Consider the following 67,347-nt stretch of genomic DNA (forward strand, 5'->3'; position numbering starts at 1 on the left):
TGGGCTTCTCCATCTTTCTCTGTTCCCAGCCGAGAGGAAGGACCACCGGAAGCCAGGAAGGGCTAGGGAGAAAGGCCAGGGCCCGGACTCCCCACTTCTTCGGAAGCTCTCCCTTTAGACGCAGCTCTTCGTTTTCCCGAGCTTGTAATGAGAGCTCCGAGGCAGAAAGCTTGCACCAGAGAGGGGACGCCACCAATCCTTGTGCTGCCGGAGAAGCCAGACCATGAAGGTTAGATCACAGGCGTGTGTGGGGAGGACACAGCTGTGGGCTCCTGCGGTACGGAGGAGCTCAGGGACGGACGACGGGGTGCCACCGGGGACCTTGGCCCCTTCCCTGTCCGTGTGTTCCCTTGGACATGAGCCTTTCACACTGGACGTGACCAAACAGAACACTCGCCCTAACCCTCTCCTGGGGGACGGGGTCTCCATGCCTGTGTCCAGGGGACCAACAACTCTGTGTGGTCCCCACATTGGAGGTTTTCCCCCCATTTCCCCCCTCCTCCTCCACTTTGTGTATTTGGGACCAGACGATGTGCTTCTGGAACTACAGGCTGCAGGACACACCTGCGTCCCCCCTTTGGGAGCTGCCCTCCTGTCACTTAGAGCCTGGAGTCTGAGATGGACCAAACTTGGGGCTGGCTCCCTAGGGGCGCCCCTGCCCTCCTCCCATGGCCCATCTCTGAACGGCGGCCGCAAACCCCCACCACGTACCTGTCGCGGTCCCCAGGGGCCTCCCTCGTACTGAAGAGCCCTATACCCTAACCTGGCCTGCGCTCTGGCACCGCCTCCACCTCCCCCCCACCCCGGGGCGCCCAATTCCACTACAAATTCAAGTGGGATCCAGCAGCCCCCGGGGTTTGCAGGAGCATCACCCGCACGGCTCCTATTTCCTTGGTTGGGATCCCTCTTCCGTTTTGTTTCTGCATCATCCCTGAGCTCCTGAGCTGCGTCTTCTCTGTGCTAACGGAACCCCAGCATGGCCTCCGCACACTTCACTCTCCACGTGCTCGTGGAAGGCATCTCCAGGAGACTGAGAAAAAGCCCCCCCCCCCCCTTTTTTTTTTTTAAAGCTCCAAAGGCCGGTCCTGTTCTGATCCTCCCAACATTCCTTGCAAACAGGGTTCTCAGCAAGGGCACCGTGGCCTGTGTGATGCCTTAGGTCATAACACTCCCGGTGATGTAGATTCACCTTTTTAATCTGCGTCTATCCAACTGCTGCGCGTGAAAACACCACTGCTTTTTTTCTTTTTTTCTTTTTTAAAGTAAGCTCTACGGCCCACATAGGGCTCGACCTCCAGACCCTGAGGTCGAGCCACAGGCTCCACGGACGGAGCCGGCCCGGCGCCCCCTAGTGATCTCTTAAGGAACAGACGCTTTGAATCGTCAAAGCCACCGGGGAGGGGCCTGGGCTGCCCTCGTCTCCCGCAGGCGGAGGCAGGGAGCCCAGGACGTCGGGACACGGGGGTGGGAGGCTGGCCTCGGGCCACGTCGCCCGCGGGCCCTGCTGCAGGCCGGCTCCGGGAGGCTGCGGTGCCCACCGGGGGGAGCCGGGGCTGAGGGCAGCGGAGGCCCAGGGGCTGGGGGGCGCGCACAAGTAGGGGCCCTCCGCGGCACCCGATCGACCCCCCGGAGGCCGGTGTCCGGTGCAGGGAGACGGCCAAGCGCAGAGCCGCCGCGGGGACGCCTCGCCGTACCCACCGCTGCCGGCCGGCTCCTCCGCGCTCCCGGCTCCTGCAGGCGGGGCCCCGAGGGGCGGCGGGCGGCGGGCCGGGGCCTCGGCCGTGTCAGCCCCGCACCCCTAGCGAGGGGCCGGCGCCCGCACGGCTGCTGCTCGGGCATCGTCCTAGATGCTCGTCCGGTCGGCCCCGTTCAAGCTGCCCGGTGCCCGGCGCCAGGAGGACGCCCAGCAATGGGACCGTCGACGCCGCAGCCGCCCCGCGGGGCCCGGGACGAACCGGCGGCCCCCCCGGCTGGATGCCAGGGGTCCGGGAACCGGCGACCCCCGCGCCCGGCCCCGCCGCAGCCCCGCCGCAGCCCGGACCCCCGCGCCAGCCGCCGGGCCGGCGCCCCCGGAAGGACCCGCCCCTTCCGGCGCCGCTCTAGGGCCCCGCCCCTTCCGGCGCCGCTCTAGGAGGGGCCCGCCCGGCCTCTCGGTGGTACGCCGCGGACGGCTCCGCCCCCCCAGCTCGCCGCCTCCTTTCCGTTTCTGCCAGGACCGCCCCGAGGCCACGCCCCTCCGCCCCGCCCCCTCCGCCCCGCCCCTCCGCCCTGAGGCCCGCCCCTCGCTCCCCCCACCCCCACCCCTCCCCACGCCCGCCTGCTCGCTCAGCTCCTCGGAGCCCAGCGACCACCCCACGTGTACTCGTTTCCTGGTTCCCTCCAACTGCGCCGCTCACAACGGTTGATCCCCCGTTCTTGGGGGCGGGCGTCCAGGCTCGGCTGCCCTCCCGGGGCCGGCCAGGGCTGCGGTCTCAGCGGGAGGCTCGAGTGTCGCCTCCCCTGGTGGTTGGCAGGACCCATCTCCGGGGGCCGCGCCCAGGGCCTGCTTCTCATTGGCTGTTGGCTGGAGGCTGAGGTGGGCCCTGGCACCCCCCCACGGGGCCCTGCCATGCGGCCCCCTCCGCGGGCACTTCCCAGCGGGCACTTCCCAGCATGGCTGTTCGCATCTGGGGCGGGGGAGTCTCCTGGAACATAGTGCGAGTGACTGCTCGTGACCTTCCTTATACAACAACATAACCACAGGAGTGACCTCAGGTCACCATCATACAACACGACCCAACTGCAGGAGTGACATCTTGTCTGTCCCACCCCCATACTCTGTGGCTCAGAAGCAAGTCGCAGGTGCCGCCCGCACTTGGGGAGGGCAGCAGGCTCTAGACACCACAGCCTCCCCAACCTCCACACTCCCCCACCCCGCCCTGCAATTTTTTCAGAGCACAATCCAGTGTGTGACATACCCTGTCCTCTCCTGGTTAGCGGGTTTCCCAGGCCCAGGCCCACCCAGAGCGTGGGGCAGGTGGCGCTGCAGACCTGTGCAGTGAGGGCAGCCACGCGAATGATTGGTCCCCGCGGGATCAGGGTCGTGTTCACACCGAACTCTAGTCTGTGAAGCCTGCGGCTGCAAAAACACGATGTCCACGCCCTGTCCCAGAAGGCGCCCTCTGGTTGACACCGGCCACGGGTCACCTGAGCTATCAGGGAGCCCGCCCTCCTGCTGCTGGAGGCTCTGCACAAGCTGGGTGGGGGGCAAGTTCTTGAAATACGGCGGAATGAGGTTCCCACGTCCACGGCCGCTTCCTTTTACGAACGCTGTCTCTGTGGCAAGTGATGCTGTTTGGCAGCATCTCACTCTGGACCGCGGTAAAACGGTCACTTAGAATCATCTTAGAGTCCTTTAAAAAACCGTTTTTGCAGGTGCCCTGTAAGAGCGGGTGAAGCCTGCCCCGGGGCCGTGGAGGCCCCCAGTGGCCACCGCAGTCGGGAGGCACGCCCCGTGGAGCAGGTGCGCTGGTCAGGCCGTCTCTGAAACCCCCGCAGAGCTCCAGCTGCTACCGATGCCACCTCCAGAGGTCCCAAGTGGCACTGGTATAACTTGAGAGCGCCCCAGATGGTTCTACTGAGCAGCCAGCGTCCAGAACCGCCGTCCCGACACAGGCCAGGATGCAAGCAGGGGCTCGGTGACGCGTCGGCCACCGAGCAGGGGGAGACCCAGGAGTGGCGTCCTCGGGTTTCATATTCTTCCAAGAAACATTGGTCCCTCACCTGGGGGCATGTTCCTCCACTATGGGTCACACCCATTTACCCAGAAAAGCTAACCCGTTTACCCCTCGAGCCTACACTTTGGGACAAGCCGAGTGGGAAAGACGCTCCTTCTCCAATTACGCGATCCTCCCCGTGTTCATCTGCTGACAGGCTTAACATTCATTCATTCACTCACTCATTTATTCATTCATTCATCACTAGGATCCACACCCAGCACGGAGTCCAACCCGGGACCTGAACTCACCACCCTGAGATCAGGACCGGAGATGAGATCAGGAGCCCGATGCTCACCCGTCTGCGCCACGCGGGCGCCCCACTGACAGGCTCACAGGGAGGGGCGTTATGAGGGTGTTGGCAGGGTGGCAGCAGGCCAGGGGACGGCCCCAGGGGGCGTTGCCCACTTCCCTCCAGTGGGGACTCCCAGTTCCCGGTCAGGCCCGCCCTGGGCCCGGAGGCCTGGTGGCGCCTGTGCGGCTTCCCTTTCTCCGTGACTGTGGGGCTGTGTGACCGTGTGGCCGGCAGCCGTCTGGCACGGAAGGCTTTCCTGCAGCTGTCGTCTCCACGGCTGGCTCGTCAGAGAATGCTCCCAGGTCAGGGTTTCTGGGACTGGGCCCCCCAGGGGCGTCCCCTGTGGCGGGGAGGAGAGCTGAGTCCTGGCACAGGCCGGCCGCGTTCACTGCTCATCTTGGGCTCTTTCTGGGAGGATGTGGGGTGACGGGAGCCATGCAGAGACTTCCCCCCAACCCTCGCCCCGTGTTCTCTGAGACCCTGCAGCCACCCACCAGCACCCTACCAGCCCCCCACAGAGCCCTGTGCAACCTCCCTGGTGTGCCCTCAGGCAGGACACACGTCTGAGCTGGGAGCCTCCCCGGAGGCCCAAAGGCCTGAGTGTCAGGCGACACCGAGCCACACGGGAGGTGGGAGGCTCCAGGTGGGCCCGGGGTCCATCAGCTCCTGCAAACCTGGTGGTCACCAGAGGGCCACCGTTCAGTAAGCTCCATCCTCAGGGGGATCCCTGGGTGGCGCAGCAGTTTGGCACCTGCCTTTGGCCCAGGGCGCGATCCTGGAGACCCGGGATCGAATCCCACGTCGGGCTCCCGGTGCATGGAGCCTGCTTCTCCCTCTGCCTGTGTCTCTGCCTCTCTCTCTCACTGTGTTCCTATCATAAATAAATAAAAATTAAAAAAAAAAAAAAAAAGCTCCATCCTCAGGGACGTCCTGCTTTGGGATCAACACCTCATCCTTGGTTCTCATAGGGGGAACAAGGACAGGAAATGCACCGCGGCCACCTGCTTCCTGTTTTGGGAGAAAGGAAGTCCTGAGACCACCCCAGGTGGCAGTGAGGGGGGTGCATGGACAATGGCAGCTGACCCAAGGGAGCCAGGGGTGGGCTGGAGAGAGGAGGAGTCCCAGCGACCCCTGGGGAGGATGGAGGCTGCAGGGGCTGAGTGCCCAGGGAGTGTCTGCGCCCCTTGTTCCAGCTGACAGGTCCTGGGCTTGCTCCGGGGGACAGGACTGGATGGGGGCACACAGGGCCCTGAGGTGGCCCCAGGGGTGGTGAGACAGCTTGGGTAGGGGCCCCTCAGCCCAGTGTGCTTGTTTGTCCCCTCCAGGTCAGGGGCCATTGTAGGGGAGCAGAAGGGAGGGGGGTGACCAGATGGACTCAATGCTGGGAGGGGCAAGAGTGTGAGAGCCTGGACCCCCTGCCCCCTCCCAGGAACAGCTCCAGGGGTCAGAGCAGGGACCACCGCATCACCCCTGGCACTAGAGCACCAGAGCACCAGAGCCTGGCTGCCGGTACCTCTGGCAGCCTCCACGGGGATCCTAGAAGATGGGTCCTGCTTTCCTCCGGTTTTGTGGGAAAGGGCACTGAGCCCAGAGAGGCTGCGTGGCTTGCCGAGATCACCCAGCTGGGAAGCGGCCCGTTCCGACTTGAGGCCTGGCCAGCATGTGAGCCCCGGGGCTGCACGGGCTCCTTATTGTCTTAGCAGCTCCCAGGAAGATTCTCGACAGCATCCAAGCCGCAGGGCAGAGCCTTGACCCATGCCATCTGCTCCAGAAGTTTCCAGCATTAGGCCCTTAAGGAGCACCCTCGGGGGTTCAAGGACCTGCACGTGTTCTGGGGTGAGGGGCAGGCTCTGGAAGCTCACCAGGTGGGCCAAGGGCCTGCGGCCTCTCCCTGTCCTGTGCTACCAGCCTGTGGTACACAGGTGTCCTTCCTCATCCACGGGCAGGGGGGCTCTTAGAAGGGGTGCCTTGTGCCCCCAGCTCTCAGTCTAGACAAGAGGACCTGATGCAGGTGCCTACGGTCACCCACTGCAGCACCAGCACCGGACACACTTTGCCCAGGAGGCCTGTCCAGACCAGGGGCTCTGGCATCTGGAGGACAGACTTCTTTGGGCATAGCCGCGGGGTCAGGGGTGAGCCGACGGAGGCTGAACATCGTTGCTGCTTTGAGGAGGGAAAGTGCGGGGCTCCAGCACCCACGGCTGCCACGACCTTCCTAGGGGGGTGGGGCACGGCAGGGGTGCTGTGATGCTGATTCCAGGGCAGAGGCGGGGCCTCCATATGATGATTCCTGCTTAAAAGTAAAATTTCCAGGGACACCTGGGTGGCTCAACGGTTGAGCCCTTCCCTTGGGCTCAGGGCGTGATCCTGGGGTCCCCGGATTGAATCCCACATCGGGCTCCCTGCATGGAGTCTGCTTCTCCCTCTGCCTATGTCTCTGCCTCTCTCTCTATGTCTCATGAATAAATAAAATCTTTAAAATAAAAATAAATAAAAAATAAAATACATTTTCCAGTTATTTTACCAGTAAAAATGTGTGTGTTTTTTTCTTTTTTCTTTTTTTTTTCCAGGAATGGCAGAGAACTGCAAGCCAAAGCCAGCAAAACCACAGGCAGGTGTGCCCCGCAAAGATTGAAGGGGAGCGCCGAGGGGCTGCTGTCAACTGAAAGCCCATTGGACTAAACTGGGAGCTGGATGTGTGACGGCTTCTCATTGGCCGGGCTGTTGCCAGGGGAGGAGGAAACCTTCCTTCCTCCCGCCCGCGGTGAGGGAGCAGTAGCGTGGGGAGGGCCGCTCCGTTCCCATCGGATTTGTGGTTGGGATTTGTGGTTGGTGAGGGTGGGAGGGCATGAGAGCTCCTCCTGCCCAAACTCCCGACTTCCCGTTTAGTGAGGTTTTCCTTTTATGAATTTTCTCAGTAGGCCTGGGGTGCGGTGGGAAAGACCCCGGTGGGAAAGACCCCGGTAGGAAAGTCCTTCTGGCCGGGAGGGGCCCCGTGGGGCGAGCACTGGTCTGCAAGCACACGGCAGCACAGCCCCTGCGGCTGGAGCCACCCAGTCACCGTAGAGACCACCGACTGCAGGGGGCACACCCTGGGGGATCCCGGTGGTGGGGGTGGGGTTGCTGGGGGTCTGAAGTGGGGGCTATAGGTAGGACCAGCGGCCGTGACAGGTCACTGGGCACCCTGATAGACAGGTGTACAGTACTGAGGAGGCCAGCAGGAGTCCTCGGGCAGGGCCTGGTGCTTGTGAGCTGAATTCCTGTGCCCCGGGCCCCCCATCTGTGTGCAGGTCCCCACCTGGGCCAGGCCGTCACCACTGGGCCCCATCTCCCCCATCCTGGCAATCACCACCCTAAGCTCAGCTCGGGCCTGACGCCACTCTGTGCACCCTCATGGAGCTCTGTCTCAGGCCCTCCTTAGGGGCTGGATTGTGTCCCCCAAATCCATCCGCTGAGTCCTGGTCTCAGGACTTCAGAGGGTAACTGTGCTGCAGGAGGTGATCAAGGTAGAGGAAGTTACTGAGAGCCCTGACCCACGCCCACTGGTGTCCTTACAAGAAGAGACCAGGACGCAGACAAGCACCGTGGGATGACCCTGTGAGGCCACGGGGACAAGACGGCGTCTACACACTGAGGAGAGAGCCCTCAGGAGGGACCGGTACCGCTGGCACCTTGATCCTAGCCTTCTTCCTCCAGGACTGTGGGATGGGACGTTTCTGTCATTTCAGCCCCCAGGGTCTGGTGCTCCCGGCAGCCAGAGCTGACTAGTGTACCCCTCAACCCTGGAGTTTCCTTCTTCGGCCTCCGGCAGGGCAGGGTGCCCCCTGACACTCCGGTGACACTAGGCCCCAGGTGCAGCAGTGCCGTCTGCATACCGGGGAGAGGCGTGGTCTGAATCAGTGCCCCTCGGGGGGTCGTGGTCCCTGGGGCTGCCCCCCCGCCAGTGCCAGCCTGAGCCTGAGGTCTGGTTGATGGAGGGCAGCTGCAGCCCAGGGTAAGGTCTCGGGCCAGGAGCGGGGTCCCTGGAGGAGCCGACTCCGTGGATTCTGAGGGAGGATCCGGGCCCCGGGGTGAATCCCTGGACCTGGAAGCCGGGCCCCGGAATACCCAGGGCCTGAGGCAAAGAGCTCCGCGGCCCGGGCTCCCAGGGTCCAGGCTGGGCTGGAGTTTGCCTCCACGGCGGCCACAAAGACCACGCGCTTGCTGAGGAGATGGAGTCCACCCAGAGCGTTCCCCTGCCGAGTCCTGGGGGTACCCCAGTGCTTGGGCTGCTGGGCTCCATTCTCCCAGGACAGGGGTCCTTCCGGGTGCAATTAGACGGGTCTCCAGCTCCAAAGAGCTGATGGCCCTGGGGACTGTCCCAGCCCGCAGACTAGGGGAGCCAAGGCATCCTCTTGGGGGAACACAGAGCCTGAGGTCCAGGAGGCCCTTGCTGGGGCCCAGACCTCAGGGGCGGGCACGGGCGGGGCGGGGGGGGGGGGAGGGTGGCACGGGCGGGGCGGGACCGTGGGGAGTGTGGGCACAGGTGGGGTGGTGCCACCTGTGTTTCTCCTCTTCCTTCATCTTGCTTCTCCACGGGAATGTGGAGATGGGCCCGGGCTCCTGGGGCTACAACCTAGGACCCCTTGCCTTCATGTCCCCTGAGCCAGTCCCTGTGGCCACTGACCACCTGCATGTGCCCTGCGCGCCCCACAGGCCCGCCTCTCTGGGGAGGCCTATGCACGCTGAGGTCAGTGAGTTAGAGACAACCCGCAGGTGTGGACCAGCCCCATTCCCCAGACTCGCGCTCCAAGGGAGCTGGGGTAACCTTGGCAGCCCCAGTGCCCCAGGAGGAGTGCCTTCCGGGGGGGGGCCTGTCACCCTCTGGCTCTGCCGCTGTCTCCCCTGCACCCATGGGACCTGCCTGCGCCAGGCACCCTCCCCACCCCCACCCCTACCCTGGGGCCCTGCATCCTCAGTGGTATCTTCCTTGGGGGTGTTAGATACCCACGGGTCCCCAGCTGGTCAGAGCTCCGGGAGGGAGGTGTGGTTAGGGTTGGTCCCACGAGTTGGCCTCAGGCACCGCACCCAGCTCAGCGACAGCCAGCGGTGGGGTGTGGGCGCTGGTGCACCAGGTGGAGGGAAGGGTGCGTGCGAATTGGGGGACTGCCTCTTGGAGACACCCGAGCCCCAGCAACTTTGCCACCACAGGCTGAGGGTGACACAGGGGGGCCATGCCCCGGGGGCAGGGTGGGGGAGCCTGTCCCTCCCCTGGACGGTTTGTCTCTCCTCCCCCACCGGCCCATCGTATATTCAACCTGGAAAATCCCGGTTCCCTAGAAGCTGAATCTAGCAACGGGCAAGGCAAGGGTAGCTGAGGCGCAAGGCAAGGGTAGCTGAGGCGCGTCCGGACGGCAGGAGATCTGCTAGGGGCCACCGCGGCTGAGAGCTACTCCTGACTTCGGGCTGTGGCCCCTGTGACCTGGTGAGCCCTTCTGCTGGGCCCTGGGCCTGGGCTTTACCTGCCGTGGGCCCGAGGCCCAGCACACAGCCGGCGTGGCAGGTGTCCGGCGGGGCGTCTGCTGTTGGGGGACGCGGGGTCCGTAATGACTGGCTGACACCCGCGTCCTAGTCCCCGCAGACTGGGATGTGTGGGCTCTTGGGTGTTGGGAGCCGCGTGCCAGGAAGGGGTTAATGGATTGAGCAAGGGCTCTCTGTGACTCTTCCAACAGCAGCCACCGTCTCACCCTTGTTGTTAAACGCTTGTGGCTCAAGATGCCTTGGCCGTCTGTTCTAGGGCGCACACTATCGCTATATATTGTGAAAGGACATGTCTGGAGAACTAACCCTAAGACATCCTGCTTGATATACAACCTGCTCTGTAAAAGAGTGAGTAACACAGATAAAGTTGGCATCGTGGCTGAATCCGGCCATATGTCCCTCCTGCTCCCACTCTGTTTCTGTCTCTTTTCTTTTCCTCATTTCCCTTACCCTTATCCCTGGACGATTGTCGCCCCCAGCGCGCGTGACACTTGGGCAACGAGACTCTGCAGCTGTGATGCAGATGTGGTCTCTTGGGAAGAGAGACTGTCCTGGATTAGGTCACCACAGAGGCCTTCAGGATGGGGGTGGAGGGAGATTTGAGGGAGAAGGGGTGAGAGGTGGGATGGTGGAGGAAGTGCTGGGAGCTGCGGGTCAGGTGGCCAGCAGGGAAGGCCGGAGGCCCTGCTCCCCTAGAGCGAGGTGCGCAGCTCCCCAGAGAGGCGAGCCTGTGGGGCACGCAGGGCATGTGCGGGTGGTCGGTGGCCGCAGGACTGGCTTGGGGGCGTGGAGGCGAGGGGTCCCAGGCTGTAGCCCCAGGAGCGTGGGTACTGGCCCCGCTGGAGCCTGGAGGCCGCAAAAGCGGGAGCCGCGGGGTCTGGGGCAGCAGAGGACGATGTCCAGCTCCAGCAGGTGGAGAAGCAGGTGGCAGGGCGGTGGGGCCCCAGCAAGCCCCTGGGGAGGGAAGCCCCGAGGGGCTCCCTGGGTGGAGGGAGGCCCGCGACTCGGCGTGTCTGGGACGGAGCCAGTCACAGACACTGGCTCCAGGCTGCGTCGGGCTTGCTGGGGCGCCACCGCCCTGCCACCTAGCAGACAAGGAGACCCAGCTGGGGCAGTGGGGGCATAGGGAGGTGAAGGGGTTCGTCTGGGTCACGGCGCAGGCAGGCACGGCTCACCCAGGTGGGGGGGCGTGGGGCGTGGCCTTAACGAACATTTAAACCAGACAGCGTGACCCTCGAGCTGTGCTTTATCTGCTGTGCTTTAGTGGGCACTGTGTGGGTGAGCGTGTGTCGGTGACTGTGCGCCCTGGCGGAGGGAACACGAGAGTGTAGGTACCTGCAGGAGTGCGTGTGTGACTGTGTGCAAGGAGGCAATGGCAGAGACGTGACTGGCTCCATCCCAGACACGCCGAGTCGCGGGCCTCCCTCCACCCAGGGAGCCCCTCGGGGCTTCCCTCCCCAGGGGCTGCTGAGCTGGTGGGGATCGAGGGGTCCTGTAAGCCTTGTTCAATACTGCTCTGATGGGGAAACTGAGGCCCAGACCCAGGCCTCCTCCCTCCTATCCCAGGGTCCTGTTGGGCACCGGTCAAGGAAGGCCACAAGCCCAGCAGCCAGTGGTGGCCGCCTGGCTAGAGAGGGCGCTGGGCACCCCCACCCCCCGCCCAGTCCTCATCTCAGGAACCCTGGCAAAGTCATGTGGGTGGAGGTGTTTCAGGGGTGGGAGGAGAATGTGGCCGCCTTCCCCGGCATAGGATGCGTATTTTCTGCACCTGGGCTATATGGACCTGCCCTGGGAGCCCCCGAGGCCTGGCCCTGGCTCCCCGCCCTGCCCCCGGCAGTGGTTGGGGGGAGGAGGAGGAGGAGTGGCCGGGAGGCCAGAGGGGCAGGAAATAGGAAACGCCAGAGGCTGAGCAGAACCAGGGCTGGCGGGACCGTGCACGATGCTCCGAGTTTATTCACCACAGCTGGGGTGGGGGCCGGGTGGGTGAGGCACTGGACAGGGTGCTGGCCGTCCAGGGTGTGAGCCAGGCCGCGGTGGGGGTATGGGTGGGGGTGGGGGTGGGTCCCCCTTCAGTACCCCACGGCCTGGAGGCCGGGGAGAAGGCTGAGCAGCAGAGCAGTGGCCACTGTTGGGGCGTCGCCCTGGGGGCTACCCGCCCCGCGGCCCAGGGGGTCCTGCCAGGGTGGGAGGTTGCAGAGGGCTGACTGGCAGCAGGTCAGGATCATCAGGGTCCCGTCCAGCGTCTTGTTGATGGGCTTACAGGCGTCTGTACACCACGCCGAGTAAGTGGTCAGAGGGCCGGACTCTGGGAGGGATGGAGTGGGGCGACGAAGGCGGTGCCGTCAGGCTGGACGGCTGGGGCTGGGCGGGGAGCAGGTCCTCCGGGGTGCGTGGCCTTCCGGGTGGGGGTGGGGGTGGGGGTGGGGGACGGGCTCCTCCGCTGCTCACCCGTGTTCCCGTGGTAGAAGACGGTTTTGCAGAAGCTGTGGCTGCGGACGCAGTTCTGAATTCGCCCGCAGCTCTCCCCGCTGTGCAGGGACTGGCACGAGTAGCACCGCAGCAGCGCTGGGGGCACGGGGGGGGGGGGGGGGGGGGGGTCAGGCCCAGGCCCTCCTGCTCCCCTCCTCAGGACTGGCCTGTACCCCCTCCCCTCCCCTCCCGGCCCCTCCCCTCCCCACCCTGCCCGCCAGCCCGGAGCCTCGAGGCTGGGGGGGTCTCCCGTGCTGGGCCTCCCTGCGCCCCTCTCTGCCCCGGGAACTCCTGCTCAGCCTCCCTGCCCAGAAGCTGCCCCTGCTCTGGGCTCCGGGCTCTGGGTGGCAGCCAAGAGTCACAGCTGGTGCGAGCCGTTAGGGCTCTTCTCTCCTCTCCTCTGCCCCCCGCCCCCCCAAGCCAAGGTCACAGGCGGAGGCTCGGTCAGTGTTGCCAAAGAGGGGTGGGCGCCTGAGCCCTGGGGGGGCGGGCACCTTGGCCCCTGCCGCCGGTGTTCACACTGGCCGCCTCCTCCTCTTCCTCGTCGTCGTCGTCGTCGTCGTAGCCGTCCAGCCCAAAGTCTGTGTCGTCGTCCTCCTCCTCCTTGTCCTGCGCCCGCCCTGTGCGATGCCACACAGGGACGCCCATAAACCCACACGGCTGGCCGGGGGCCCAGTGCTGCGTCCCCACCCGCCCTGCCCGACGCCCCCTCTGCCGCCTCCTCCCCACTCTGTCCTCTCCGTGGGCTCCCAGCTGGTGGCCCTGCCAATTCTGCCGGTCACTGGCTGTGGGGGCCTGTCCCTTCCAGCACCTGTTCCCCCCCCCGTAAACCCTGCTTGTTTGACAGAAGAGGACACTGAGGGGGGACAGGCAGGGAACCCTGAAGCCTGCCTTTCAAAGAGGTGGGGTCTGGGAACCTATGTCCACCTCCCTCTGGCCTCAGACTCCAGCCTCGCCCCCTTCTCCCCATGCCGCATCCTGCCCCCAGGCCGGGTGCCCCGAGGTCCCCGCACCGCACCGCACTGTCCCCTCTCGCCACAGGGGTGGCCCCGCCTGGTACCTGGCCGCCCGCACAGCAGCAGGGCCAGCAGGACAGTCGGGAGCGCCGTCATCCCGCCGGGCGCTGCAGGGTCTGCGCGCTCCGGCTCTCGATCAGGCTCTGGATCTGTGGGAAGTGGGACAGAGGCCATCTCAGGGGCTTCCCGGAGGCCCCCCCCAGCTCCAGCCTCAAACAATGGGCCTGACACTGACCCCAGTGCCAGGCAGCAGGCCAGGGACGGCCATTTCCCCCCTGACTTCAGGCCCCTGGGGGACAGGAAGCCATCGCGGGGGGCGTCCTGCCCCCCTGCACTCTCGGCCCGCCCGGCCTCTGCTGGGGGGGCGCGGCCGGCAAACCTGGCCCGGGGCTGGGCAGCACCGACCAGCCCCCCGACCCCGGACCCATGGGAACCAGGCCCTGGCTACGTGGTCACCGACCTTGCCCTCCTGGACCCGCTGGTTGCACATCACTCACCCATCCCCTGAGATTCAGTCAGCCTCACCCACTGTCCAGGGCTGCATGAAATGAAATGAAAACACAGGGGGGTGTCCTACCTGTGCCTCTGCTGTCCCCTGTCCCCTGTCCCCTCATGAGCCCCTAACCCCTGCCTGGAGGGCTAGATCCCCATGGCTCATCCCCTCACCTGCTTACACGTCACCTCCCAGACTCTTTCCAGCCACCACCCATCCCTTGCCCTGTCCCCCCCACCTTGGGGTGCCCCTGCCCTGGGGAGCTCTCTCCATGCTGCTTGCTGGCTGGAGCAGGCGGTGAAGGGGTGAAGCTGCCTGCGAGCGAGTGCGCCCCGGGCCTGCCTTCCCGGCACCTTGGCCCCCCCAGCTCTCTCTCTGCGGGCACAGGCCTGAAGGGGTCCTGAGAGCCGCTTCCCCACACTGGGGACAATGGGAAAGTAGGGGCTGGGTTATCGGGGAGCCACCTGGGGCTTGGTGCCTCAGCGCCTGGCCCTCCCCTGGCTCCCCTGGGGCCACTGTCCCTGTCAGCAGGCGGGTGGACACTCTGTGCGGCCACCTGTAGCAGGGCTGAGGCCAGCTGGGCCCGGGACCTGGCTCCTTCCCCCTGAGCCTGGGACTGCCCCCTGGTCCCCTGGGCCTCAGGGTCGGCAGAGGATGTCTCGGCCCAGGGAGCGATGCCCGTGGGCCTGTAGCACAGCGCCTGCCTCCGTCCCTCAGGACACTTCTCTGAAGTCTTGGCCTCCCCGAGGTGTTGTCCCTCCTCGAGTCCTCGGGAGCCAAGCCCTCTCGCTGTCCCCAGAGCCACCTCAGTTTCTGGAGGAAGCTGCCCCCAGCCCATCCTCACACCGGGGCCGAGGTCACTCCCCAGCCAGGGTCCCATCTGTTGGGCTCTGTACCCCCCGTCTTCATTCCTCAAGGGGAGGCTGTGCCCCCTGCCCCTGGGCTGTTCCCAGGAAGGCTCGGGGGGGTTCCCCTGCCCCCGATGTCCCTGGTGCCCCCAGTGCCCCTGCCCCCCAACAGGCCAGCACTTGTGAGGAGCCTGCAGGGATCATAACAATCCCGCCTACTTCACTGATTAAAATGAACTGCTGTTGCTGCTCAGCAGCCCGAGGGGGCTGAAGGGGCTGTAGGGTTCAGGCCCAGCTACCCCCCCGCCCCCCATTCAGCCCCACCCCCCTGCAGGTACTCCCCCTGCCCCGTCCAGGGTACGAGCGGGTCCAGTCCTGCCCATGCAGATGCAGCAGGTGGCCAGGGCTGGTGGCCCATGTGTGTGCACGAGGTCTGTCGAGGCCGGGGGAGCTTGGCCCCCTACCCGACACCCTGATGGCAGACACCTGCATCCCTGGGACCCCAGGTCGGGGTGTGTGTGCACCCACCCCTCTCCCCACCCAGGCTTCTTCAGACATTCTGGTCCAAAAACATGCCTGGTAGGGGCCCCTCCCTGATCCCAGGCTTCTGGGGCAGTGGTGCCTCCTACAGACCCTCAACGCAGGGACTCGGCTCCCGGGACACTCCCAGGGTCAGGGCTCTGGGCTGGTGGCCCCACGGGCAGCTGAGGCCCGTGTTAGAGCCCACATGTTGACTGGCCTGGGCCCTGGGCTCAAGGCCAAGCCCACATCCAGAGGCAGCCCTGGGGCCCCAGACCCCTGCCTGCAGAGCCCTGCACAGTGTGGACCTGGCCCTGCCCCTTCCGCCCAGCTTGGCCGGCCTGGCTCTAGGGGCCGGCCTTGTGGATGTTGCTAGTCTGGGGCTCCCCCGCCCCCCAGGCCTGCTGCCCTCCAGCTGAGAGAAGCCCACGGGTCACCGTGCTCTCCCTGGCAGCAGCAGCCTTGGCTCAGACCTCAGTGTCACCGTGGGCAGGGCATGCCGGCCGGCCGTACAGGGTATGCTCTTGGCCTGGCAGAGGAGATGGGGGGCGTGGGCCCTGCTTTCCTCGGGGGGACGGTGCTGCTCTGTCTCGAGCTCTGAGTCCCTATTCTGTACCTCCTCAGCCTCCCCATGTTGAATCAGACCCAGACCTGGAGAAGGGTGAACAATGTTTCTGACGGAAGAGCGAAGGTCTAGCAGCTGTGTGGACAGGAGGGGCACCTGGCTGGCTGCTGTGCACAGGCATGGGGGAATGGGGCTTTGGGGGGCCGTGTGGGCTGCAGCTGCCCAGGGAGGAGCTCCCCACCCTCTCTGCAGCTAATGCTCTCAGTCCCCGGGAGCAGAGGAGTAGGCTTCCTTCTTGGAGCAGAGGCCAGAGCCTGTCACCCCGGCCGGCAGGGGGCCGTGAGGGGTCTCTCCCGGGGGGTCTCTCTCTCTCGTCCAGGCAGGCCGCTCCTGGCGTTTGTAAAGGGGCACAAGCCCCCTTCTTCCCAGGAACCCAGGCCTGAGAAACAAGCAGCTGTGGGGCCGGCCCGGGGACAGGCCACACCAGGAGCCTGTGAGCCGACTCTCCGGGTCTCAGAAGCTCAGCCATCGGTTCCCTCGGGCTTGCAGTCGTTCATTCGGTCAGCCTGTGCCTCCGACCCCCCTGGCACACATCTGCACCCCAGTTGTCTCTAGTCCTTGGCCCCCCGGACCCCCCATATCAACCCCAGGACTCCCAGCTCCCCATTCCCTGCGAGCCCCACGTGGAGGGCCCCAGGGGTCCCTGGTGTCTGGCACCAGCTCTGCAGGGCTGCCCACGGCCCCCGGCGGCTCCTGTCAGCGCTCCCGTTGCCCCGCCTTCCCCACCATCCACCTCCGGAACTTTCTATCGTTCCAGACCAACGCTCTGCCCAGGAAACACTAGCTCCCTTCGCAGCTCCAGGCAGCACTGTCTCCCTGCGGTCTCTGAACCTGGTGACTCGCAGCCTCGTGGAAGTGAAACTGGGAATGTGTGTCCTCTTGTCACTGGCATATCTCGCTCGGCGTCATGCCTTCAGGTGCGCCCGGGTCGGAGCGTGGGGCAGATTTCCCCTCCTCTTTAACACTGATAATACTCCATTTGATGGATCCACTGCATTTTGTAGTGGAAGTGCTGGGACCCTGGCTCGCTCTGGCTGTGGTGACTCGCTGTGCGGACCTGACCCGGGACCCCGTCAGGCCCCTGGCTTCGCTTCCTGGGGGGGCAGTCGGGGTGCGGCTGCTGGGGCAGACGGCGAGCTGTGGCTAACTGGTTCTTCTCCTCCCACGTGTAAGCACGCCCGGGGGTCTCCTGAAACCGCACTGAGCACAGGCCTCCGTCAGAGCATCCCGCCCACTGGCCACCCTGCTGCTCCTGGGGTGCTGGAGGGACCCCGGGCACTGCCTCCCCGAGACCTGCTCCCCACCCCCCACCCCTGCGGAGGGGCTCCTTGTTGGCCCCCAGACGCCTGGGGTGCCAGTGCATTACATTGGGGCTCCCTTGGGAAAATCCACGGTCGGGGGCACATGGAGCATGTTGTTTACGTTGTCTCGGTAGAAATCAATCTCCCTCACGCTGACATGTTAGAAAAACTGAAAAGAGGGATCCCTGGGTGGCTCAGCGGTTTGGCACCTGCCTTTGGCCCAGGGTGTGATCCTGGAGTCATAGGATCGGGTCCCGCGTTGGGCTCCCTGCATGGAGCCTGCTTCTCCCTCTGCCTGTGTCTCTGCCTCTCTCTCTGTGTCTCTCATGAATAAATGAATAAAATGTTAAAAAAGAAAGAAAGAAAGAAAGAAAGAAAGAAAGAAAGAAAGAAAGAAAGAAAGAAAGAAAGAAAAACTGAAAAGAATGTGGCAGGGCTTCTCTGCAGCCACATGAAGGCACGAAGAAGCTCTTTGTGTCCTGAGTCAGGAAAGTATCACCTGCATACAGCAGGCGCTGCGGACCACGCGCACGTGCTACTGTTTGGATGAAGGGGGAGGAACAGGAGGCCGTGCAGGACTCCCAGCACCCTGCACCCAGGTCTCCCAGCTGCCGTCTTCCATTCGAGTTACCCCCCTGGGCCTGTGCACCGCCTGCAAAGGAAGGAGTGTGTGTGTGCGTGTGCAAGCCCTGGGGGCCTGGAAGACAGACACTGATGGCGGAGCTTCAGGTAGGGGTCTGCACGTGGCGGGGGTCACGGAGCCAGGGAAGCCCCAGGCTGAGCACAAGCCCCCTCCCTGGGCTCCAGGCTGGGGCCGGGCCGCAGGTCTCGCGGGTTGCCCAGCTCCTCCCAGCAGCAGAGCAGCTGCACTGCCCCCAGGGGGGTGACCGGGCCCGGAGAGGTCCCACGTGGATTCGTGGCAGCCGCGGTGACAGGTCTTCACCTGCACGGTGTGCAAATTAATAAAAGGAGCCCCCCCGAGAGTGGAGCCTGGAGGCCAGCAGGGGTGCCTCAGCCCTACTTCTCTCCTCAACTGCAGGCCCAGCACCAAGAGGTGCACCCCACGGGCAGTGAGTGCTGAACCACCCCACACAGGGAGGGGTCCTCCTCCCAAACCCCACGAGAGACTGTCACGGCTCAGCTGATGAGGGGCCACTACGCTTCCCGCCAGCCCGCCCCTCTCCCTATGGAAGAGCCTCCCCTGCTTTGTTCTGTGGAGGTGCCTCCTGCTGACCCCTAATAACTGGTGGTTTTATTTTTAAGTGTTAAATACAATTCGATAGAGTCAATGTGAAGATCTCGCTGGCTTGATTAAGTGATGCATGATTCAGGCACCATCCCATCGTCTAGCAAGTAGAGGGAAGCGGGGAGAAGTTGTGCACGACGGAGGGTTCTTGCAGGAAGGAGGGTGAGGTGGGAAAGTTGTAAGCTATTAGCCTTAAAAAACAAGGTTTTATCTGAAACCTGTTTGTATAATTAGAGGCCGACCACAGGTGCCCTTTCCTGTTTGGACTTTACCGCAGTCTGGCTTGGGAGGTCCATCCACATTGTGGAGCTTAGACGTCCTTCTTTTTTTTTTTTTTTTAAGATTTTATTTATTTATTCATGAGAGACACAGAGAGAGAGAGGCAGAGACACAGGCAGAGGGAGAAGCAGGCTCCCTGTGGGCAGCCCGATGTGGGACTCGATCCTGGGACCCCAGGATCATGCCCTGGGCCGAAGACAGACACTCAACCACTGAGCCACCCAGGAGTCCCGATGTCCTTCGTTTCATTTCAGTGCGGGACACTGCTGTGTCCTGGGAACACATCATGGTTTTTATATCCACCCTACAGCTGCTGAGCTGCGGGCAGCTTTTGGTTTTTGTCTGTGAACATTCTTGCACATGTCTTTTTGTCACATGAAAAAGATTGTGATAAAATGTTCATACAGCTAAGTGTGCAAACATTAAGTGTACATGTTGATGAAAACACATGTATATACAGTAACAACCACTCATACCAAAACACAGAGCATTCTAGAACCCAGAAGGCTCCCTCGGTCAGTGTCCAGCCCTGAAGGTAACCACTGCTCTGACCCCGAATACTATACGTTAGTTCTGTTTCCAAACTTCGTGTAAATGGCCTCGTACAGTATCAGCTGCTTCGTGTCTGACCACTTCCACCCACCCTGGGGCCACGTGTGTCCGAGGTTTGTCCACACGCATTTTTGTTGCCAGGGGGTGTTACGTGGTGTGGGAACTCCAGGCTGGTGTTTGATCTAATGCGGGTGCACTGGGCTTGTTTCCAGTCTGGGGTTTTTATGAAGCAGGCTGTTCTGCGCACACGGCACACGTGCTTTGGTGTAGACAAGCCCTCATGTCCACTGAGTGAACACGGGGCTGAGACTTGCAGGTGCCAGCTGTGGTATGGGACTGCCATTCACCCCCACCACTGCCGCAGGATTCTCACCCACTGTCTCCACTGCTGCTTAGTTCTCACCTATTGTCTCCACTGGTGTCATAGGAGTTCTTAGCCACTGTCTCCACCACTGCTGTAGGATTCTCACCCACTGTCTCCACTGGGTTGTAGGAGTTCTTAGCCACTGTCTCCACCACTGCTGTAGGATTCTCACCCACTGTCTCCACTGGGTTGTAGGAGTTCTTACCCACTGTCTCCGCCACTGATGTAGGAGTTCTTACCCACTGTCTCCGCTCAGTTGTAGGAGTTCTTAGCCACTGTCTCCACCACTGCTGTAGGAGTTCTTACCCACTGTCTCCACCCATGTTGTAGGAGTTCTTATTCATTGTTGCCACTGGTGTTGTAGGGACTATCTTACCCACTGTGTCCACTGGTGCTGTAGGAGAGCTCCAGTTGCTCCACAACTTTACCAACACTCGTATTGTCAATTTTTAAACTTGTAGCCATTCCAGGGGGTGTAGTAGTGCTTCACCGTGCTTTTAACATCTTGTGTGTGGAAACTGATAAGCAGATTCCAAAATTTATATGAGACCAACCATACATTGGAGTCCTCCCAACTCTCCAACTTTGCCTGCTTGTTTCTTTGTCACCCAGGGTGGCCTCGGCTTTGACTGAGGTTTGACCTTGACCAAGGTCAAATCCTCAGGGTCTCAGCAATCACAAGGCATCATGCACTCGGGAGACTGGCTCTTTAGAGGGTTGGTCTGCAGATCTGCTGTGTCTGAATTTTCATTCCTCTTGTCTTTATTATTTCCCTAGTTCTCTAGAGTTTAAACAAGATGGTTTCTGTGATTTATCTGGCTCTTCTGGAGTCAGTGGGAGCATTAGCCACTGCAATGAGTTTACCTTGAGAAGGAAGTCAGCCATCAGGGAAGCAAGGGGGTGGTGTGGTGCTCATTGCCAATGTCCAGTCAGAATGATGCTGGTGCGTATGACCTCTAGGGCAAGGTTGGGGGTGCAGTTCCATGCCAGGAGCTGGGGTATAGAGAGGAATCATGTAAGTGTTTATGAAGCTAGGCATTCTACCAAGATTTCTACCTGCACCTGCTCACTTAGTGCAGGTACTGACCCTGTGCATGTTTCCCATCTTCACATGGGAAAGCCAAGGGGAGCAGGCTCAAGGTCACACAGCTGGTAAGCAGCACCACTGGGACCTGAACACTGGTCCTTCTACATCAGTTTTATAAAATGTAAAGGTTCTTTTGATGGTGGGACACAGGAGGGTGACACTGGGAAAGATGGAAGTTAGATCTCTGTGACTTATAGGGGCACCAGCAGGGGCTGTGCCAGCCAGGAGGCTGCAGGAGTGGCTACTGAATGGCCATCAGGGCTGCATAGCTGGGTTTTACACGATCCCTGCAGACTGGCTTGTTTAATAATTTTGGCATCTCTAGGCACAGGGGCTGATCCTGGTTGTCTGGTACCCAGCCCTGGGACCAGAGTCTGAAGTGTGGAAGCCTGATGAGAGATGTGGTTGGGATGTGCCCATGAGAGGGAACTGACAGCCGGGACTCAACACTGGGTCAAAACTGCATAATAAACACTATTACAGCCGAGCGGGGCCCTGGGATCAAGCTCTTCTGTGCCCCATGTTCCTGTTTTCCCATGGCTGGTCCCAGAATCCCCTTTCTGGTGTCTGGGACTCTGTGTGCTAACTTTAAAGAAAACAGATTCAGTTAGTGACAGAAGTTTAGGTAACTTGTTTTTTTACTTTCCTCATGCAGTCGAGGAGATACACGGGGACAGGGTCCAGCCCTGCTCCACATGTAAATGTTTCGTTATGAAAATCTCCAAGAGTCACAGTAGTAGAGCATTGTGGTATTGTGATTTGTAATAAGAAATACCGACAGGCACACCTTGTTTTATTGGGCTTTGTAGATACTGTGTTTTTGTTTTGTTTTGTTTTGTTTGTTTTGTTTTGTTTTGTTTTGTTTTTTACAAATGAGTTTGTGGCAACCTTGCCAGCAAGTCTATCCACACTTTCTCCGACAGCATTTGCTCACTTTGTGATTCTGTGTCATATTTTGGTATTGCAAGTAGGCCAGTTAATAATCCTATGATAACCCCTCGTGCTCCAGGGAAAGGAGAAGTCACGTATCTCATTTAGGTCAAAAGCTAGAAATGACCAAGCTTAGTGAGAAGACATGTGGAAAGCCCAGACGGGTGGAGAGCCAGCCCTCTTACACCACACGGCCACACTGTGAGCACACAGGAGACGTTCTTGAAGGGAATCACAAGTGCTTCTCTAGTGAACACACGAATGATAAGAAAACCAGCCTTATTGCCGATAGGAAGAAAGTCTTCCTGGTCTGGATAGAAGATCACACCAGGCACAGCATTTGTGTGCCTGAGCACACATTGCCAGAGCAGGGCCCTCACTCTCTTCAATTCCAGGAGGGCTGGGAGAGATGAGGAGCCTGCAGGGGAAAGCTGTAAGCTAGCAGAGGTTCTCGAGGTTGAAGGAGAGACGTGAGAAGTCGTCTCCAAACAGGCAGGTACAAGACAAACCAGCAGTGCTGACATCGGAGCTGCAGCCAGTTCTCCAGAAGATCAGGCTCAGATAATTACTGAAGGTGCTGCACTAAGCAACAGATTATGTACTGGAAGGAGGTGCCGTCTAGGACCGGCGGGGCTGGAGAGGAGAAGTCACTGCCTGGCTTTAAAGCTGCCGCTACAAGCCGACTCCCTTGTTAGGGGCTAATGAAGCTGGTGACCCTCAGGGAAGCCAGTGCTCACTGACCATTCTGAAAGTCCTAGAGCGCTCGGGAGTCCTGCTCAATCTACTCTGCCTAAGCTCTGTCAATGGAACAAGAAAGCCGCGATGGGTGTCATCTGTTTACACCGTGGATTACTGAAATTTTTATTTTTATTTTATTTTTATTTTTTATTTATTTTATTTATTTTTTTATTTTGGATTACTGAAATTTTTAAAAGATTTTACTTATTTATTCATGAGACACACACATACACGCAGAGGCAGAGACACAGGCAGAGGGAGAAGCAGGCTCCATGCAGGGAGCCAGACACGGGACTCGATCCCAGGACCCTGGGGTCATGACCTGAACCAAAGGCAGATGCTCAACCCCAGAGCCCCCCAGGCGTCCCTCTATTTTTGTTTTTGTTAGGACGTCAGTTCTGGTCAGGGTGTCGTTTGGGCTGAGTTCTCATCTGTTCAGGGTGCTTGTGCTTGACAGGTTGGCACATTATTTTACTCGTGGTTCCTCCCAGGATTCAATGTGTTTTTCTGAGTCTGATGCCTGGTCATGTTAGCCACTGGACACGGGCCTGGGGTCCCCCGGGCTGGCCGTGGACAGTGCCTCCTGAATGCGTATGTCAGAGCCAACTGCCCAACAGGGAGGAGGGTGCACCGCAGTGTTCCTGTGGGGCGGCCCCATGTGACTTAGGGTGTCTGCCCACAGCGATGAGCTAAGGGGCTCACCCTCTCTGGCACAAGGTATATCCCAGGGTGAGACTGGGGTGGGGACACCAGAGGGGGCGGGCTAGGCCCCAATCCCAGAGTTGATGCAACTGTCCACACACTCCTGTTCTGGGGCCTGGGGCCTGAGTGCGAGAGGAGGCTGGCAGGTCCAAGGGGCCGAAAAAAGGACTGTGATTGGAGCTGAGGCGATGGGTTCAGCCCTGCAGCCCTGTGGGCCCCGCAGGGGACTTTGGACTTTATCTTGACAACAGTCGGGAGCCCCCAAAATGTTTAAACAGGGATATTTGCCGAAGCCGCTCTGGCCTCCCCTAGAGAATGGGTCAGCGTGGGTGGGAGTGGGTACAAGGAGCCCAGGTGAGGCCCGGGTAGGGGTCCAGGTGAGGGATGCCTGGGTCCCCACCAGGTGAGGACTGGGGAGGATGACAGATGGATGGAGAGCTCCTAGAATACCGCTGGGCCAGCAGGCAGATGGAGCTGGCTCGGTCTCCCCTCTAGTCTTTGGGGGCAAGCAGCCTGACTCCGTGCATGTGTTTGCATGTGTGTGTGTTTGCACATATGCGTGCAGGGTTCTTCGGAGGGTCTCCTACGGTCTCCTGCCCTCCCCACACCCCTCTTGGACCACCTCGTTCAGGGAGCAAGAATCTTCAACATCAATTGTCCCTCCACTGAACCCCCCGGGAGCTTCAGGGGGGCCTGAGGCCCTGCAGCCGGGCCCATGTGCTGGCTTCCTGCACGGTGGGCAGGGGAGTGGAGAGCAGGGGACACGCTCCTCTGCCTGGGGTCCCTGCTGGGGTCCCTACATGGACCCCGGGGGAGCTCAGTGCCAGCTCCTCCCAGTGGGCAGGGCAGGGAAAGGTCAGGCCTGGTGGGGGGACGCCGTGGGAAAGCCAGGGGGCAGGGCTGCAGCGGAGGTGGGGGCAGAGGAGCCGGAGGGCTCTGAGAGTGGCCCGCCCTCTCCCCATGCCAAGTGGGTGTCGCTCTGGTAGGGGACTGGAGGCCGTGTTAGGCGGGCAGAGCTGGCTGGCTGGGGTCGTGCCCTGGGGGCAGCCCTGCGGGTCCCTGGGGGCCTGGGAGGAGCCCCCCCACCCCGAGCTGGAGCCCCGCTTCTCTCCCACGCGGAGGCTCTGCTGCCTGCCCTCCTTCCGACGCCCCTCACCCCAGCCGGGGCCTGGCCGGGACCTCACTCTGCTGTCTGTCCGGCCTGGAGGCGTCCCTGGGTCCTCCGGGCCTGAGCACGACACGGAGGCCCTCCCCGCACCCCTGCCACGGGCCCCGGCCAGGGCTGGGAAGCGCCTCACCTCACGTGGCGCCTCGGACCCTGAGTCTGTTTCCCGCCGCAAATCACAGCCGTGGGGCCTGAAAACCGCAAAGACGCACCAAGTCTTTCCTGCTCCTTTGGGCACCTGGTGGCTCCAGGCGGTGGGTGGCCCGTGGCCACAGCCCTCCCGCGTACGTGTCACCCTTCCCGTGTGTTTGTGCCTCAAATCTCTCCTTTCTTGGCCAAGGGCACCAGGTGCTGGGGGCAGGGCCCACCCTAAATCCGGGGGGACCTCATCTCCAGGTCCTTAAGTTACTCTCCTCCACAAAAGACCTTCTTCCCACAGAAGGTCACATTCTCGGGGGCAGGTTTTGACATCTTTTTGGGGCCACAATTCAGCCCAGCACACAGCATGTCCCCACTCTTCTGGGCGGCCCCTGGGGTCAGCAGCCTTTTCCCTCCCTGAGGCTGGATGGCCTCGGGAAAGGCTTGACGTGTGGCACACGTGTCCCTGCCGCCCCTTGGCGGAGAGGCTGGCCCTCCCCATGAGGCAGGGCAGTCTTTGGGGGACTGCAGCCACGTCGCCCACCGTGGCAGGCTGGGAGGGCTCTGACAGGGTTGGCCAAAACACAAGGCGGCTCTGGGAGCCTGTCTCAGGCAGGACCCCAGCCTCGGCCCCTCCTGCGGGGCCTGGCCCAGTCGCCTGTCCTGCTGCCTCTGCGGCCTTAGGGGCTCCGGTGCCTCCTGACGCTGTCCCTGGTCCTGAGCCCCTGGGAGCCGCCTCTGCTGTGGGACGGGCCACCGGCATCACCCTGGCCCTGAGGGTAAGCTGGGGATTGGGCTGCCCCGCAGGGGGAGCGCCTCGGCTCCTCCCCAGGATCCAGGGGCTAGAGGGGGCGCGGCTGGGAGGACAGAGATCAGAGCCGGGTCCCCAGCTCCAGAGGGCAGGGCCAGTGGCACAGGGACTCCTGGCGCTTACTCGAGGCTTCTTCCAAGAAAGCCCTCTCTAATCAGCTGCTAATCAGGACCCATTATTATTCTTTGTTTGCAAAGATCCTGATAGGGTGAAGCTGACCCACATGCACTGGGAGGAAGCTGAGCAGCTTGGAAACCGGGTTAGGAACCAGCATCTCCCTGGCAACCAAGCCCACCCAGCTCGGGAGGGCGAGGGCGCCGGCTGTGCTCTCTGGGGAGCGGCCCAGAGCCGCACCCCAGGCCTTGGCGCCAGCCTCCCGAGCACCAGTCCTCAGACGCCCACATCCGCTCCCTCACATCATGCCCACGTCAGGCCCTACCCGCCCGTGCTATCCTGTGCTACATTTCAACTTACCCCAAAATTAAGGGGCTTAAGACAATATGGTTCGTGCTCCCGGGTGGGTGTCTGAGGGCCAGGAATCCAGGCCCGGCCTCGCTGGGCCCTCAGGCTGCTGCTGTCTGCTGTCGTCAGGGCTGTGGTCTCATCCGAGGGGGCTCTGGGGGGGCGGTCAGCATCCAGCCCCCTTGGGGGGTCGTGGGGGGCCTCACTCCCTCCGCAGGGCAGCTGGCTTCCCCAGGGTGAGCGGTCCAGGAGTGGGAGGGAGCCTGCGTCAGTCTTGTTATAATCCTGTCTCACAGTGACGTCCGTCCCTCTGTCCCTCTGTCCCCTCTTCACTAGAGCAAATGGCTGAGTACAGCCCATGCCCCAGGGCAGTGCCCCAGGACAGGGCAGTGGGGTCCTCTTCCCTCCCCCTCCTCCCTTCCTGCCCCTCCCTTCTCCTCCCTCCCCTTAAATCACTTGGCTCCTCTCCGGAACACTCCTGCTCTCCCATCTCTGGGAGCTCCTGGCAGCCCCATCCCCCAGGCCCTGGCTCAGTGTCTCCTTCCAAGGCCTTGTCCCCACCCCCGATGGCTCCCAGAACTGCTCCCAGGGCTCCACAGCCACCTTTCTGTCTGCCCAGTCATCCCCGCCTCCACGGGGCAGGGGCCCCACTGCCTCTGGCGCAGCAGGAACCGATGACCGTGTTGGGTGCTGACCTCCCAGGGCCTGGGCCAGACGCCCAGTGAGCACTCCCCGGCGGCATCGTGTGCGATCCCTGCCACACTTCCAGACGGTGACCAGCACTGCCCCACCCGCAGACCAGGGACCGAGGCTCAGGAGAGCACACGGCCTGCCCAGAGCCCAGAGCCACACACGCTGGCCGTGGTCGCCTGCCATCTGTGCCCTGGGCCTGGCACTCCCTGCTGCTCTGCTTTGCCTCCTAGAAAGGTCCCCGGCCAGGCCAGCTACAGTGACACGGTGACACGGTGACACATGAGCCGCCCATGAGAGTACAGAGCTCTGTGTGGTGTCGGGAGCCAGAGGGCTCACCCCCCGGGACCGAAGTCTCAGCGTGTGAGTGAGCGTGTGTGTGCCAGTGCAGGAGAGGCAGTGGAAAGGCATCGGTGTGCACACGAGTGTCGTGCGTTGCGTGTGTGCATGTGTGCACGAGTGCAGGCAGCGGGGGAGCTGTGAGGAGCCCTGAGTGCCCCTGCCTTCCCTGCCACAGCCTGGGCCCCCCGGGAGCCGTTTCCCATCCTGGACCCTGGGGCCCCGAGGGCTTCTTGCGGCTGTTTCCTCGGTGCAGCTGCACCTAGGAGCTTCCCAGGTGTGGGAAGGGGTTCTTTGGAGCAGACCTGAGCATCCAGAAAGTCCAGGTGTCTTTGAGGAGACTCTACATGCTGAGATTTGGCCTTGGGCACGACAACCACGGAGCCCTGGCACGGGGGACAGGGTCACCCAGCTGCTCCGTGCCGGGGTGGGGGCGAGGGCAGGCTCCCAGAGACGCAGTGTCTTTGGAGGAGGGGATGGGAGGACCTATGATTGGTCCAGGGCCACCGGAGGGTCAGTCTCGGGAAGGTGCCCAGAACTGTTTACGGCAAAAAGAAAGGGCGGGGTGGGAGGGCCTCGGTGTCCCCAGTGTGAGATGTCGGGATGGGTGTTCCAGGTGAGGAGCGAGCAAGGGCTGAGAGGAAGGAAAGTGCAGGAGCAGGGCCTTCTGAGGCTTTGCTGGTGCACCTGCCCCTGCAGGAATGTTCCTCTGATCGCCTGGACCCTTGGCACGGGGAGGGTGCAGAGGAGGGTGGCAGGTGGTGCCATGCAGGTGCTGGATGCTGGTGGCAGAGACGCCCCTAGGACGCCAGCCTGGAAGGGGCCGATTGTGCCATGGTGAGGGGGGATGACCACCCCTGTGTGAGACGCAGACGCAGATCTGGGCAGGGGTGGGGGCGCGTGGGGTGCATTTCAGCTGCGAGGAGGGCTGAGGAGGAACGGGAGGGGGAGGGTGGCGTGGGGCCGAGGAGTCTCCCAAAGCTGGGAGGACACTGGGGCTTTGCTGGGAGTCCCGCGGGTACAGCGGGGGCACAGTGGGGACTTGGAGGTGTGGGGCATAGCCGGGGGGGGAGGCTGGTTTCGCAGAACAGTGGCACCAGAGTGGGGAAGGGCCCTTGCTGGGACTTGAGCCAAATGGTACCGGTTGCCTCGAGAGGAGGACAGATGGACACACAGCTCCTGGACTCAGGGCTGCTGGGAGTCGGGCAACAGGCCGTGCGGTGAGGCGCTCATCCACCCGAGGAACGCCAGGCGCTGTGCGGGGACTTGGCGTGACCTCAGGGGCTTGGGGCGGCCCTGCCCTCCCCCCACCTTCTCACCTGGTGATCCCACCTGCTCCCTTGGGACCAGCTGGACCACGTTCACATCCCCACCCCAGACCTTCCTCTGAGCCCCGCGGGAACCTGAAGAGCATCCTGCCCTGGGCCCACCTGCTTCCCCAGCCAGAGCCGAGGGGAGCATCCTGGCCCCACCAGGTCTTGGGAACCCCTACCCCTGCTCCGTGTCTGTGCCGCCCCTCTGTCTGAGCCACCATCCTCACTGGCCCCTTCGTTCTGATCTAGAATCTTCCAGGCCACGCTCAACTCAGCAGCCAGAGGGATCGGATAGTCCAAAGTGTCAGCTGATGTGTGTGCCCGGCCTCAGCCCTTCCCGGCCCTGCTCCGCCACAGCACTGACCACTGCACTCGAAGCCGTCCCAGCTCCCTTTCAGGAGGGCTGGGGCGTCGGGGGAAAGGGACAGAGCCCCCGGGGAGCTTGGGCCCAGCAGCCCTTACTTCCCAGGCGTAAGTCGCGCTCTGTAACGGCCAGGGTTCTCCAGGGAAGCAGGACCAGTGGGATGTGTATATTTACACAGACAGATTTATTTTGAGGAGTTGGCTCATGTGCGTCAACTTGGAGTCTGGCAAGTCTCAAATCTGCAGGACAGGCCAACAGGCAGGAGAGTCAGGAAGAGCCAGTGTTTCAGTTCAAGTTCAGAGGCCATCCACGGGCGGAATTCCCTCTTGCTCGGAGGAAGTCAGTTTTTTTGTTCTATTCGGGCCTTCAACTGATTGGACGAGGCCCACCCACACCACGGAGAGCAATTTGCGTCACTCGAAGTCTACTGATACAAATGTTCATCTCGTCTAAAGACAGCCTCACGGCAACACGCACAACGATGTTTGACGAGATATCTGGGCTCAATGAACCAGCCAAGCGGACACGCAGCTGACCATCCCACTCACGGATGGGTATCGTGCAACGTGTAGCTCGGAGACTTCCCAGCTAGTACACTGCGGTGCTTGGGACACGGTCCACGATCCGTAACAGGATTCCAAAGCCACGGAGGGTCCCTCCGGTCCCCCCGGGTCCCTGGTTGCCAGACACACTGACCTTCTTTCCGTGCCCAGCCTTTGCACAAGTAGGATTCCCACGGGAGACGCTGCACCCCAGCCCTTCTGCTGGTCCCGTGGAAACTTTCCCTGCATCCTCAACGTCTGAGCACGACCTAGAGCTCCCTGTGAGCTGTGCCGTGTCTCAGACAGCGCAAGGGGCTCAGGACCCTGAGACTCAGTCCTGCTGCCCACCCCACATGCTGTCGCTCCTGGTTCAGTCTTCCAACTTCACAGAGCTCCTGCTGTCCTAGACGACGAGGCTGACTCAGTCTCCCCCTTGTAAGCCAGTGTCTTGCACACGGTTCCTTCTTGTAGCTGGTCCTTCCTTCTGGGGTATTTTTTCCTCCTATAGTACATTCTTTAAAAGTTCCTGCTAGGGGGATTCCGGGGTGGCTCAGTGGTTTAGCACCTGCCATGGGCCCAGGGCGGGATCCTGGAGACACGGGATCGAGTCCTGCATGGAGCCTGCTTCCCCCCCAGCCCGTGTCTCTGCCCCCCTCTCTCTCTCCCTCTGTGTCTCTCATGAATAAATAAATAAAATCTTTAAAAAATAATAAAAAAATAAAAGTTCTTGCTAGCGGCAAACTCTCTCAACGTCTCCAAAATTTTATCTGAAAAAAATTTGTCTGAGCTGTTAACTATCTGAAAATTTTATTTTGCACTTTTTTTTTTGGAAAACAGTGTGAAAAGTTCTCAGTGGACCGTTACTGTCCTCTGGGCACCTTACAGGGACTCACCTCACTGTCTTAGCGTCCACTGCTGCTCGAGTCCTGCTGCCAGCCTAGCTGCTGTTTCTTTTTGTTTTTTTTAAGGATTGTATATATTTATTCCTGAGAGACACAGAGAGAGAGAGGCAGGGACACAGGCAGAGGGAGACGCAGGCTCCTCGCAGGGAGCCCGGTGCTCTTTCACCAGTTCTTTTCCTCTTTTTAAGAGAGAGAGAGAGAGAGAGAGAGAGAGAGAGAGAGATACGTGAGCCGGAGGGGCAGAGGGGGCGGGAGAGACACTCAAGCAGGCTCCCCCCTGAGTGCACAGCCCGACGGGGGCCCATCCGGAGCCGAAATCCAGAGTCAGATGCTTGACCCCTGAGCCACCAGGCCCCCCGTCACCGGCTCTGAGGCAGGGGGTCTTCAAACGCCGGCTCTCTCTCCTCTGCGCTGCCTGCCGTGTCCCCCGTCTCCTTCCGTGTCCCCCTCCGCGCCCCTCGCACCACGTTCTTGATCATTTCTGTGGACTCACATTCCAGTTCGCAAACTCCTTCCTCACTTGCTGCGCCTATGCCGCCTCCTGCATTTGCTGTTTGTTGTTTTTTACACGACAGCTTTACTGAAACGTAACTCGCCTGCTGTAAAATTCACCCTTTTAAGGTTTCTAATTCAGGGGGTTTTAGTACATCCACGTGTTGCATGACTTCCATCACTTGAAAAGCAACCCCTTGACCATTAGCTGGGAGCCCTGGTTCCTTCCTCCCGCCAGCGGAGGCAACCACATGTCTACTTTCTCTCTTTTTTGGATTTTTCCACTCTGGGCGTCTCATACAAATGAAACCACACCATGTACGTTTTTCAAAAGGATTTTATTTTCATTTAGCATTAATCAAAGTTTCTGATGACCTTTTAATTTCAGTGAAAAGTTTCCCATTTCCAGAGGCTCTCCATTTTTCAGCTAAGCACGGTCAGTTTTGATATTCCTTGTTCTTTCCCTTAATATATCCTAAGCCCACAAGGCAGGTTAATTTTATATTCTATATTTAACACTTTCAGATTAGAAAATTTGTGGAGACTTAAACCTGTTCCTCCTCATTGCTTCTGTGGTGTCCTTGGAGGCCTCTTTCTTTGGATGTTTGCTGATTTTGACTTTGAACTCACATTGGAATGGAACCCTCCGGAACCGCAGGCTCCCAGGTGGGGTTGCCCGTCTGTGTCCTTTGCCTCTTATCCCCCGGAGCCCCGGCGGGGCACGAGGCTCACAGGTTCTGAGGCCAAGCTGCTCCAGTTCCAACCCGGGCTGTGTCACCTGCTCAGTGTGTGACCTTGGGCAGGGAGCTCAAGCTCTGTGCTTTGGTCTCCTCCTTATAAGGTGGGGATGTCAATAATACTTCGCAGCAGGGGGGTGGTGAGGCCGTGAGGACACAGCACCTGCGTCTGGAACAGAAGACACACTAGGTGCTCCGCCGACAGTACGACGACACCTCACAAGGGCACATCTGTGATAATCGTTTGTGTAAAGCAAGACTGGGGAAGGGGGCAGAAGCCTCCCCACCGCGCCGGCCCAGGCCCAGGGCAGCGGCTGCTCACGGGGCTCCTCCACGAGTGCTTGCAGCCGGAGGAAGGCAGGGCAGAAAGGAACGACCCCAACCCTTGCACAGCAGCCGGGGCTTAGTGCTCAGCAGACATGGATTCCAGGCACGGGGACAGCAAGGACAAGGGCGCAGGGCTTGACAGCTTTGTGGGGCGGGAAGGCGAGAGACGAAGCTGAGCAACGCGCCGAGCCGGCGGAGGGCCCTGAACGCCGCGGCCAGCACTCGGGACTCGGCCCTGGAAGGCGGGCGCCGTTGGGGCCCGCAGGGGGTGGGAGGCCCGGACCACGGCGCTGGGGGGGCTCCAGGTACGCGCGCCGCGGCCGAGGCCCTGCGCCAACCACCTTGGCGCCTCCCCCCCTCCCCGCGTCCCCACACGTTCCGTCGCTTCCTTTCGCAGTAAACGTTCTTCCGAGCAATTCCGAGGGGACGTCGGCCGGGCGGAGGGGGAAGGGCGGCCGCGGGGCGGGCGGGGCGCGCGGGGAGGGCGGGGCGCGCGGGGCGGCGGCGGGCACCCGAGGGGCGGACGCGCGGCCCGGGCGCGGGCTGTCGAGGGGCGCGCACCGCCCGGGACCGCGACCCGCCCCGCCCCGCCCCGCCCCGCCCCGCCCCGCCGCGCCTCTGCCGCCGCCCCCGCCCCCGCGCGCCCCCGCCCCGGCTCCGCTCCGCCCCTCGCGCGGGGTCCGCGTCTGCGGCTGCGTTCCCCGAAAGACGAGGCTGCGCCCGGGTTCCGGTCCGCAGGGAGACCGAAGGGCCCGCTCCCCGCGCCTCCCGCAGCCCTGCGCCCCCGGGATGTGAGTGCGCCCCGGCCGAGGCCCGCGCCCCACGCCCCGACCCGCGGTGAGCGCCCGGGCGCGCGCAGGAGGCAGGGGGGGGGCGGCGCGGGGTTCCCGGGCCCCCAGCCCAGGGGTGGCGGGGGGGCCGCGGCGGCGCCCCTCCCCCACCGGCAGGTACCGCGCGCTCGCACCTGGCCGTGCCCCTTTCTCTCCGGACGCGCCTCCCGCTCCCCAGGGAGGAGGAGACGCGCCCCCCCGGCCCGCACCCACAAGTGCCAGGAGCGGCTTGGGGCCGTTCGAGCTGTCACCCCGCCCGAGGCGGCGGACCTCTCCCCGGAGGGAGGCGGTGATGTGGGCGCTGTGGGGAGGGGCTGGGGGAGGGGCCTCGCCATGGGGGGGGGCGCTCGGGGGCCGCGGGGGGGCTCCTGACCGCGGCTTCTCCTTGCCAGGCCCGCGCCCCAGGACCTGCGCCCGCAGCCCGCGCCCTCCGAGCCCGCCTGGAGCATGCTGCCCGCCGCCGTGAAGGGCCTCGGCCTGGTGCTGCTGGCCGCCCTGCTGTGCTCGGCGCCCGGTGAGTCTGGGGGCGGCCCGCGGGGCTGCGGGGCCACCGGCCTCCGACGGGGCCGGCACATGCACACCTGCGCCCGGACCCCGGCGACCCCGGCCGCCCCGCGCCCGTCGCCTTCACTCGCGACGCTCCAGCCCCCGCCCAGGCCACGCGGGGCCCTCCTGGCTCCAAAGGGCACCGAGCGAGCCAGCGATTTCCAGCGACTTCCCTCGGGGGCTCCCAGCGCGGCCGGTCCTGCCGGGCGCCCCTTCCCTCCCTGGCTTCTGGAGCCCCAGCTGGACTCCCATCAAGTCCTGCCTGGTCCTTTCTAGCTTGGAACCACCTGAACTCTGCAGGAGGGGTGGGGGGTGGGGGTGTGCCGGAGAGCACCTCCGCTGTGAGCTGCGTGGCTGGCATGTGTGTGCGTGTGTGCGCGTGCGTGGGGCCACAGAGGGTGCCGGGGCTCCCAGGGTTCCAGCGGTGGGCTCCTCCCCCCAAACCGCCTGGAAGGCACAGAGGTTCTCCCAAGGCCTGACCTCCAGGTGCCAGTCTGGCCTGGTCACTCCTGGCCAGGGGCCTGGTTGTCCTAGCAGTGCCTGCAGCAGGCGGGTGGAAGGGGGCAAGACGGACGGCTGGCCCCCAGTTCCTCTGGTCACGTGCATCCTTGTGCCCTGCCCAGCTCATGGCTTGTGGTGCCAGGACTGCACACTGACCACCAACTCAAGCCATTGCACCCCAAAGCAGTGCCAGCCGTCGGACACAGTGTGTGCCAGCGTCCGGATCACCGATCCCAGTAGCAGTGAGTCAGGACCTGGGCCTGGGTGGGGAGAGCTGGGGGGTGTGTCTGAGCCCTTCTGTCCTTGGCCAAGAGCACAGGTCTGTGTGCAGGACACTGCCCTGCTGTGTGAAGGTGAGCAGGCGCCTGTCCTGCCTCGGCCCCTGTGTGGCCCTTTCCATATAGTTGAGACAGCGTGGGTGGGTTGGAAAACACGGCTCTGCTGTTCAGGGGTCCTGAGCTGGGTCCTGGGCTGGGCCCTGAGGCCGAGAGGGCTCCGGTGTGGGTCCTGCCGGCTCAGCTCTGCTACCTCTTCCCCAGGCAGGAAGGACCATTCCGTGAACAAGATGTGTGCCTCGTCCTGTGACTTCGTTAAGCGGCACTTCTTCTCAGACTACCTGATGGGCTTCATTAACTCGGGGATCTTAAAAGTGGACGTGGACTGTTGCGGGGGAGACTTGTGCAACGGCGGCCCGGGAGCGGGGGGCAGCCCCTGGGCCCTGGCTGGGGGGCTCCTGCTCAGCCTGGGGCCTGCCCTCCTCGGGGCTGGGCCCTGAGGCCCTCCCCCCCACCCCCCACCCCAGCAGGGCTTCGAGCTCACTGGCCCTGGCCCCTCCCTGAGATGTGAGGCCTCCCTCTCTCCACCAGCTCTGAGTCCCGGCCAGTAGGACGCCTCCAGGGAACCCGGTGTCTGCAGGAGGCCCCAGGGGAGCAGGCTGGGGGCTGGGACCCCCAGGTCTCTGAGGGGAAGCCAGACAGAGCCAGGCCGAGCCCAACAGCTTGGCTGCGAGGGCATCTTCCGCGGAGAAATAAACTCACTTTTGGTCCAGACCCGGGTCTGAGCCTGGGTGTGGGGTGGGGCTCTGAGGAAGCCCAGGCTGCGGGCTGGAGGTGCGGGGTGCTGGGACTGGGGGTTTGTGGGTGTGCGGGGCTGCCTGGGGTGCCTCGGACCTGGCAGGTGGTGGGGAGGCAGAGGGGGTTAGAGTGGACGGAATCATGGGGCCGGGATAGGAGGTGAGGCCGTGCACACAGACAGCAGACGTGCAGACATGCACCCTTGCACGCGCACAGATCCACATGCGCGCTCCTGCAGACTCCGCCCGTGTGGACACTGAAACACGGACGTCACAGCAGCTCCTGAACTGGCGTGTCCCCGCACGAGCACGTTTGTGTGCACACTACTCTTGGCCCTCGGTGTCCTGCACTTTCAGGGGCACACATGCACCCACACCTTGCATGTCCTGCTCTCACCTGCTCTTTTGTACAGCCTTGGGGTGATCAGACTCGGGGGCCAGCTCCCAGAGTGTTGGGAGCGCTCTTGTGCTCAGACTCTGCCTCTTCACGGGATTCCCCTGCCTCCCCCGCACAAGGGTGCCTCCTTGGCGGGCCCTGGAAGTGGGCCCTATGGGGTAGCGCAGAGGGACTGGGTGCTTCGGGTGGGGGAGGCAGGGGAGGACACACAGGTAAATCTTAGGGTGCCCCTCTGGCCTCTCCTGCTCCAGCGGTGGGTCTCTGGAGTTGTCCCTACGGCCCTGGGTGCAGCCCAGTCGCCGCACTCCGCGGCCACGTGGGTTGTCTCTGGCCCAGGCTCGCAGTGAGGTCAGCAGCCCCTCCAGGCGTCTCTGGGGTCTGGTCTTTGGCCAGCTCTTCCTCGTCCTCCTGTGGCTGACCCAGACCTTGGTGGCTCCTGGGTCCTGGAGTCCTGGGCAAGGCCAGTGGCTTCGCTGAAAAGCCGGCCTTGGCGTACCCACTGGGGCTCCTCTGCTGGCACCCGGGGTGAACAGAGAGGAGAGGGGTCGCTGGAGACCGCGTCTTCTCCCCACAGGTGGAAACGGCCGGGGACTTGTCCCCCCTGACATTTCAAGTTTGCTCTGCGATGTACCCCGTTGCCGCCCCGCCCCGACCTCTGTAAAGTGCGCGGCCCACCGCTTGTGTCCACCGTTAGGGGAGCGTAGGGACCGGGCACTGTCACCTAGGGCAAGGGTGAAGAGCGGCTTGAGGTTTCAGAGGTGGGAAGCTGGTGCCAGTGAGGATGCGGCGCAGTGGAGGCCCCGGGGGGTCCCTGAGGACGAGGGGCCGCCCACGGGCACCAGCTTCAAACCAACTTCTAGGTCCCCCCGTGTGTGCTGAATTTATTATTTGAGAGAAACGTATTAAAAAAACCCGGGAGCAAAAAAAAAAAAGAAAAAAAAAAAAAACCCGGGAGCTCTCCCAGCCGTGGGATCGAGGTGAAGGGGACCCGGGGGGCCGCGAGGCCGGGAGAGCCTGCCCTGACCTCCGCGCTCTGCTCCCCAGCTGCCCCGTCTCCCCCGACGTGCGGTCATTGGCGGCGGCGCCCCACCGTGCGTGCGGCCTGCGGGGTCCGGCTGGCCACGGACGGTGCGAATAAACCGTGTGCCGCTGGGTTATTTCCCCGAAGTAGCCGCCAAGGGCATCCTTCCTGGTCCACACGGACCTTTTGTTTTTCAGCGTCTGCTTGTTATTCCCCTGAGCGAGCCAACCGCGCTCTTCCTAACCACCTCTCACCTGAGGGCACAGGGGTCCCCCTGCGTCTCTGGTCACACGCTGCCGTGACCACCCTCATCCTCATGTCCTTATGGGCTCAAGTGCTTCTCCGTCTCCAGCGGGCTCGGGGAGCGTGCGGCTGAGCCAGGAGAATGTCCCCTCGGCAGGAGCAGATGTCCCTGAAGGACGGCCGCGGCCGGTCCCTCCCCGGCTCCCCCCGGCTTCGCTGTGGGCGTCCCCTGCACGCGGGGGCTTCCGTCAACCTGGCACACAAGGGTGGAACCTTCTCCTGACCTCCACTGGAAAACGTAGCGCGAGATCGGACATTGCACGAGTGTGTCACGACTAGGAGTGTGTCTTCTGTAATTGCAGGTCCCACCCTTGGGTCGCGTTGCCGTCGTGGCTTTTGTCTTTTCTTGCAGATGCGAGCGAGGCTTCCCGGGGCCCGTGCTTGCCACGCAGCTTCCAGCTTCGTGCTTGGCGTTTCCCTGGTACGTACGTGCGCGTCCTCAAGTCCGCGGGCTTGAGTCCCAGTTTCTTTTATCATTTCTGGGTTTCAGATCTTAGGAGAACCTCCCCTGCCCTTATCTTAGGAAACAGTCTTGTATTCTAATCCGGTTACAGATGTGGCTACGACCTCAGGTGTCCGGTCCACCCGGAGCCCGTTTGCCACGTGGGCAGGTGGCAGAATCTCTTTGTGCCATTCATGACGTCACCCGCCCTTCCTGGTGACTCCAAGATCCGCCTTGGAAACAGAGCGCCCCGCGCGCGAGGCTGCGTGTGCCCCCGGGTGGTGCCTCCAGCAGCGTCCCTGCAGGTTCACCAGCCGGTGAGGCCGCCCCCCGCGCGTCTGTACAAGCTGACCGCCACTTCTTGAGGTTTATTCTGACAGATGGATGTTGGAATCCATTTGTCCAGTTGCAGAATAACACCGGGCGTGTTGACCGCCATTCCACGCATCTGGGGGTGGCACTGGGGACGGAGGCTGGCTCCGCTGTGCCAGGCTTCCCACGCGACAGCACCGTGCACCTCCCGGTCCGCCCGGGCCCTGATCGCGCCCCGTGCCATCTCGTCTCCCTCCTGCGGGGCCTGTACTTCCGTGGGCGTCTCAGTGCTGGGTCACGTGTGGTTTTGCTGGTTGTAATTGGGACTTTCTCCTTTTCTTTAAACGAAAGTGGGGTCATGAGGTGATGCTTTTTGTTTTCTTCGTGCCCTTCCCTCCAGGAGCACCCACCCCCACCTGGCCTTCGCCTAAGCAGGATGGGGTCGGGGGCAGACAAGCCGCGGGGCCTGTGGGTCACTGGCCTCCATGTCTGCAGGGCCCCACCCACGGTGCACCCGCCTCTCTGAGACGGGGGTGCGTCTGCAGAGAAGCCGGTGGACACTTCAGGACAGGGAGGGGGAGAGGGCCCGTCCTCAAACCAGGCAGACGTGCCCCTGGCTGAGAGGGCAGGGGGCTGGAAGTGGGGTGGGGTGGGCCTGGAGCGAGGCTCCCGGGGCAGGATGTCCGCGTGGTAGCGGCTGGCGGTGTGTGGAGAGGGGACTGCCCACGCCTGGCACCTCCATGCTGCACGCGGCCTGGGCACGAGGGGCCGGGCGAGGCCGCGGGTGAGACGGTCTCAGCACAGCCTGTGTGGGCCCCGGGGCGGTGCAGGGTCGGGGTGTCAGAGGTGAGGCGGTGGGTCCCTCAGGGCTCGCAGCCCTGGGGCTGTGCTCCCATGTGTCAGGGCGCCAACCCCGCGGCCCCAGAGCCCAAGGAGGGCTTTCAGGGGGGTCTCTGCTGCCAGGGCCATGGGGGGCCGCCCCGGGCGCCAGAGAGCAGCCTCTCGCCCCCCCTCGGCCCTTCTCGGTGGGGCCCCCGGCAGAAGCAGTCACCTAGGGACACCCAGGGGCTGGGAGGCTGCCGAGTGGCTCCTGAACTCCAGAAAAGGGGCTCACAGCCCCGTGGGTGCAGAGGGCGTTGGGGTGACGTGGGGCAGCCGTGGGAGCACAGGCGCGGAAGTGCTACCGTCCAGCCCTGCGCCCCGTGAATTCCCTTGTCGGCACCACCTCCTAGATTTTCAGGCTTTACAAGCGGGCAGTCTGCGAGTGGGGACAGCTCCAGCCTGCTTTCCCGGTACTTTAGGGCTTATTCTGGTTGTTTCTGTCGTGTTAGCTGGGCCCCGCCAGGTGCCGAGCGGTGACCCGGGCCCCGGGCGTGTCTGTGTTCGCGAGGGTGTTCCCTGCGGCACCTTGAATCGACGCCGGGTCTTGGAGTTGAAAATGGGTCTTTATTCACTTACCCCTTTCACTTATTCACATTTCCATTAGATTTTTTTCATGACGAACGGCTGATGAGTTTGAGAGAAATACCCTTTCACCACGTGCTGATCCTCGACGTAGCCCCTCGTTTAATTACTAGTTGCTGCGGCGGGTTCTCTTGTGCCGTCTCCTGGTGGTGACCAACCCGGTGGGTCGCGGCGTGTCCCGCAGCGCCACCAGACCCCGGGGCCGCTGTTGGGTCAGCACAGGCACGTCAGAGGACTCGGGATCCGCTTCACGGTGAGATGGGTCTCTGGTCCTTCGGTGTCCTCGCTGGAGGTGAGCTCGGGATTGTGGCGGCCTCACAGGGGGTTGGGCACCCCCTGGAGTAGTCTGGCCCTTGGGGGTCTGGAGGGCTCAGGAAGCTGCAGGATCAGTGGGTGGGGGCTCTGCACGCCCCCCACCTCCTTGCCCGGTGGGTGCTGGGCCCCTCCCGTGGGGCTGGGGCCTCTCCCTCCCGGAGCATCTGCCCATCTCCTCGTTTGCACCTGACCTCCGCCTAGTTAGTCTTATTGTGCCCACTTGACCCCTAAGAAGCAGACCTGGAAGAGAGAAGACCTTGACGCTCTGAGATCTTTACTGTGTTTGCAGGAAAAGACCCCGATGTCTCTTGCTGTTTGATCGTGACCCAGCTCTGCGTCCCCTGGATACATGCAGCTCAAGGGGGCACGGTGGGCAGGGGTAGCAGGCAGAGGAACCCGGTCCAGCCGCCCGACAATGACTTGGTGGAAGGAGGTGGGGAGGGGGTGGTTAGGGGGTGGGAGGGTGGACGCCTTTCCTTTCTCGGGGCTTGAGGCTTGCCCTCCACCCGTCCTCCCAGACTCTGGCACAGCATCTCCTGGGGCACCTTCCCTGGGGTCTTTCTCCCCCCTTCCCCGGGGCTTGTGCCCCCAGCCCTCCGGGATGCCCCTGTCTGATCCTGTCTGTGTCTGGCGTCTCTCCACACCTCTAGCCCTGCCCCCCACCCCCTCAGTCCCAGCTGTTTCCATCTCCTCCTTGTGGCGGGGGGGGGGGGGGGGGGGGGGGGGGGGCGGGGGGGGGCCCTGCACACGACGCAGGTCACAGTAACGGCAGGTAGGTGGAGCCGAGCTGGACAAAGGTCCTCCCGGCACCCGGCTTCCTCAGGTTCTATAGAAGGGACATGTACGTGGATGCCTCAGGGGTCTCCCACCTTCACCCAACATCCACACGCTAGAGACCCACAGGCCCTTTAGTTTTGCAGGAAAGTGGACGTTTCCCTGACGCAGGTGAGGGAGTCGCTGCTCCCTGCTAGCTCCCCGGTGGCCGGGAGGTCCCAGCAGATGAGGGCTTGAGTGCACAGGCCCAGGCCCTGCACCCGGATCCCGACTCAGAGGGTGCGGTCTGGGCTCCAGAATCTGCACCGCTCACAGCCCACGGCAAGCAGAGGGTGGCCACCAGGAGAGATGGGAAGAGCAAGCTCATGATTTTATGTGCTATGGATTCATTTTCCACTTTCTAGAAGCTAAGTGGTAGGCTCCAGGTCCTAGGGACGGAGCATTGGGAGGGCAGGTGAGGGTACCAGGAGAGGCCAGACCTTCTTCCCCCCCTGGAGGGGGCTGCTGGAGCAGGGGTGCGGGGACCCCAGCTCTGGGAAGTAGCTGAGGGACTTCTCCATTTTCTTTTAACTGTTCAAAGACTGGCGCCACATTCCCGTCGGTGAGGTGAGAAGAGCGCCTCCCGCCCCAGCCCCACCGCCACCCGGCCGGGGCCCCTGCGCTCAGGGTGTCTGCAGGAACCGGGAGATGCGGGGATCCTCCCAAGCTCCACGCCCTCTGAGCGCAGGAGGCCGTTTGCGGTGGGTGCGTCCGCGTGGAGAGTCCGTGCAGGTCTGTCCACGATGGTGCAGAGGGGCTTCCCATCCAATCACTGTCCAGCTTGGGTTCTCAGGCTCCGCTCCCTGCATGTTGGGGCTGCTTCACTGTCCTGTGCATCGCCCAGCAGGTGATCTGGGGAGCAAGTGCCCTGACTGGCCTTGCTGAGCCACGGGGTCTGGTGCATCCCGGTCCCCGCAGGGATGTGCGAGACATCCAGGCTCTCAGAAGGAGCAGTGGGTCACTAGGTGGAGGTGGGGGAGGGCCTGGAGGGTCGGGGCCTGGGGCCTGCGACAGGGTGGCTGGTGCCTGTCAAGGGCAGGAGGACTCAGGATGCTGGGAGAGCACGGCTGGGTGGTGGTGAGGGCTGGTGGCCTGGCGGAGGGTCACCCTAGTGAGGGCACAGGTGAGGAGCAGTTTGGGGTGGGTGGAACCGGTGACAAGCTCAGGGCTGTATGGGGTGAGCACAGGACACCAAGAGGGACACCCTGGAGGATGGAGAGACAGAGGATGGGTCCTTGTGTAGAGACGAGGCAGAGAAACTGTGGCCAAGGTGGTGTATCACCTGCCTTGCCTGCCCTTCCAGAATCCCCAGGCTGGAGGCACGTCTCCCCCCTTTACCTCCCCCCGAGTCCCCCTGGTCTCACACTCTCCAGGCGCTGGTCGGTTAGCTGGGAGCAGCCCGGGAGTGTCTGCTGGGCGAGGGCCGGGGGAGGGTTTGGAAAGACCTGCCGAGTGTCTGTCCGGCCAGGCGGCTCAGTGACCCCGTGGGAGGGTCTGGAGGCAGAAGCGAGGCTGAGGGCTGCTCTGCCCTGGGAGCTGCCTGGCTCGTGTGGGGGGCTGGGGTCGCGGTGGGCAGGGCGTCAGTGTCAGGCTCCACCCCGCCGCCCTCACCCCTTCCTCCCAGGTGGGGAGGTTGTTGGGAGGTTGCTCATCTGGAGCCGAGAACCCCGGGCGTTCCCTGGACGGAGACCCCCGGAACTCGCCTCTCAGGCCAGCTGCCAGGCAGGCATTTGGCAATTTTGCTGAATGAATGAGCAAGTGAAATAAAAGATGAATGAGTGAGGGGTGGAGAACAGCAGCTGGGTAAGTCTTGAGTCCTGGGTTACTGAGGAGGGGGCTGGGGGGGGGCTGCATGTCCACGCAGCTGTGAAGGCTGGAGCCCCCAGAGTTAGCACTGCCCTTGGCCCCGGCTCCCTTCAACTGACTGTCTCCCCAAGTCTCCTGTACTGAAGGGAAAACCTGGGGCCCCTGCTCCAAGCCCTGTAGAGCACTGGCCTTCGTCCCCTAACCTGGGACCAGGCAACACGTGGGCCCAGTCGGGCAAGGAGACACACAGAGGGTCAGAAAGACAAGGGTTCATCTTCCTGAGGCAACACAATGGGGGGTCCTGACCCGGGGAGGCCTTGGCGGGGAGAGCTGGTCTACCCGAGGAGCGGAGCTGGAAAGGCCTAGAGATTAGCTGATCAGAAATGAGATCGTTCCTTGGAGAGTGTCCCGAGCAGTGATCACCATGGTTACTGTGCCTTCAAATCCCCCGGGTTGCCTTGAGCCCTCCTGCTCAAGCCAAGACTCATGCCTACTCTGTGGAGGCTTAGTGGAGCCCAGGGGACCCCCTGGAACCTGCGGGGGAGTGCGCGGTGTGTCACGGAGCGTGCACGTGGCAGCGGAGTGTCCACCTTCGCTAGTCACCAGGGAAATGCCAGTCACCAGCAGAGTCAGTCGTACCCGTAGTTTAGTGAACGTTCACAGGTCCGATGAGGCCACGTCTTGGAGACCACGTGCAACGCCAGGGCCTCTCGCACCCTGCACCTCGGCCCCCTGTGGTACAGCCGCCTGGCGGAACAGGTGGGGTGTGGGGTGCTCTCTGATGGTCTGTTCCCCATGACCACGCGGTCTCTCCCTGGTGCACCATCCAGTGAACCGTGTCACATGCGTATACAGGAGACGTGTGTGAGGATGCGTACGGCTGCGCTGTCTGAAAGCAGCCAAAACGACCATCGTGGGTCGAGAGGCGTGCGGTCCCGGGCGGAGGGCTCCGCGGCAGCCGCAGTGAGTGAGCTGGTCACGAAACAGCACGGACGAAGGCTGGGAGCACGAGGCTGGGAAGGGGAGTCCCAACAAAGACGGAAGCACCTACCGTACACTGTTGTGTCTGATGGGACAATGAAGCTCCGTGTCATCTGTGTGTGTGTCACCTAACATCTGTCTGTCCATCCGCCTGTCTGTGTGTCCACCCATGTCTCCATCTGCCCACCCATCCGTCCATCCATCCATCTGTCCGTCCATCCAAAGACACTTAGCTTCTTTCCACGTCTTGGCTGTTGTGCGTACTCCCTCATGGGTGCAGCCACCTCTTCACGGTCCCTTCTCATTTCTGTGCATGTGTACCCAGACGGAACCGGCGGATCACACGGTAGTTCTGTATTTAATTTTGGGGGGCACCGTGCATACTGTTCTCCACAGCGGCTGCAGCAGTTTACATTCCCACCGACAGCGCACAGGCTCCCCCTTCTCCACGCACTCTCGCTCGTCAACACTTATTAGCTCTTGTCTTTCTGGTACTAGCCAACCTGACAGGTGTGAGGTGGTGTCCCACTGGGTTTTCTTTTTTAAATGTTTTTTATTTTTTTTATTTTTTTATTTATGATAGTCACACAGAGAGAGAGAGAGAGGCAGAGACACAGGCAGAGGGAGAAGCAGGCTCCATGCACCAGGAGCCCGACGTGGGACTCGATCCCGGGTCTCCAGGATCACGCCCTGGGCCAAAGGCAGGCGCCAAACCGCTGCGCCACCCAGGGATCCCCCCACTGGGTTTTCATTTGCATTTCATTTCTCTGATGACGGGGGTGTTGGGCACCTTTTCATGTAGTAGCTGTTAGCGATTTGCTTGGTTTTGGGAAAATGTCTGTAACTGGATGATTTGTTTTTTTGCTTTTGAGTTGTAGGAGTTCTCTATACTAGATGTGGGGTTTGCACAGACTTACGTGTTGGTTGATGAAAACACGCAGCCAGGGGCTTGCGGGGAGCCTAACTCTGCACTTCCCCTCAGTTGGCTAAGTCAGTGTTTGCTGTGACGCCGCCGTGGAACAAAACCATCTCGGATAACGAGAACTGACTCTATTTGCGGCCTAGGAGGGTCGTTGGAAACATCGCCTTAGGTGATCGGGGCTCAAGACTGGGATGGAGGGTTCGGGGTTCGCGCAGGCCCCCCATTGCCTGCCCCTTGGTTGGGGCCTCGAGCAGCTAGATGTTACTCTCTTCCGTGGCCAGGAGGGGACACTCCAGGAGATTCCTCTGTTTTGTAACAGTTGCCCAAAGATGATGAGAACTTCCAGTGAGAAATGGAATATTTCGTAAGGAAGAGTTCCTGCCACCATCACTGACGGTGCGAACGGTGTGAACGTGTGGGCATCGTTCTGTTCCAGCTCCGGTTCCGGTTCCGGGAGGCAGTTCGGGGAGTCCCTGAGAAGCCAGCGGGGAGCAGAGGGACTGGTTCCTTCCTGTGGGCACAGGGGAGGGAGCGGGGCTGGGGCTCAGGCCAGGCCTGCCCCTGGCTCCATCCTCCGCCTCAACCCCTCCCTGAACGTTTTCTCCTCCTGGCGTCATGGTTGGCATCTGCCTGTTTTTCTTTCTTCTTAATTTAATTCTATCAGTATATTTATAAGCCCTTTGTTATTCCACACGCCTGTGGCAGAGGGATGAAAATGATGTCTGCTGCGTGACACTTGAAAGTGCAGCATCATTTCCTGTTCCTTCGTGGCAGGAGTGACCTTCGCTCACCAGCTCCCAGGACGTGGGAGCTGCCGAGAGGTGGTCATTCAGCAGCACAGATGTTTGCAGGTTCAGGCTTCCAGCTGCCGTTACGCAACGGTGGACGGTGACACCTGCCCTTCGCGGGGAGGGGCCGTGCTCGGCCCAGCCGGCTGAGCGGTAGCAGAGTCCGGCTTCTGTTTAGGTTGTGGCCCACGCTGACCAGCAGCGTCCTCCCGTGACTCAGCCTCGCTGTAGTCTCCTACGAGACCTCCTGCCCCGACCCCTGCCCGGCCACTGACCGTTAGAGGCATCAGGGGTCCCAGAGGTTAGAGCGCCCTGCACGCCCTCCTGGCGGGGAAGGAGGCAAGCCCCCTCCTCAGGGTGCTGATGGGGTGACCATTTGCTGATGGCCCCTGGTGGCCTCCCCAGCTAATTTCCAGCCAAGGTCCTCTTGGTCATGAGGAGCTTCTCGAGTCATTTTCGCTGGACTCAGTAGCCCCAACACTGTATCCTAAAACCCCACAGAACTTCCGGCAGGACGCGGTCAGCACACGTGTTTCTGCCATCGAATACGGTGGAGTCGGCTCAGTTTGGGAAGCTGGCATACTTCCAAAGCTGTGTTGTCCGTGAGGGTAAACCGACTTGGGCGTGCTCTGCCCCTGGCCTCGACAGGCCCGGCCGTCCCTGCAGTGGGGGGGCCTGTCCGTGCCATCGGGCCACCGACCACACATCCTCGGAGTTCATCCACACCCGCAGCTGGCACACTCGGAGGACGTGATTCGCTCCCACACTGCAGGGGAGGCAGCAACCCGGCCCACCTCCCCCAGGCAGCTGCCAGCCGCTGGAGGCCGCCCCGAGGGCACGCAGGTCATCTGCAAAAATAAGCAGATGGTCAGTACCGCCAGGGAGGGTGGGCAGCCAGCAGGGGCACCGAGGACGTGCTGTCTCCCTTGCACTCTAGGGTGACTCCGGGGTGCTGTGAGGCAGCGGGACTCCCATCCCCCCGGCCACCACCTCACGGAGAGGTAGGAGGGTGTTACTGGGGTGCTCAGGGGCTCGGGGATGCAGCAGGCTGCTCCCTCCCAGGGATCGTGGCCCCTGCCTCAGCATCAGCCGCCAGGAACCACGGGATGACCGTCTCGCTGGCGACAGGGCCGCATTCACAGCTGTGGTTGGTGTCACAGGGTCACGGGCTGACTCGGACTGAAGTTCCTCAGGAGCACGCGTTGCCCAGTTCACGGCAGGGACATCAGGGCCTGGGGGACCAGGGCCTGGGACGAGGTATGGGGTGCGTACTGCCCCCCACCCCCCGCAATCCTGGAGGTGCCCCTGGGCCCCGCCTGCCTCGTCCTCCGCTCACACCAGTAACTGGCTCGGCCACCCTCTCCCACCTCCACCCCTGTGTCCGCGGGAGCCCCGCTGGGAGTGGGGTGCTCCCGGCCCCCTGCGGCCCCTGCAGGCAGTGACAGGTGTGCCTGCGTCAGAAGAGACCGGGGTCGCCGAACCGGCAGAGAATCGTGTTCTGCACCGTTGCTTGTCGCCCAGGAGCGACTCAGCACAGCACCAGCTCCTGCTCAGGCTCACTTAGCTCCGGGGCTTCTGCTGGGGCAGAGGGGCCCTGCCTGCGGTGGCCCTGCCACCCGGAGCCCTGTCTCTCCCCACCGGGCGGCCTCATTGGCACCCACCTGCCGGCTCGTCCGGGGCCCCCGGGGCCCCCGGGGCCCCGACCAAGGTACCAGGCTGGCCCCCGAGATGCCGGTGGTGGGCTTTGGTGGGCGGGCGTCCGTGAGGGGCAGGTGGGCTCTTCCCCTGCGGCCTCCGGGGACTTACATGCTTTACTGTCCCATCGTCAGGGACCCACCTGCCCGACTACCCTGTGGTGCTAATGCGACGGCCAGAGCTGTAAAACCCAAACAGCCCCCGAGCATACGCACCTCCCTCGTTTTTCACCGAGAAAACCCCCGGATCTCAGAGTAAACCTGGGGCAGATTCGCTGCCAGCCGTGTCCCCGCGGCCTTCGCTGCTCGCCTGCTGTCCTGAAGCAGACGTACACTCTGGCACGTGCCTCTGCTGGGAGGAACTGCAGGATCCGGCCACACTGCACAGGCCGGGACTCCTCAGAGGCCACCATCAGGTCGGGGCTCCCGGGGCCCTGCCACCTGCCGAGCAACGCACAGCGACACACATCCAGTGGGGAAGCTGGCAGCTGCTCCCTCTCTGGTCTCGGGTCCATGGCCTCTGTCGTGGCCCAAGACATGGTCAGCATTTTGCTCCCAGAATTATCCGATGCCTTCCACGGTCGGGGTGGTGGTGTGCAGAACTCACAGCCCCCCACCCAGATTCTTTTTTTTTTCTAAAGATTTTAAGTAATCTCTGCACCCAGTGTGGGGCTTGAACTCACAACCCTGAGATCAACAGTCATGTACTGAAAAAAAAAAAAAAAGAGAGAGTCAAGTGCTCCATAGACAGAGCCAGCCAGGTGCCCCCAAGTCCCTCTAAGACTCTTGTCCCCGTTGCTGGGCTGGCACTTACTCGGGTGCTGCTGTGCAGGGATTTGCAGATGAGCAGCCGAGGCCCTTGGATCCCGGGTGTGGGCGAGCGGGGCAGGAGGGCAGGGAGACTGAGGCCCGAGGAGGACTCGCTCAGGAGAGGGAATGGGGGTCCTGTAGGGCAGAGAGGGCGTGCCAGCTGGGCCCCCACCTACGACAAGCTCTCAGCCCCACAAGAATTCTGCTCTGGGTCAGAGAATCCCCGGGGCCCTGGCGGGGAGCCCAGCCTGGCTGGCACCTCGACTGCAGTCCGTGGGGACAGGCCCCCCAGGCCTCCGAGGGGCTGACGGTGCGGCAGCTCCAGGGGCTGGGTGGGTGGCAGTGCGCAGGCGGCCGTGGGTGGCCCCTGAGCAGCCTCACGGGCCCAGCCAGCAGGGTCTCCGGGGCACTGGCGGCAGGTGGGGGGCTGTGTCCTCTGCTGAGGGGACCGCAGGGCCACACCCCCTGCAAATCCTCACACTCGCGCCTGCAACGGCCATTCAGGTTCTGGCCTCTTCCTGCCAACCGGGCCCAGGGGTCACGGAGTTCCTGGGTGAGGGCTGTGACTTCCTGCAAACCCGAGAGTCTCCCGCGTTGGGGGGAGGTTGGTGGCAGTGTGAAGACAGAAGTCCCAGCCGCATGTGAAGGGGACGCTTCACGTAAAGAGAGGTTCTAGCCACGCAGAGGGGCGAAGTGGGCCCTGCAGGGAACAGGCCCTGCTACTCCCGGGGGCGGCGAGTGAGCCCCCCGGGGCCCGGGGGCCGCCGCTGGGAGCACAGCTAGACGGCGGGCAGGTGCACACGGAGCCACGTCTGCCCGACCTCTAACTCCCCCTCCTCATAACTGGGGGAAAGCGGCCAGATGGGCCCCCTCCGAGGGGCGATGGGCCCGCACGGGCCCCTGACGCCCCGACAGTGATGCTACTGAGCAGCGCCCTGGGGCCGGCCGGCCCGGGGCCCCACCTTCCATCCCGTTCCTTAGCAGGTAGCAGGCAAGCGACCTGGTTTCAGCCCCCACGTTCCATCCTCTGCCCGTCACCCCCCTTCAGTCAGCACGGGCCCTTCCCACCGCGGCCCCCAGGACTGGGGCCAGCAAGTGACCAGAAGGGGAAGCCTCTGCCCCAGCGCCCGCCACACGCCCCCGGGGAGGCCACGTGCCCCGGCCGTCCCGCTGTGGCAGGAGCGCGTCATTTGCGGGTCGGGCGGCAGCGACAGCAAGTTGGCCGTCAAATGTTGGGAATCGTCCGCTTGGGGTGGGTCAGCGACCCGCAGCCATAGGACCGCCTCCAAACAGTCGCTTCGCTTCCCGTCGCAAGACCTACAAGGGGCGCCCCCGCCCACTCAGGGCTGGTTTAGGAACCCACGCGAAAAACAAGTCATGCGACTCCCGCTGCCCCCGAGGCGGCCCAGCTCCCCGACCCAGCCCTCCGGGGCTCCCTGGCTCGGTCCTCAGCCGCCAGCATCGGCTTCCGCGTAATCAATGTTCTTAATTGAGCGACTTTCCTAGTGACTGGAGCATCTGTTTAATTGGTCACAGGAGAAAGAAGACGTTCCCCGAGCGGAGACACGGACTTCTCCTCGTTACCCCAGCTGCTCCCGAGGCCCTGGCTCCTTCCTGGGCCTTCCCTGCGCAGCCGGAGGATGAGCCCCGTTTCCTAGCGCCCCGCCCCGTGGGCCCTGCTGCCCCCCACCCCCGTCCCCGAGGTCCAGGCCCACCCTCTTCTCAAGGCTTTCACAGTCTCGCGTGGAGGGCGGGGAGACAGGTGCCTCTGGTCCTTCCTCTCGCCCAGAGTCACAGTCCTTAGAAAGAAAGCAGCGCGGCTCCCGCACAGGTGACACGCAGGGAGCTGCGACCGCCCAGCCGGTCGCCCCCGCGGCCCCTCCTCCGACACAGCACACGCCCTGGGGGCCACGTGTAGGGAGAAAGCCCCCAGTGTGCACGAGGCCATCGCTTCCCGAAGAGGCGTTGCCCTCGTAAGACACGCTCCTCCTCAACTCCCAGGAATCACTTGGGAGACGCTGGGGTTTGCCAGGGGCCGCGCGCCGTGAACCCAGGTGTATCTGTGATGAGCCTACGCAGGCCAAGGTGAGAGCACCTCTTTCTCTGTCCCCAGGAGATACCAACTGGTTACAAGTTGACGAGGAAATGTGCCCGGTACCTTTGCCGTTCTCCTTATTTTTCTCTCTCCAAGGGCGTCCCCGGGGGAGGCAGGAGGAGCTGTGCCAGCCACTGCCCTGTCCTTTCCAGGTGCATGTGAGTGTGTGTGTCGTGGTTGCGTGTGTGTGACTGTACACCCACATACTGTATTCCTTTTTTTTTTTTTTAAAGATTTTATGTATTTATTCATGAGACACAGAGAGAGGCAGAGACCCAGGCAGAGGGAGAAGCAGGCTCCATGCAGGGAGCCCGAGGCAGGACTTGATCCCAGGACCCGGGATCACGCCCTGAGCCAGAGGCAGATGCTCGATCGCTGAGCCCCCCGGGGCCCCGCACTGTGTTTCTCACATGGGTCGTGGCCGTGGACTGTCCACTCACTGGCTTATAGGACCGAACTCAACTCATTATCCTGAAGGGGCTTCCGGACCAACCCAGGTCGCCGAGGCAGGCACAGTGTGACCTCACTGTTGCCAACCGCCAGTCCATAGGGTAAACGAGCACAGAAGACGCGGTGGACCTCCGGTCGCTCAGGTGGGCCACCCGTGATGTCACGAGGCCTGTGCTGTGTGGGTCAGGATGGAGCCCTGCCTCTTGGCCCCGTCTCCTCTGTGAGGACCCCGGGTTGGAACTTGGCCACCTGGGGACCTCGCTCAGCTTCGCTGACGGGCGGGAGGAGGGTGCACTTGCCCTGTTTTCCCACATTGGACTCCGGTGGCCGTCCCCAGCTCCCCCGCCCCCACTCCCCCGAAGGGCCCACGAGGGCCTTGTGTTCGCCCCTCTGTCACGCATGGATGTCACACCTTTGGCTGCGGAGCCTTGAACACTACATTTGAAAACTTAAATTTCATCCTCAAGGTCCGAATTTCCCCTAAGGGTCTTGTTTATCACAACGGCCACACTCTCCAGTCACCACCCACCTAAGCTAAGTGTTAACACAAGCAAGTACAAATTTATTTGTGCTAGTAAATTTAAGCTCTTCTTCTGATATATTTGGGGATTAAAAATAAAATCACAATGACAACGCAAAACTATCTTCACATATAATGAAAAAACTAGGAGAGGAGGGAAGAGGGATGGGGTGACTGGATGACGGGTACTAAGGAGGACACTGGATGGGATGAGCACCAGGTGTTATACTATAAGTTGGCAATTTGAATTTAAATAAAATATTTTTTTAAAAGTAAAAAGCAAAGCCCCAGAAAAGAAAAGAAAAAACTACATATCAAAAATTTGAAGTTGCAAGGAAGTGGTGATTTCTATCCTTAACCACTTATAACAGAGAATAAGAGAAGCTAAAATGGTCCAAGTTTGAAGTTAAAAAATGAACAACGCAGTGGGGATGTGTCCTGGGAGGCTCAGTGGTTGAGCATCCGGCCTCGGCTCATGTCCCGGGGTCCAGGGATCAAGTCCGCATCGCATCGGGCTTCCTGCTCCACAGGGAATCTGCTCCTCCCTCTGCCTCTGCCTCTCCCCACTACTGGTGCCCCCCCTCTCTTGCAAATGAATGTGTAAAAGAGTCTTAAAAAAATAATTCAAGATGACCAAGGTAGGTTTAATCCAGGATTGCAAAGAATGCTTGAAATTAGAAAATGTATTAAAAGAGTATCACTTTAGGAACAGATGAAATGAGGAAATCACCTGATTATTTTAAGAAAAAAGCTTTTGAAACAAATTTAACACAAATTCGTGAAAAACTTCTCATAAGTAGGGCTAGAAGAGGATTAGCTTAACCTGGTTTTCTGTCCCGTTATGCCCTCTAGGTGGCTCTTGCTTGTTTATAAAAGGCTGTGGGTTTTCATGTGAGGGTTTTAGCAGACACTCAACCTCGTTTTGATTTCATATTCTACAGCCTTACTCAATGATTTTATTGATTTTTCTAGCTTTAACATTGATCCCTTAGGGTCTCTGAAACCACTGCGAGGTCGGCTGCACATGGGATTGTATTTTCTTTAATTCTCAGGCCTCCAATTGTTTTCTCCCGATCGGGCTCCCTTGCTCGCGCCTGCAGGACGACGCCGGGAAGCAGCGGGCCAGGCCGCTCGCCCCCTTCCCCCGGGCCGGGGGCTTCCCGCAGCAGGTCCCCCGCGTCCACAGGGTGTCGGGCCACGGGCCACGGATTGGGGTTTGCAATATTCTGAGGTTGCACCGACGCACAGAAACGCTAGAACCGCCCTCCCTGCGTCGTCACCAGCATCAGCTGAAGAAGCGGGTCCAGCCCAAGGGCTGCGTCGCGCCTGCTTTGTAGAAGAAACCTGGAAATTTGACTTCTGGGGTTAAATGGAGTAAGCTGTGTTTTTACCAGGAAATACTCCGTTTCCTCTGAATTTTCAACCTTATTCCATAGAGGTTTGCAAAGAATCTCTTGTGATAGTTCAGTGGACTTTGCTGGAGTGTGACTTACCCGCAGTGCAAGGAGCGCCCTTTGTAAGGGACGGCGAGTGACGGGTTTACACAGCTCACGACTACTCAGAGCAGAGTCAGGGCAGCCGCTCGGCCAGCAAGTGCCCGGCTCCCGGATCCGAGGCCCCAGAGCCCTGGCCGCGGGGACGCCTGCGCGGGATTAGACACACGGTTACTGCCTTCAGCCCCCACCCCGTCCCGTGAGGCCTCGGTTTACCTTTTCCTCAAAAAGCCACTCTCGTGTTAAAATGTAAGTTTGCACTGATCTCTGTTCCTGTCCAGTGCAAGGAACTGGCTTCTTCTTCGACAGATGAACCGATGGAAGTGCGATCGTCCGGTTTTCAAATATTTGGGATGTTCAACTTTACCTTCCTCGTATTTCCATTTAGTTTGGTCGGAGAATGGCCCCCGGGATAATTTATTGTTCAATGAGAAAATCTGGACACGGAGGGCAAAGTGGGGACACTGGCTACCGTGCTCCGGGCTCAGCGGGGCCGACCCGCGGGTGGGGGTCACAAGGGCCCGGAGCCTGCAGAGGCCACTGGACGTGTCGATTCCCCGGTACGTGAAGTGGGCGTGTGAGCCAGTGCACGGCCCGAGTCGGCACACACGGCGGCCTTGGCCTCTCCACACTGGGCCACCCTCACCGGCCGCTCTTCCATCCTGGATCCACAAACCCGCGCTCCCCCCGCGCCACTCGGCAAGCGCCTCCTGAGAGCCCCTCGTCACGCAGGACGTCCGGGCGGAGACGGCCGAGGCCCGTCGGTGCCGTCCAGACCCACCACCGACGGGGGCTCCCCGGGTAGCGCCCTGCGCACAGCACCAAGGACCGCCGTCGAGAAGAGAGATTATGACCGCTGAGTCCCCAAATCCGTTTCATAGTTAGAGCTACGGGGGTGCAAAGCAGAATCAGAAACTCAGTTATTTGTGAAGGAGGTGGGTGGAAGACCAGCATGGACGGGGGTGGGCGGTGGGCCACCCCGGTGTCCCCATAAGGGAAGGCAGGCTCGCGCCAGGGTTCGAGTTTTCCAGCCTCAGGTGTCAGGGAAGTGGCCCCTAGAGAGTCGACAGCTAAACTCCCGGCACTCGTGCACGACTAGCACGCTCCCCCCGTCACCCTGCAGTCGCCCCCCCGTGGGCCGGGTCGGAGGGCGGGCTGTCCCCTCACCACCGGGTGCCCCTGCTGAGGGCCCTGAGCCCCGGCCGGCCTCCAGCCTTGCTAAACGCTTGTCACCACTCTCCCTGTCCGCTCCTCTCACTAATTCTTTAGTGACTCATTTGCCCATTTATTCAACAAAGGTTCTGATTTCCAGTTGAGACGCTGCCCTGAGGGCCTGCGGCCCCTGTTCCCCTGTCCAGAGGAGGGAGCAGAGCCCCCAGTTCCAGAGGCTCCCATCTTCATGGAGAGGGAAGCACGGTGGCCCCTGACCCGATCGCACACACACTTCCTAGCTAAATGCAGCTCTGCAGGAGGACCTCTGACCCTTTGTACCCGTGGCTGTTTCCCCTCTGCACGGGCTTTCCAGCTGGCCCAGAGCTCAGGGAACCAGACACTCTTGATGCCCCCACGTGCCGGGGCCCCCGCATGGGGAGTTTCAGGCCATAGATGGTGACAGGCCTGCCCGGACGGCCCAGGTTATGAGGTGAGGCTCAAATCCAGCATGAAAACTCACAAGCACAGTGAAAGGGAGGTCTTGCTCCAGGCTGGGAATCCCAGGGCATCTTACCTGAGATGCAGCTTAACTCCAGTGGCCTCCAGAGGTGAGCCAGGGCCCAGGGTTGTCCTGAACCTGCAAAGGTCCTGGGACACCAAGGAGCAGCCAAGTCCACCTGAGCCCACAGGGGAAATGACAAGTAGTTGGAGATTGGGGGTACGTGTGCCATGGAAGGCAGGTGTAAGGACCTAGAGCCAGGCTGGTGCAGACCCTGCTGAGGTGTGAAAATGAAGGGAGTGGAGAACAACTAGAAGGGCATGGGGGGTGGAGGTGTGCAGACTTGGGCCCGGGCAGGCCTGAGGAGCCGGGCATGGGGGCAGGTGCGTGGACTCAGCACGCTCCTGTGTTCTGGGGGATGTGCTGCCTGTTGATGCCACCCTTGCCCACATGCCTTCCTCCTCCTCCTCCACCACACAAGGGCCCTACTCTCAGCCCCGTCCTCAAGGACGTCCCCGGGGTGTCCTGTGGTGCCCCAGCTCAGCCTGCACAGCCCTGAGCTTCTCATTGGTTCTCCGCATCCCTAAGTGCTCCTCACCTGTGCCCCCACCTGGCGGGGGGCTGTCCTAGGCACCTCCAGCCCTTCCACCAGCCCTCACTGTCTCCAACCCAGCTGCCCACCACACATGGATTTCGACGGCCCCAGTGCCCAGCCGTCCCTTCCCAGCATCTCTGCACGCCAGTGCCTTGCATAGGCACCACCCACATTCCCCAGGCTCCGACCCTCCAGGGTATCCCCCACGTCCACGCAGTGGCCTACTGGCCTCCTGCTAACCCAGCATTAGGCCCAGAACCCAGGGGCCACCCAGGAGCCATCCTGCGCTTGGCAGGCCCAGCTGGATGGTTTTGTCCAGATCTGACCACTCCTGTCCTGGACAGTGCCCAGCCACACGGGTAGAGAAGGAGGCTGGAGGGACGTGGTCCGGGGCTGACAGGCGGAAGCAGCTGAAGGAGCAGGGGCACGGTGCGATCAGGCAATGAGTTTATTGTCTCCAGAAGGAGTGATGGCTGTGGTCTCCGTGCACAGGTGGGCACCCACAGCATGACTCCACCTGGGCTCCTGTGGACAGATGGGGCCAGGCCAGGGGGAGGGGACGGGCCACATCAGAGCCAGAGCAAGGCAGGGCCAGAGTCAGGGCCGCAGCCACCCTCTGGCCTTGCCCAGACTCTTCCTGCCCCCTTCGGGGCCCTGGACAGTGTGTTCAGGGCAAGCAATCTTATACTGGGAGCCGAGCTGTTACCCCATACTGGAAATGCCCTTTCTCCTTCAGTGGGATGGGGCTGCATTCTCCGGGCTGTCTGAGCAAGGGGCCCCTGCCAGCGATGGGAGAAGCAGCCAGGGCCGAGCGGAGGCAATGGCATCTTTCCCACCACCTCAGAGGGCGGTGGTCCCACCCCGTGTCTTGAAAGGGATGGAGGCGGGGCAGAGGCAGGAGGGAGAGGATACAGTGGGTCTGGGGGGCGGGAAGGCAGGTGCTCACAGCAGGACCCAGAGGAGGCCCACTCCAAGCAGGAACCCCCTTGGAAGGGCCCAGGGACCCTCCAGTGTGGCGGGCGCCCTGTTGCAGAGACATCCAGAACAGCACTGCCTGACGATGCTGCCAAGTATCCTGGGTCCCAACATCCAGTCATACTTCATGTTGGTGTTGGGACACCTGGGGGCACAGCGCTTGCTGAGCATAGTTGTCACCTGTGTTTCTGCAAAACAGAGGAGGTAGCAGGTGGCCGCCAGCCTGCAGGGAGCAAGGCGGGTGATCACAGGAGGAGGCATGGAGGCGGGGGAGGGGTGCTTCCCAGTGACGGCAAAAGCCCGAAGTTAGCCTGAGAATCAGAGAATGTGTGGGTCCCGCAAGTGCTACCAGGACCCCCCGCCACAGGCCCCGCAGGGCAGTGGGAACGTGGCTCTCCAGGGTCACCTTCGAGGTCACAACAATATCAGAGTTGGGGACCGCTGGCCCGGGTTGGGGGTCTCTTCCTCGGACCACACAGGGCCTGGACCCCCCCAGGCCACTCTCGGGGTGTGCAGGGGAGCATCTCAGGGAAAGCAGGAGAGGCTGGCCTGGGCTGTGCCCGCTACTCGCTCCGTCCCGGCCTCAGCCCTGTGCTCCAGAGGCTCAGGCTCCTGGAGACATGCGGCAGAAGCCTGGGAAGGGACCATCGGAAGGAAGGAAAACACTGGAAATAACTCCAGCTGCAGAGGAGGAGACCCCCCTTTATTACGGGGTAGTACGCTATGTTGTGGGTCGTGCTGAGTTGTGCTGGTTTCATCGTGTTGAATTCTATGAGGTTCTATGAGTGACGATGGTGTGACATTGTGTCAGGGCAGGTGGTGGGCTGCCGGAATGCTGCTCGGGCTCCCTGGTTAGGGGTACCTGATGGTGGGCAACAGGCCTCCTCCCCCTCCCGGAGCCCCCAGCGCCCTCTCCCCACTGCTCAGGGTGGAGGTGTGGGGGCAAAGGGGCCCCTGAGGAGAGCCCAGAGAGATGGTCCAGTCCCTGCAGGGAGGGCCCCTAACAGGCCGCCCCCCTCCAGGCCACAAAACCAGAAGCAGAAGCCCAGGGAGGAGCCCAGGTCAAGGAAACTGCTCAGGGAAAATGAAACCAGTGCAAGAGGTTCCAACAACGCGCAGTCACAGCACTGATGTCCTCCGCGAGCGCACGTTCCCGCCCTCTATAAGGAAACGCTAGGCCGGATGGGGCACAGCCAGGGCCAGGGGGCACAGCCAGGGCCAGGGGGCACAGCCAGGCCCAGAGGGGGCACAGCCAGACCTGGGGGGGGGGGGGTGCAGCCAGGCCCGGAGGGGGCACAGCCAGGCTCAGGGGGTGCAGCCAGGCCCGGAGGGGGCACAGCCAGACCCAGAGGGGGCACAGCCAGGGCCAGGGGGCACAGCCAGGCCCAGGGGGGGTGCAGCCAGGCCCGGAGGGGGCACAGCCAGGCCCAGGGGGTGCAGCCAGGCTCGGAGGGGGCACAGCCAGACCCAGGGGGGGTGCAGCCAGGCCCGGGGGGACGCATCCAGGCCCGGAGGGGGCACAGCCAGGCCCAGGGGGTGCAGCTTGGGCAAGGCGCTGTGTGCCCCTGCCCAGGTGCCAGAAGCACAGGCAGTGGCTGGGTCTGTCTTGAAATGTTATTTTAAGCCTTCTAAGAGGTGAAGGTGAAAGGAACCAGGGGCCTTAATGCTGGTCCCCCCAAGGTCCCAGTGGTCCCCCAAGGGCCCAACACCAGCCACATGCCTGTGCCTCTCACCCACTCAGCCCAGTTGTGCAACATGGATTTTCCTGCATGGTTACTGGAAAGGGCAGCAACAAGACACCTCCTGCGGTTCATTATGGGGGGCTGAGGCAGTGCTGCTCCAGGCAGGCCCAAGGCCCGGAACCCGAGGGGGGGGGGGGCGGGGGCTCTGTTGGTGTTGGCAGGTCCCCAGGGATCTGGAACCTTCTGGCCGGAATCTGCAGCCGCCCTCTGGCTTTCTCAGGAGAACAGATGGGTCTCCCCACGTCCAGTTCTCTCTGGGTATTTTCATAATTTTATAAAGGAGTATTTCTGGTGGTTCGCTCTGTGACATTTCAGGAGGGCAGGGAGGGTGTTCCCGTCCCACTTTATAGTCTCCTCTAAAGCTGGTTTTGAGCGCCCCCAGCAGCGGGGGGCGAGGCTGGGGGCGAGGCTGGGGCGAGGCTGGGGCGGCGGCGGGCAGCGCCTCTCCGGCTCCCCCTCCCCGGCTCCCCCTCCCCGGCTCCCCCTCCCCGGCTCCGCCTCCTCCGCCGTCTGGGCGACCGCCCCCCTCCGCGGTCCATCGCGCCGCCGCCTCTGCCCGCCTCTGTCCCGGGGAGCAGCGTGGAGGCGCCGCTGCCGCGGGGGGGGAACACCCGGGGCCTGTGCACCCCCAGGCCGGGGGAGCGGAGAGCGGGGCGCTGCCGGGACGCCTCCCGCTCCGGGCCCGGGACCTACGGCTGCGGAAGGTCACCGCGTGCGACACGCACACCCGGTCCGCGGGGTGGCAGGCGGCGGGCGCGCAGCGGGCCGGGCCGGAGACCTTGAAGCACTGGTAGCAGCTCAGGTTCCCGCCTGCCCACAGCCCGGGGGGCGCGGGGGGGGCGGCTGCGCTCGGGCCCGCGCCCCCGCCCCCCGCCCCCCTACCCCGCGGCTCCTCGCCGCCGCCGAGCCCCGCGGACAGCAGCAGCGCGCACAGCACCGCCGCCCCGGCCCGCATGGCGCCCGGCCTCCGCCTCGCCCAGGCCCGGCCTCCCCGCCCCGCGCTCCGTGCCGCCCCCCGCCCTGCCCGGCCCCGCCCCGGCCCGCCCCTCGCCCCGCCCTCCCTCCCCCGCCCCGCCCCCCTCCCCCGTCCCGCCCCGCCGCTCCCCCTCCGTGCCCCGGCCTCCCCCCGCCCCGCGCTCCGTGCCCCCCCGCCCTGCCCCGGCCCGCCCCGCCCCGGCCCTGTCCTCCCCCAGCCCCTCCCCCTCCGTGCCCCCGGCGCCTCCCCCCACCCCGCGCTCCGTGCCCCCCGCCCTGCCCGGCCCCTCCCCCGCCCCGCCCCTTGTCTTCCTCCCCCCGCCCCCCCGTGCCTTCCGCCCCCCTCGACCCCTCCCCCACCTGCCCCCGTTCCCCCCGCCCCCCTCTGTGCCCCCCGCCCCTGTTCCCCCGTCCCTCCTCCGTGCCCCCCCCCTGCGTCAGGCCGCGCCGCCCCCCATCGCGGCCCAGCACCCTCCCGGCACCCCGGCACCCCGTCCAGCACGCGGCAGGTTGCTGGCCTTTGGAGGAGGGGCGCTGGGGGAGGGGCCGTGGGGACCCGCCAGCCCCTCTTGGGCAGCAGGGCCCGCCCGGGGAGGGCCTCCGCGTCCCCAGGACCGCAGCCTCCGCTCCTGAGCGGGAGGGGGGCCCGCGGGGTGTCCCCTGCGGTCCATGCCACGGAGACCTCAGCCCCATCGTCCTTCCGTCTGTCAGTCCGCTGGCTCCGGGAGCAGGACCTCAGGGCCTCGGGCCCACTGGGTCCCTGCCCCCCAGCCCGGGGTGTCACAGGCCGCCGAGGGGGAGGTGGAGGCTGGGCCTGGGGAGGGAAGGGGGAGAAAGAAGAGAGAGGAGGGGGGGAGACTGGAGAGGACCAGACACAGGCTCCAAGTCTAACTTCTCCTCCGAGTGCTGTGAGGGGGCCTGGGGGCAGGGAGGGGAGGGGGCCATCAGGTCCCAGCACCCCAAGCCTGAGGCCACCTCCCCAAGGCCCAGGGCCAGCGCTGCCCCCACCCCCACCCCCACCCCGACCCGGGGAAGCCTGGAGACAGCCCCTGGAGCCTGTGAGAGCCGCAGCAGGGGTCTCTCCAGGGAGGGGTGAGGCAAGGCGCATCCCCCCAGAGCAGGACTGACTGGTGCTGTCCTGGCCGCACAGAGAGCCGGTGAGCAGCAGGTGGCCATCTCCAGGGCGGCTGTTTCCTCTGGGCAAGGGCGGTCCGGGAGGGGCCAACAGGTGTCATCGCTGACCGTCAGCTGCCCTCCTGGCCTCCGGTCTTAACCCTGGGGGAAGGGGTTTCTGGGAGGCAGCAGTGGCTGGGGGACACGAGGAAGGCGAAGGCGGATGTGAGGGGAGAGCCAGGAGGCCAGCCTGCCGTCCCCAGGACCCTTTCTGCGACCTCAGTTCCTAGTCGCCCTTGCTTCCCCGCGGGGGGTGCGGGAGCGCTGGTCGCCTTCCACAGAGAGCCCTGTTTTGGGGGGATGCAGGGGAGGGCCCCGAGGGCCAGATCTCTTGGCTTTCAGAAACCAAGAGCCAGAGTGGGGCCTACGTCCCTTGGTCACCAGGAGGGACAGGAGGCCCTGCTGAGGTTCAGGGGCAGCAGAAGGGAAAGAGAATTCTGCTTCTGGGACCTCCTAGCCCCCACGGCGCTGCTCCCCCCGCAGGACGTGTCACTGACGCTGGTGTGCTGTCCTGCACACCTGCCAGCCTTTGCCCGCGACCCCCAAGGATTGCTCAGGTAGGGCCACCCCTGGGGGCACTTATAGGGTACCCGACTCATGGGCTGTGAATGGGCCCCTGGCCAGCTCCACGCTGGCCTACACCAAGCCCCACCCCCCGTGGGGACAGGCATTGGGCTCACAAGCATTTTGTGACCACGTGGCCGCCCACTGGAGAGGCCCGTCCGCAACCCTCATTTGTCAGCTGAACACAGAGAAAAAGTGTCCTCCACCCCAGAGCAGGTGCCCAGCGGGTCACCTCCTGCTCCCGCATAGGATGGCCCGTGGCAATTCAGACACCATCCCAGGCTGGACGTTGTGCGCACTATGTCCCCCCAGGGTGGGAACCACAGGGCCGACCCCACCAAGGCGCTGAGCTGGGGGGGAGGGTGCCTCTGGGGGGATCCCACTGGGCATCTTGCCCCTTGTCCGTTGGACCCTGGCTGCCTTGACGCTCTGTCTAGGTTCAGCCCAGTGTGTCCCGCTGCCCCGGGCCACACTCTCTGGGGCCTCCGTGCCTGTGTTTGGTTTCTGCTCAGGTTCCAGCACAGCAGTGGGGTGCAGCCAGTCGGGCCCAGTCCAAGGGCAGGCGAGGGGCTCCCGGGCTCCATGTCTCCCCAGGCCGCAGTGCGGACTGAGCGTGCTAATGGACAGGTGGGGGACAGGCTGAGGCAGCTGACGGGAGGGGACGAGATAGCCCCAGAGGGACCACATGTCTGGAGCAGCGGTCTGGGGTCTCGATGCACCAGGTCCCGGAAAGGCGCTTCCCACTGACCCTTGGCCCAGCGGTGCGCACTGCTTTGCCATGAATGAGCTGCCGTCTGCACGGGGGACCCCTCGAGGGCCCCCCACCCCTATGCCCTTGTCTGAAGGCTCCTATAGACCAGCTGCTGAGCAACCTCTATAAACCTATTTTAAAATAGTGAAAAAAATCCAGGACCTGTGCTCACCAACTCCTGAATATTTTTCCGTAATAATGCTTTTGTCCCTCTTGTATCCAATGGCGCCAGACTAAAGTTCTAGGTGAAAATGGGGAATAAGTTTTCTTTTAATGTAAATTTTGGTTACTGAACAGGACATGCAGATGACAGCAGTCGACACAGAGGACCTGACCCCGGGGGAGGCCTGGGCCCGGGGACCATTCCTAGTTCGTGGTCTCCATTTCCCAGACTTGCTCCAGAAAGCTTTCTTCTCCCCCTAAACAAAAAAAGCAAAACAAAGACAGAATCTTCTGGGTGCTGTCTTTCGAAGCGACAGTGAGTGACAGTGATCCTGGGTCACACCCGACAAGGCAGAGGGAGCCTCAGCTCCTGGCCCGGGTGCGCAGAAGCCCTCCCGATGTGGCCCAGCCTGTGGGGGGTACTTGATGTCGTGGACAAGCAGAGCGGAGCACCTCGAAGTACCGCGGAGCCCCAGGGCTGCACGGAGCCCCCCAACTGGATGGGAGACCCCAGGACAGAGGCCACACTGGGGGCCTGTTATCCTCACAGACCTTGAGCCACTTACATGTGCCCTGACCGTCGTGACACTGCCCCAGCCCCGCAAGGCTCCAGTGAGCTTCGGGGTACCGGCCAGGGCTGTGGGTGCCCGAGCCGCCGCCAGGTCTCCGCCACCCTCAGGAGGAAGCTTCCCAGGCCTCTCGTGTACACCCTCTGCGCTGAGGCGTCGCCTCCGCTCGGCAAGCCACAGCCTCCCCGCCAGGCCGCCCGGCACCACCCGGGCCGCGCTCGGGGCCACGATGGGGCAGCCCGCGGTTCTCCCAGGTCCCCGGGAGAGCCAGCTCCTGGCTGAAACCTCGCGTGTGGTCAGCCCCGCAGGCTGGGACCGGGCTCCCCGCGCCCGCCTCGTGGGGCGCCGCCTGTGCTCCGCAGCCCCGGGTCCCTGCCCTTACACAGTCCCCGTCCAGCCCAGGTGCCCTCTAGCTTTCTCACCAGGACCCCCTGGCGCTCCTCCTCCCCCTCTCTGATCCCCGGGTAGTCAACCGCACCCCCCAAGCCTCATCAGTGAGGCTGGCCCCCGGGCCCTGACAGGCACACGTCCCACAGAGGCAAAGGGAACAGGGCCGGTGGCACTTTGTCCTGGCGTTAGCCCTTTGCTCACGGCGTCGGGGGAGAGGACGGGTAGCAGGGCTCCTTCCACCGTGGCTCTTGCTCCAAGCAGCTGCTCTGACCCCTGGCAGCTCAGCGGGGCTCCTGGCGTCTCACAAGCTCTAATGGGGGCCAGGGGGGTGCTTCGGGGCTCTGGCCAGGAATGTCACCTCCCGACCTGCATCCCACACCTCTTGAGATGTCTGGGTATGCCCCTGCCCCACCGACACCTCGCTCGACGGAATGTAAATGGTACGGCCACCCTGGAAAGAGTTTGAAGTATCTTAGAAAACCAGATATGAAATTGCCGTGGGATCCGGCAACTGCACTGTTGGGCGTTTATCTCAGAGCGTGGAAATGTGTGTGTAGACAGAAAACCCGCGTGTGCATGTGCGTGCTTACAGCAGCTTCAGTTGTGATGGCAAGAACGGCAACAGCCCAGATGTCCTTCAACGGGTGAAACTGTGGCCCGTGCACACCTGAACACTCCTTGACAGTCAAACGGAGCCCACTGTGGATACGCACAACTTGGATGAATCTGCAGGGAGTCAAGCTGAATCAAACAAGTCAATACCAAAAAGAAACATAGTGTACGACTCCACTTCCATAAAAATTTTGAAATGACAAATTTCTAGAAACGGAGAGCAGGTTAGCAGTTGCCAGAGGTTAGGGAGGAAGGGGTGAGAGGCAGGGAGGTGGTGTGGTTGTAGAGGGTCAGGAGGGAGGTGCTGGTGCTGATGGGCATCCTGACCATGGTGGTGGACACAGGAACCCACCCAGGTGCTAAGATCGCAGCACTAACCACACACAAGGGAGTGCCCGGGGAGTGGGCCTGGGGGACTGCATCCATGTAGGCGTCTTAGTTGTGATATTACATCAGTTTTGCAAACGTCACCATCAGCAGACAGTGGTAAAATGTACACGGATCACTCTGTTATTTCTTAAAACTCCCATGTGAATCTACAATTACTCCAATAAAAAATTTTAAAATTAAATTACAAAAGGGACGCCTGGGGGGCTTAGTGGCTGAGTGAGTGCCTTTGGCTCAGGGCATGACCCCGTGGTTCTGGGATCAAGTCCTGCATCGGGAACCCCGCAGGGAGCCTGCTTCTCCCTCTTCCTGTGTCTCTGCCTCTCTCTGTGTCTCACATGAATAAATAAATAAAATCTTTTAAAACGGGGGGCTCCTAGGTGGCTCAGTTGGTTGAGCAACCAACTCTTTTTTTTTTTTTTGAGCAACCAACTCTTGATTGGCTGAGGGTCACGAGATCAAGCCCTGCTTTGCGCTGAGTGTGAAACCTGCTTAAGAGTCTCTCTCTCGGGATCCCTGGGTGGCGCAGCGGTTTGGCGCCTGCCTTTGGCCCAGGGCGCGATCCTGGAGACCCGGGATCGAATCCCACGTCAGGCTCCGGTGCATGGAGCCTGCTTCTCCCTCTGCCTGTGTCTCTGCCTCTCTCTCTCTCTCTCTGTGTGACTATCATAAATAAATAAAAATTAAAAAAAAATTAAAAAAAAAAGAGTCTCTCTCTCCCGCTCCCTCTGTGTCTCTAATCCACACCCCCCTGCACACGTGCTCTCTCTCAAAAAAAAAAATCATTACAAAATATTTTAAAAATCAATGTCATTCAGAATATCATCAAAACATGACATACTTAGCAATACATTCAACAAAATATGTCAGAAGAAATTAAAGAAGACCCAAAAAAAATAAATAAATAAAGAGGACTCGAATGTAGGGAGATCTTTTGTGAGCTCCGAACCTCCGCGGACTGGTCTGGTGCTCCATGCAACCTCAGTCAGCCCCCAGCTGGCTTCTGGGAAAGACGAATAGAAAAATTACATGAAAATGTAAAGTAGCTACAGCAGCCAAAAACACTTTGAAAAGGAAGAACAACATTACCTGGCTTTAAGTCAGACTGGAAGACTACAGTAATTAAGAAAGTTTTGCTTTGGGCCTCAGGGTGGACACATGGATCAATGAAATAGAACAGCACGTTCAGAAATAAACCCACACATATATGGTCAATTGATTTTTATAAAGTCATCAAGGTAATTCAGTGGGGGCAAGGGCTGTGTCTCCAGTCAGCGGCGCTGGAAGAGTTAGACTTGCCCATGACAAAAGTGAATCTGAACCACATCTCTAGCCGTGGTTACTCAAGCACTGGGTGCAGTTATGGGTCTTTATCTATGGGATGGCTTTAATATGTAAACAAAAGAGCTTACACTTCTAGAAACAAGTGCAGGAGGTAATTTGTGTGACTTTGGACGGATAAAGGTTTCTTAGGCAACGGCCTGATCTGTAAAGGGAAAAACATAAATTAGACTTCATCGAATTAAAACTTCTGCTTTCAAAAAGGTGCTTTTGATGCAGGAAAAGACATTAGGGTTCGAAGCCAACGGCCCAGAAAGAATTCTTGAAACGTCTTTGGTGAATAAAGGTGATTAAAAAAATTTTTTTTAAAAATTTGTTTGAGAGACAGAGACAGCATGAGCCAGGGGGAGGGGCAGAAGGAGAAGGAGAAGCAGACTCCTCACTGAGCAGGGACCCTGATGTGGGGCTCGATCCCAGGACCCTGGGATCATGACCTGAGCTGAAGGCAGATGCTTAACTGACTGAGCACCAGGTGTCCAATAAGGTGGTTTTATTAAAGCGCAGAAGCAGGGCCCGAGGGCGGGAAGGGCTGCCCCGGGGTCCCCGGAGCGCCCATCACGGACTCTCAAAGGTCTCCAGGCCCTGAGGGGGCCGCCTGTTGGGAGAAGCTCTGTTAGCCTGAGTCAGGAGACCCTTCGGGTGTGTATCTGTGGTACCTCAGGGTTTAGAGATAGAGGAAGTTTCCAAAGGAATTTTTATATGTTCAAGTAGACTCCCAGGGGCCTGGGGTCGGGCTGGAATTGCTGGTGGCCCTCGCAGGGTGCTACCACCGAGGCCGCTGAGCTCCTAGGGGAAGGTCCCTGCCTGTTTCAGGGACGTGCGGATGGGCTGTGAGTTGAAAGGAAATTTATTTTACTTTATTTTATTTTTTTATTTTTAAAAACTATTTTATTTATTCATGAGACACACACACACACACACACACACACACACACACACAGAGGCAGAGACACAGGCAGAGGGAGAAGCAGGCTCCATGCAGGACTCCAGCATCACGCCCTGGGCCGAAGGCAGGTACTAAACCTCTGAGCCACCCAGGGATCCCCCTTGAAAGGAAATGTGACAATTTTCCTTCTGTCTTTGTTTTCCACATCACTTTAAGGAAATAAAATTGAAATCCAAAAACAGGAGTAAATATTTGTGTATATTAAAGTAGTGCATACGATGAAGTAAAAAAAAACAACAACCCTATGATAAATGGGCAAAAAAGGGTCTGAACTGACACTTCACCCAAGAAGCAGTTCAGATGGCAAAGAGCTGAGGACAAGACGTTCAGCCTCTTTAGCCATTAGGAGAACGTCCTTTGAGACCACAGCGACGGCAGCGCCAGCGCCGGGCGCAGCCGGAGCCCACTCGTGGCCAGAGCCGCCGTTTGGGAGAATGTTTGGCAGCTTCTTATAAAGTCTAACATACCCCTAGCTCGTGACCCAGCAGTCCCGCTCCCGGGCTTTTACCCCAAGGGGTGAGAAGACAGGTCCAAACGGACCTGGATGCCCGCGTTCACAGAGGCTCGTCCATGCGTCTGCACAGCCACCTGGCAAGGTGCTCCAAGCCAGGCCCAGCCCCGGGCACCAAACCCTGCCGGCAGCTCTCCTGGCAGTGGAAGCTTAAACCAGTCAGTCTGGAATTACCTGCTCTGCACCTGGGAGCTGATCTGCCCGGGGCACCCCTGGGAGCACCCCCGCCGCCTGCGGGAAGGGGACTGCTGGCTTCTCCCACCCTGGCTTCTGCCCGGAAAGGTCTTGTATTTCCCGAGGCTCCACAGGACCCTTCTATCAGCTGTAGGGATGCCGACTCATGAGTTGGTGAATAAGGCCAATAAAATCTTTAGATTTACTCAGTGGAACTTTGTTTTCCAACAAATGTAAAGGGATAAGCTACAGATGGATGCAGTGACAGGAATGAGTCTCAAAAGCATTATGCTAAGAGGGAAGACAGAAAAAATCATACACACACTGTGATTTTGATGAGGGAGCAGAAGGGCAGCTGAGGCCCAGGCCACCCCCCCCACCCCCACCCCGCGGGTGTGTGTGTGGGGGGGGGGGGGGGGGGACGAGCCTCAGACTCCTGGCTGCCCTAAAGCTAAGGGAGGGAAAAACAAATATTAACTTCTAGAGGGCACAGTCCTGCAAGAACGGAGTCTCCCTCAGTTTACAAATGTCTTACTGATTTCCAAGAGCAAAGCGTACTTATCAACAACAAGTAACTTCCAGAAGGAAATGTAGGTACGATCAAATGTCCTTATAACCTGCAGCCCACCCACAGACACTCGGGGCGGCCCGAGTACAGCGCTCCCCCAGGACGCCCCCAACTGTCTTCACGCTCCTGCTACAGGGAGAAACAACCCTGGTCTGACCCTAGCAAGGCCTCCAGTATCCTGTGGGGCTTGTCAGCCGCTGAAAGTCCTATAGAAACTTCCCTTATCTCTACTTCCCCCAACCCCAGGTATATAATCAGCCACCACTCAGAGTCCCAGGGCAGCAGCTCTTCCTGCCCTCAGGTCCTGTCCCAGGGTTTTAATAAAACCACCATTTTGGGGACGCCTGGGTGGCTCAGCGGTTGAACGTCTGCCTTCAGCCCAGGGTGTGATCCTGGAGACCCGGGATCGAGTCCCATGTCGGGCTCCCTGCATGGAGCCTGCTTCTCCCTCTGCTTGGGTCTCTGCCTCTCTCTCTGGGTGTCTGATGAGTAAATAAATAAAATCTCAAAAAAAAAAAAAAAAAAATCAACACAAAAAATCCCATCATTTTGCACCAAAGACGTCTCAAGAATTCTTTCTTGGTCGTCGGGTCTGGACCCGCTCCACCGAACCTTGCCTAGATTCCAAAACTACATCAACAATGAGAAAGTAGCAAGAATCAAATCAGAAACTGCCAAGGGTGAGGGGTTGCTGCGGGGAGGGGGCGGGGACCTCTTAGGGCAGGAGGACGGTTCTGTATGTTGATTGTGGTGATGGCTACAGGTCCGCAGGTATTTGTCAAAGCTCATGGGACTATACTTAAAATTCATAAGTCTTAGAAATTATACTTCAAGGGGCACCTGGGGGGCCCAGTGGTTGAGCGTCTGCCTTCAGCTCAGAGCGTGACCCCGGGGTCCTGGGATCGAGTCCTGTGTCTGCGAGGCGCCTGCTTCTCCCTCTGCCTGTGTCTCTCCCCCCCCCCCTCTCTGTGTCTCTCATGAATAAATAAATTAAATAAATCTAAAAAAGAAAGTCCAATAGGAGATACAGAGCAACTATTGCAATCAACGCACAAATTTAGCAAGGTCACTGGCTGTAAAATCAATATATGAAACTCAATTGTTTGCCTCCCACTACCGCTACATTTAGAATCTCACACTGAATTCCGGGCGACCCCAGGGTAACTTCTGCTACTTACTCGTTTCTAGCAAGAAAGGGGGTGCGGGTCATCAGAGAGGCAGCAGAACCCCACCCTCGCAGTGGCCGGGGCAGGCCCCGGAGACGGGGCGGCCCCCAGGCTGGCCCCGGGCACCAGAAGGGGCATCAGGGGAGAGACGGGAGGCAGGGGGGGACCGAGGGGGAACCGAGGGGGGTCCGAGGGGTGTCCGAGGGGTGTCCGAGGGGTGGCGGAGGGTGGCGGAGTCCGCGAGGGTCCGGCGCCTGGGCGGCCCTGGTGGACGCGGGGCTCGGACCCGGGGCCGGAGCGCGCACCGCGGCGCGGGGACGCAGCGCAGCCCTCGGAGGCTCGGCGGCAAGCGGAAGGCGCAAGGGGGAGGGGAAGTCCTTGCGGCCCCGGGGCGGGACCCACGGTCGGAGCGGACGGGCCGACGGGGCAGGGCGCTGCACTTCGCCGCGCCGCCGGCAGAGGGCGGCCGTGTTCGCGGGCCGGGCGCCCGCAGGTGGGGGTCGGGGAGGCGCGGCGGGGCGCGGACCGAGGGGCGGTCGCGGCGGAAACCCCGAAGACGGGACGACACCGCAGCAGCGATCGGAGCCTCCCACCGGGGGGCCGCGGGGAGGAAGTGAGGACGGAGGAAACGGAGCGAAGACAAGAAGCGGAAGGGCAGCGTAGACACCGGCCTGCGGCTGGGGGGGCCGGCGCAGGTGCGGGCGGGGGGAGGGGGCGCAGGTGCGGGCGGGGGGAGGGGGCGCAGGTGCGGGCACGGGGGCCGGGGTGACTGGGGTCACCTGGGGCTGGCGGCTCAGGGGGGGTGTCGGAGCAGCTGGGGGCGCAGCCAGGGGCGGGGTGGGTGCAGCCTGGGGTCTCGAATCAGGCACAGGTGCGAGCCGGGGGCGGGGCAGCCAGGGGGCCAGGGGACAGCTGTGGGGGGAAGCAGTGGGGAGGGCGGGGCCCGAGACAGCTGGGGACGGACGGGGAAGGGGGTAGTGGGGCGGAGGGGGCAGGCTGCGATGGTGGGGGCAATGCTGGGGGCCCGGGGACAGCTGAGGGTGCAACCTGGGGTGGGCATCAGGGGCAGGTGCGAGTGGGAGGGGGGCGGGGGCAGCCACGGGTGTAGACAAAGACCGGCTGGGTGGAAATGGTGGTTTAGAGGATCCAGAAATAGTGCTTTGTACTTACGGCGCCCAAATATATGTAAGGAAAAAATAGCTCGGTATCAGACTTCTCTACAGCAAGCAAGACACACTGAAGCTGAAATAATAAAAAGAAAAACTCAAAAAAAAAGTTTAAAGTGAGTATTTCCTTATGTAGTCATTGAGTCCTTCGAGTGTCAGTGCTACAAAGATTTGAAAGCCTGAATTTCAGTTTCATTGAGAAGGAAGAGAATTGGCAACACACAAGTCAAATCTCAGCTCAAACTGGAGGAGAAACGAGTCCGCAGAAAGCAGAGGGAAGGAAGCTGTAAGGTAAGAGAAAGTGAGAAGCGTATCCAGCAAACCAGACTCAGT

At 61.8% G+C, this 67,347-nt stretch overlaps 4 protein-coding genes and 1 long non-coding RNA gene across 34 annotated transcripts in view; 2 read left to right on the forward strand and 3 right to left on the reverse strand.

Annotated features, from left to right (window-relative positions):
- Nucleotides 1-2,075, reverse strand: part of ZFP41 (ZFP41 zinc finger protein) — a 12,318-nt gene extending 10,243 nt beyond the window's left edge. For 25 of the 30 annotated variants that reach the window (XM_072733795.1, XM_072733792.1, XM_072733791.1 and 22 more), the window contains exons 1-2: nt 1,699-2,075; nt 1-204 (exon numbers count right to left, since the gene is read on the reverse strand). The exon at nt 1-204 is cut by the window's left edge and continues 1,417 nt beyond it. In XM_072733795.1, the coding sequence (XP_072589896.1) occupies nt 1-13 (13 nt within the window). In that variant the 5' untranslated portion in view covers nt 14-204; nt 1,699-2,075. The other 5 variants (XM_072733781.1, XM_072733796.1, XM_072733784.1 and 2 more) reach the window with 1 other exon arrangement.
- A 9,426-nt stretch (nt 2,076-11,501) lies between these two features.
- On the reverse strand, nt 11,502-13,221 carry GPIHBP1 (glycosylphosphatidylinositol anchored high density lipoprotein binding protein 1). The gene is made up of 4 exons (XM_025987631.2): nt 13,100-13,221; nt 12,534-12,659; nt 12,019-12,135; nt 11,502-11,875 (listed from the first exon to the last, which is right to left on the reverse strand). The coding sequence occupies exons 1-4, from the start codon at nt 13,149-13,151 to the stop codon at nt 11,640-11,642; spliced, it is 531 nt and encodes a 176-aa protein (XP_025843416.1). The 5' UTR covers nt 13,152-13,221; the 3' UTR covers nt 11,502-11,639.
- Nucleotides 13,222-31,622: 18,401 nt separating this feature from the next.
- Nucleotides 31,623-33,947, forward strand: LOC112911196 (lymphocyte antigen 6H). The gene is made up of 4 exons (XM_072733696.1): nt 31,623-31,858; nt 32,244-32,365; nt 33,021-33,140; nt 33,438-33,947. Exons 2-4 carry the CDS (start codon nt 32,299-32,301, stop codon nt 33,671-33,673), a joined length of 423 nt encoding a protein of 140 aa, XP_072589797.1. The 5' UTR covers nt 31,623-31,858; nt 32,244-32,298; the 3' UTR covers nt 33,674-33,947.
- Nucleotides 33,948-35,320: 1,373 nt separating this feature from the next.
- Nucleotides 35,321-36,807, forward strand: LOC140595030 (uncharacterized). Its single transcript, XR_011996435.1, has 2 exons — nt 35,321-36,112; nt 36,246-36,807. It is a non-coding gene; the product is annotated as an uncharacterized lncRNA (long non-coding RNA).
- Nucleotides 36,808-53,285: 16,478 nt separating this feature from the next.
- Nucleotides 53,286-56,514, reverse strand: LY6L (lymphocyte antigen 6 family member L). Its single transcript, XM_072733628.1, has 2 exons — nt 56,253-56,514; nt 53,286-54,005 (listed from the first exon to the last, which is right to left on the reverse strand). The coding sequence occupies exons 1-2, from the start codon at nt 56,512-56,514 to the stop codon at nt 53,785-53,787; spliced, it is 483 nt and encodes a 160-aa protein (XP_072589729.1). The 3' UTR covers nt 53,286-53,784.
- Between the last annotated feature and the right edge of the window lie 10,833 nt (nt 56,515-67,347).

This window comes from Vulpes vulpes, chromosome 13 (assembly GCF_048418805.1).
Source record: "Vulpes vulpes isolate BD-2025 chromosome 13, VulVul3, whole genome shotgun sequence".
Taxonomy (NCBI): Eukaryota; Metazoa; Chordata; class Mammalia; order Carnivora; family Canidae; genus Vulpes; species Vulpes vulpes.

Coding starts and splice junctions, on each gene's coding strand:
- LY6L (XM_072733628.1), bottom strand. CDS start 56,514: ATGCGGGCCGGGGCGGCGGTGCTGTGCGCGCTGCTGCTGTCCGCGGGG. Junction 54,006..56,252: donor CGCGGTGACCTTCCGCAGCC/GTAGGTCCCGGG, acceptor TCTGTTTTGCAG/AAACACAGGTGACAACTATG.
- LOC112911196 (XM_072733696.1), top strand. CDS start 32,299: ATGCTGCCCGCCGCCGTGAAGGGCCTCGGCCTGGTGCTGCTGGCCGCC. Junction 32,366..33,020: donor CCTGCTGTGCTCGGCGCCCG/GTGAGTCTGGGG, acceptor TGCCCTGCCCAG/CTCATGGCTTGTGGTGCCAG. Junction 33,141..33,437: donor GATCACCGATCCCAGTAGCA/GTGAGTCAGGAC, acceptor CCTCTTCCCCAG/GCAGGAAGGACCATTCCGTG.
- GPIHBP1 (XM_025987631.2), bottom strand. CDS start 13,151: ATGACGGCGCTCCCGACTGTCCTGCTGGCCCTGCTGCTGTGCGGGCGG. Junction 12,660..13,099: donor GCTGCTGTGCGGGCGGCCAG/GTACCAGGCGGG, acceptor GGCATCGCACAG/GGCGGGCGCAGGACAAGGAG. Junction 11,876..12,018: donor CTTCTACCACGGGAACACGG/GTGAGCAGCGGA, acceptor CATCCCTCCCAG/AGTCCGGCCCTCTGACCACT.